Below are 60,742 nucleotides of genomic sequence, written 5' to 3' on the forward strand. Positions count from 1 at the left end.
TGAGCAGTGCGTGTGCGCACACTGTCCCTGGGTGGGTGGGTACAAGTTGGTGTCAGTCTCTGGAGGGGGCGCGTTAGTGCAGTTTGCTGGGGCGAGGGCTGCTCAGAGGTTCCTTGCATGACCCACATGTGGGGGAAGGTGGAAAGGGCTGGAGGGAATGCAGACCCCACTGAACCCCAGAGTCGGTCCCAGTCGGACCCAGGGGTGTACCTGGGGTCTGCTTCCCCAGGGCGGCTCTTCCTCATGGTCCCTGACCTCCCCGCCCCGACTGGCAGGAGCGCTTCCCTCTGCCTGGCTTTGTGGGCAAGCCCAGGAGGAGCCCGGGCAGCCACAGGGCCGAGCGTTCCAGTCCTCGGGGTCTCACGGGCTCGTCTTGTGTCCTCAGGCAAAGATCTTCACATTCCGGGCCTCCATTAGCTGATGGGTAAGGTGGATTAATTAATGTCTGATTCTCCATTGTAGCCTATAAAGTGTGGAGCAGGTAACTCGCCAGTGCTGTATCCTTATACCCGCTGCCCTTACTTACGCCTTCAGTATTGTTCTGCCGATTAAGGAAACACCCGGAGCACCAGAAGGGGTGAAACCGCCTGTCCAGGCTCACAGGGCTGTAGCTAAAACTGCTCAGACTTCCTGGGCCCCCCGGAGGGTTGCCCGCAGCTTGTCCTCAGGGGCCGCATCCGTCACCGTCCGGCAGCCCTTGATGGCGCAGATGAAAGGCTTAACATCAACACAGTGTCCTTGGCATATACTGAAGGTCAACACCAGCTGATTATTATTTTATTTTAAGACGGGCTAATCTTGATTACTGATGAAGACACATCAGAGCCGGGACCTGATGGCATCGGGACCTTCCAAGGGTTTCAAAGTTCAGTGCGGTGGGGGCGTGGCTCATAGGCTCTCCACCGTCAGTGACTGATTAGTGTAGCCACAGAATTGCAGTGGCTGCTGTGGTCATGCTCACATTTTATATCCACGTATTAGTTCGCTTTCCTTTTTTCTTTTTCTTTTTCTTTTTTTTAATTTTAATTTTAATTTTTTTTATTTAAAAAAAAATTTTTTTAACGTTTTATTTATTTTTGAGACCGGGAGAGACAGAGCATGAACAGGGGAGGGTCAGAGAGAGGGAGACACAGAATGTGAAACAGGCTCCAGGCTCTGAGCTGTCAGCACAGAGCCCGACGCGGGGCTCGAACTCACGGACCGCGAGATCGTGACCTGAGCCGAAGTCGGACGCTTAACCGACTGAGCCACCCAGGTGCCCCTCTTTTTCTTTTTTTAAAGTAAGCTCTAGGCCCAATGTAGGGCTTGAACTCAACCCTGAGATCAAGAATTGTGTGCTACACTGACTGAGCCAACCAGGTGTCCCCGCCCCCACTTTCCCTTTTTTTTTCTTTAAAAAGAATTTTTTTTAAATGATTGTTTTTGAGAGAGAGAGAAAGAGAGAGAGAAAGAGACAGAGTGTGAACAGGGGAGGGGCAGAGAGAGAGGGAGACAGAATCCAGAGCGGGCTCCAGGCTCTGAGCTGTCGGCACAGAGCCCGACACAGGACTCGAACCCAGGAACCGTGAGATCATGATTGGAGCTGAAGTCGGATGCTTAACTGACTGAGCCACCCAGGTGCCCCCTCCTTTTTTTTTCTTTTTAAAGCCAATTCTCACTAGTTCCTTCCGTGGGGCTCTGGGTCTGTCACCCCTGCTTCCCTCAGCAGGTGTTGGTGAATGTGCATTTAACCGTGTTTAGGCTCCTATGTTGTTACTTGTCTTCCGTGTGCACTTTGAACATACTGTTCTCTTGTTTTCTGACATCTAATTGTGTCGTCATGACAAATTCAGCGGACATTTGTCTATGATTTCTAGAGGCTTTTAGACTTTTCTCTTCACTATTAATGTTCTGCTTACAACAGAATACACGTTTGTGTAGGGTTGAACAGGAGTGTGAGCATGGGTGAGTGTAACTGCGGGAATGTGTGAACCCAGGGACACGCCAGTGTAACTGTCCCTTGTTAGTTAACACCCGGTGAGCATCATCGTACAAGAACACTTAGATATTTACCTCTGGTTTTGGTTGACTGTCGGCTGGTCAACTAGACATTCAATCCCCAAAATGGACATGCCAAAAATTAGCAAACCTTTTATTGAAAGACAATTTTGTGGTGTGTATTTCTGAATGCCAATATTATTAAAATAAATACATTGACACCTATTTCTACACTTTGGTCTCAGGTGCACTGAGGCCAAGAATGTATCTTTCACACATCTGCACAGCACAGTGCCTGCTGTGCAGAAGCTCCCAGTAAATATGTCGACAGACGGGATGAAAATGTGCACTTGGCCGTTTGGCACGCTGGCAGGCATTCCCGTTGTTGCCAACAGCCAGGAACCGCAGGACCTCTCTTGCAAAGTAGGCAGTTATTTCTGCAGGAAAGTGAAAAAACATTTGCAAAGAAAGTGAGACTTCAGGTCAGCAGCGGTGAGGCGGTGCCACACGCACGGTCAGCCCGGTCCCTCCCCCGGGGCAGCCACGAGAGCGTCCAACGCCAACCCTCCACTTCTGTGCCCCAGCAAGGGTGTGCAAACTCTGGCGAAATCATGAGGCTGATGCTCTGAAAGTCTCTCCCCTTCCAGCAACTATAAATAATCACAAACTCGTACAAGAAAACTTGCGTGAAAAAAAAAGAGAGGGCCCCTAATTCCCGAAATGAGAAGAATCACAGACTAGGGAGCAGCCCGCACAGCAGCCCCCGGGGACAGGCGTGGGTCCGGTTCTGTGAGGGAAAGGACGCGAGGCAGAGGCCCAGGCAGGATCAGAAGATGGGACCAGAAGCCCACGGGAAGGCAGGACTGCGGAGAATGGACGACGTGGTGCAGAAACTCTGTCCAGCAGCATCGGGAGAAGAGAGGAAGCTGAGCTCCGCGAGGCTGGGGCTGAGGAGGACTATGTTCCCGCCTGAGAACGCGGATCCTTCTCGCACCAGTGGCGCCTTCGGGGGCCCTCCCAGGCTGAGTAATTCACACAAACGTGGCCCTGGGCAAGGGACCCGTGCTCGGGTAACAGGAAGAGGCCACCTAAAGGCTCAGGTGGAGCACAGCCTGGGCCCAGGCCCCACCTGCCGGGAGACCAGATGTCCCGGGAGTGGACGTCAGGTTTTTGTTATTTACTTCATTTTATTTCATTTGAATTTTACTTTACTTTTGAGGATTTTTCTAACGTTTATTTTTGAGAGAGAGAAAGAGAGAGAGAGAGGGAGGGAGGCGGACAGAGAGGGAGACAGAGAAGCCAAAGCAGGCTGCACCCTGTCAGTGCAAAGCCCCGCGTGGGGCTCGAACCACACACCACGAGATCATGACCTGGGCTGAAGTCGGATGTACAACCGACTGAGCCACCCAGCCGCGCTCGGAGGTCACGGATTTTAAAGGCAAGGCTATTTGTGTATGGAAAGAATGACAAGGCACAAGACGATGATTCTTAAGCACGGTGTCTCCAGGTAAGAGGAAGGATTTTTAGCAAGAGCCCAACGGACACCCACAGCCAAGCCTCAGGAGATGGCACGCAGGTTACACGAAAAGGGACCCCCACGAAGCACTCCTACAGCACGGCCGGAGGAGCACAGAGAAGCAGGAAACGACCCGGAGACGCTTTCACTGCAGGATGTTTGCAAGGTGTGTGACGCCACTCTCGATCCATCCAAGGTCCTTCGAGGCGGAGGAGGCACCAAGGCCTCGAGAGGCGGGCCTGGCGGCGGGGGTTCCGCTGGCATCTCTGCCAGGGAGGAGCTGCGAGCCCGTGCGGCTGCACGAATTCTCTGAGCCTCGGCTTTGCCGCGGGCGACACGGGGACAGTCCCGGTGCTCACCTGCCAGGGCTGCCATGGAGATCAGGAGAGCCTGTGCCCCGCTGCACAGAGGGACTCACACACACTGCCTCCGGGGGAGCAGTTTGGATTCCGGGCCTGCCCGCCAGCAGCCAGCAGGTGTCCCCACAGGGCAGGGCCTCAGGGAAGGAGACTTGGCAGTGGCAGGAGCCACAATCCCCCTGCTGAGCGCCTATTGAAGCAGCTGCCTCCCTGGGGCCTGTGAAAGGGGAATGGCTGCATAGAGTGCCCGCGGGAAGACCTCACAGCTCGGCGGGAGAAGGGCTGGGCCGGCGTGGCAAGCCCAGGCTCCAGCTTGTGCCCTTGTGTCCCCAGGGTCCCCAGGGCCCTCTCTTCCTGCCTCCACGTGCCCTTCAGCTGCGCCTGGCTGGGGCACGGAGAAGACCTCCTCCCGGCAGCAGCCCTCCTGCACTGGACGCAGCAAGGAGGGCGCAGGCTCCTTCCTCCTCCAGGGAGTCCGCACAGGGAACACACGCCAGCGGGCCACTCGGCGGGCGCCCGGGGCTGGCCCAGGCACATGTGCGGCCCCTCCGTCAGTCATCGCTTTGCTGTGAGCTGAGTGCCCAGTTCTCCCCCAGTGAGGTGGGGGTGGGGAAGGAGGGGGAGCAGAGCCACCCCACCACTCACCCTTGCCTCCCGGCCCCTTTCCACGCCGGGGGTGTCACCTGGCCGCAGGCAGCGTGGGACAGGCTGCTCGCTCCTGCCATCTAGGAGATCCCAGCCGCCTCACAGCTGTCCAAAGCCCCTTCCTCCCATGAGGTCAGGGGTGGCCCCTGTCCTGAGGGCCACTGTGGGAGGCCGGCCGGGCACGGCACACAGACGGCTTTGTTAAAGGGAGCGTGTGGCTGTGCCTGGCTGAGGTGGCTTCTCTGTGGTCACCCTGCAGCCCGCCAGAGGAGATCACCATCCTCCCTGCTTTCAGAGGAGTCTCATGGGCCCAGATGTCCACCTCAGCTCCTCGGTGGCTATTGTAAGAAACAAGACTCCTGACCTGCTTACCGAGGCCCTCGGCTGGGTGCTTCAGTCACAGTCCCAGAGCACTGGCAGGGCCGGGAGGAGCCCAAGTGGACTGAGCAGAGCAGGTAGGGGGACGACTCACGGCCCAGCTTCAAGGTCTAGGCTGGCAAGACCAATGCAGACAAGGAGTCTGGCCTTTGGAGTGGCGGTGAGCAGGACAGGGGCGCCAACCTGTCTGTTGTGCGTGGGGGCGGGTTGAGGACAGAGGGGATATGAGATTGGACAGGCGGGTGGGGGTAGGGGCGGATCTGAAGCCCCTGGAACTAGTGTTGGGGGCTACGGGGGCCAAGGCCCTCCGATGGTGCTCCTCGCTGGAGAAGGCGCTGGTGGCACTGGGCTCACAGGCAGGACCTGCGGCCAGATTCATCCCCCTGCCCCTCGGTGCGAGGCGCCGGCTAGACAGTGCTGTGGCTCCAGAAGCAGGGTCCGTGGGAGAAAACAAGGGTGGCCGGGGGCAGGCAGAGGGGGCTGGCAGCACCGCTGGCCCGACGGCGCGGTGACGTGACTAGTTGATGGCCCGGAAGGTGAGGAGGGGGGGGGTGGAGGGCACGAACACGAACTGGTAGGTCATCTTTACATCCTCCTGCCTGAGCGTCTCCACCAGGAAGCTTTTCAGCACCTAGGACAGAGGCACGGGTTCCACCTGGCCAAAAGGTCAACCCCGATGTCCTGGTCCACCTTCCCTCGCCTTTCTGGACCCTACCTTTCGGGTCAGGCGCAGCGGAGGAGAAGGAGAGGCCGGTGGTCCCCAAGCAGGCCACCCGGCACCCCCAGGCCCCGCGCACCCGCAGGCCACGCCCTGCCTGGTCGCATCCCGCTCAGCCCCTGGGCCACCCAGGCCCGCTCACGTGGTGCAGCAACAGCAGCATCTCTGTCTCTGCCAGGCGCCGCCCCAGGCACTGGCGCAGACCAAAGCCGAAGGCCAGGTGTGGGTATCTGGTGCCAGAGCCCCTGTTGTCCAGCCAGCGCTGGGGATGGTAGCACTCGGGCCTCTCAAACACAGAGGGGTTTCGACCCAGGGAGTAGAGTTGCACCTTGACCCATGTCTGCGGAGAGGTGGGGAGGGGCGGGGCAGGTGGCCCCAGGAGTGAGAAGGTCACGCGGGCTTGGCGTCTGCTGGAGGGGCTGTGGGGCCTCACTCACCCCTGCCGGGATGTGGTAGTTCTGCAGCACCACGTCCGAGGCCACCTTTCGGTCCACAGACATCCCCACGGGGTACAGCCTGTGGATGGGGGCACCCGACAGGGTCCTCAGCTGTCCCTGGGACCCTCGCTTCCCTTCGGCCACCTTCCTATCCCAGGATGCGCCGGCCTGGGGGAGCTGCCAGCCACCCTCCCGGGTCGCCTCTGGCACCGGGAAGCCTAGATCACGAGGAGCTGCTTCCTTGCACTTCCTGAGTCAGACAAAGTTCCCTGAGCCTGAGCAGCCCCCGGACATGGCGGGCACGGCCGAGGATGGTGCCCGGGGCATTGAAGTGGGATCCCAGGGGGAGAAGAGCTCCTAACCCTTTCGGGAGAACAGGACGAGGTACAGGGTTGCATCTTGGGCGAAGCCGCTTCTCAGCCCCAGGACCCGGCCGCAGGCTCCCTGGGCACTGCCGTCCAGACAGTGGGGCCAGGACAGAGGCGGCAGCCGGGGCCTGCCACACCCACCTCAAGGTCTCCTTGAGGGCCGCCCGCAGCAGGGGCAGCTCCGAGGTTGCGCTCTGGGGATCCTGCGAGATCCTGGCCTCGGCCCCCAGGCTCTCCTGGCGTAGGGCCTGCTGCACTTCAGGGTTTCGAGCCAGCTCAAAGAGAGTCATCAACAGGGGGTAGGCCGTCTGCAGGAGCCACGGGTGCAGGGCTCAGACCTTGGCCCAGGCCACGCACCTCAGCCCCCGGGGTCTCTCCACCCCGGAAGACGGTCTTCCCTTGGGGGTGGGTCGCCTCAGATCCGCGGTGACGTGGACGCCCGGAGAAGGACTCATCCCAGGGATCTGGGACCTCAGGATCTAAAACCTAACACCTGACTCCCTCAGGGAAGGTGTCCCCAGGCTCAGTAAAGATCCAGGCCTTCTCCAGCCCCTTCGAGGCCTGGTTCTCACCCTCCTCTGGGGTCCTTCCTCTCACGGGGGTGTTCTACTCTCTCATGGGGGGGTGTTCTACCCTCTCATGGGGGGGTGTTCTACTGCCCCAAACCGTTGGCACCCAGTAGGATTGTCGCCCGGACACCCGCAGGCAGGTCAGCCCAGACCTTGTGGTCGGAACATGGACGGCCCGCCCCGGCCCCTGAGTCGGCTGCAAATTTGGGGAGTTTCTCCACCGCAGGCCTGTGCCTCTCCTCGGAGCCCCGGGTGCCGGGTCCAGAGCACAACATCACAGATGCTGGTGCGTGAACCTGAGGTGGAGGGCCAGGAGGCTCTGGCTGCACTCCACACCCTGCGGCCTGCCCCCACCCCCAGGCTGCATGCCATCTGTTGTCTCTTGCACAAGCTGGAGCCCTGTGCGCCCCTTTCTGTCATCCGCCCGTCACCTCCAAAGCATCTCTGGCCTGGGGCCAAATGGACTCTGTGCCTGGGAAGGGTTCCTGGTGCAGGCAGCCCTCCAGCTGCATCGCGGCCCTTCCCCTCTTCCCAGGACCCGGGCGACTGAATGGTGTCTGTGCTGCTCATGTCTCTGGGCTCGTCCACCCTGCACTGGGCCTAGAGTGTGGCATCCCACTCGGGGAACTGCAGACCCCTTCCCTTGAGGGTCAGTTCCCGGGCCCCCCACCCCAGGGCAGAGCTTTCTGTCAGCTCAGAACAGGAGCCTGCAGGAGACACAGGCACGGGGGGCACGCAGCCTGGGGTCAGGAGGCTCCATGGCCTAGGGCAGGGCTGGTTGCTGTCCTGACCGTGTCCACGCTCCCGGTGGTGAGCTCGATGGCGTTGGCCCGGATGGCCTCGAGGCTCAGGTCCGCGTGCGTCAGCAGCTCCCCCACGATGCCGCTGTAGTGCTCCGGGCGGCTGAGGGCCAGCTCCTGGTAGATTTTCTGGGTGGCATTGTTGGCTGTGGGGCACGGAGAGACAGGGGCCGGGGCACTTCTCCTCATGCCCCTGCCCGTCAGCCCACCTGCCCCGAGCCATGTGCTCAGCACCGGCCCGGCCCGGCCTCACCGCCAAGCCTCTCGGGGCCACAAAGGCCCCTGAGGTGACCCTCAGCCCTCCCCCAGCCTGTGGTGACGGGAAACCGGGGACCCCGGTGTCCCTGGCATTCAGCGCTTGCCCGGTCTCTGGCCCTCACCATACTGGAAGATGTAGTCCCAGGACTCAAAGTGCTCCTTCCACAGCTGAGTGCTTGTCCAGCGTGATAGGGCCCTGGGCATGAACATGAGCTGCGCGGTAGACTTTAACATGGCCTTCAAAGCCCGGAGAAAGTTCAGGCTGGCAGGACTTGGGCTGTGGCCAAGGAGGCCCAGCCGCTCTCCAAAAAGGGCTAGATTGCTGGCTGTGGACCGGGAACGGTTGCTGAGCCCAGGGTGGCCGCCAGCGTCACGGGGGCCTCAGCCCCGTTCCCGGCCGGTCCCGGCTTCCCCGAGCCCTGCCCCCCTTCCCTCCCACCCTGACCCCGCGGACCTTCTATGGTGTAGTAGAGGATGCTGGGCTGGATGTCCACGGTCAGACTCCCCCGGGCATTCTGCAGCACTCTCGACTTCAGGGCCTTCGAGAAATCCCTTGCCACCAAGTCCACCATGGGCAGGTACTTCTGGACGGCCTGAGGCGACAGCACGTCTGGGTTCAGCTTCAGTCGGTTCATGCGCCATTCGGGCCCGTTTCTGTAGAGCAGAGAGAGGCGCTTCAGGGGAGCCCGAGTCAGCAGCCTGGGGCCAGCCCTGGACCCATCTTCCTCGTCTCCAAGGGGAAGGGGCGAGGCAGGGAGCGGCCCGCTGGTGCCAGGGGGCAGGCTGCCCGCCTGGGGGCGTGAGCGCCAGCCCTTTCCCTCAGGGAGGCCTTGTGTGCTGGGCCCAGGGTGCCCCCGTCGAAGGTGGGGCTGAGCCCGGAACTTCTGCCTGGCCGTGCCGCCTGGGTTCGTGGAGTTTGTTCACGCACACCTGCAGGCCCCTTGGCTGGCACGTCAGCAGCTGTCCGGGCTCTCCCTGTCCCTGAAGGCAGGGGAGAGGTGGGCCAGCCAGCTCCAGAGTGAGGGGCCCCCGGCAACCTTCTCCTTCCAACCCTCCCTGCTCTGAGAATGATGCTTCTGGGCCGGTCCCACGTCCCCTGTCCACCCAAGAGGATACACACACACACACACACACACTCGCGCGCACACACATACACAAACACACGCACACACACAGGTGCTCACACACACAACCACCTACAGCTTAGCTCCTGGGCAAAGGTGTCTTCTTCCCCTGTCCCCTTGTCCCCTTGTCCCCAACCCCCCCTCCCCAGCCCCGGCCTCTCTCCTCCTCAGCCACCTGGGCTCTAGTCAATGCCAGTGGGTCCTCAGGCCCAGCACGTGCTGACACGTTCCCGAGCCCCTAGCCCCGACTCTCCTCCCGCTGCCCTGGGCTTCCCGCCCTGACCTGTAGGAAGGGAGAAGCCCACCCCCGCACGGGGAGTCCGCGGAGGCCTGTGCAGCCTGGGGGCTCCTGATGGCAGCGATCATCCGTCCTCCTCTCTGAGGCCGCGGCCCCGCTGCCCCTCCTCAGCCCCAGGACACATATGATCCCCAAGGGGTGGGCACCCAGCGGGAGCCGGCGGCCGCTCTCCCGCCCCAACCTGGACGGGCCTTGGGCAGGCCCGCTTGCCATCAGCCCTGCCCCGCCCCTCCCCGCCCCTGCCCGCCCAGACTCCCTCTCACAGCAAGAACACGCCACATTTGTGCCCGCGATGCTGTCGGTAGGCCAGCCAGGGGTCCAGGGGCGGCCGCCACGGTTGATAGCCGTCCACTTGCTGTAGCCTCTGCACATCCTCGGGCAGCATCAGGAGCACCATGCGTTTCCCTCCCACGTCATACCTGTGGGACGAAGCTCGGAGCCCTGCTGGGGGACCCGTGCCCTCCCCCAGGCCTCACTGTGCAGGACCAAGGCGGCCCGTCTCCCCCGGGCCTGTCCCTTCTCCCGGACTGGGGCTCTCCCGGAGCGGGCAGTCCCTCCCGCGGTCTGACCCCAAGCCTCTCCTGCTCTGCTGTCCGCGCTCTGCCCTCTCAGCCACGGCCAGGGAGTGCTCCCTCCTCCCCAAGAGCCGCAGTCTCCAGGTGCCAGGCCAAGAACCCCCGCTGCTCGGCACCCACCCCGCCTCCCCGGGGACGCAGAGCACAGGCGGCAGTGCGCCTGGCCCGGACTCAGCAGCCGCTAGGGAGAGCCGCACGGGTGCTGTGGCTGAGGTGGGCGGGGAGGCCTTTACCTGAAAATGGGCCCCAGCTCCTGGAAGAGCTGGTGCACCTCCAGGTGAAGGTTCTCCAGGCGCCGCTCCTTCCAGATCTGCAGCAACCTCATCCACTTGTTGCCGGGACAGCGCGGTATGGACTCGAAGGGCAGCACCGCCTTGGGGCCGGAGCGGCTCCGGCGCCCGGTGCGCGTGCCCTGCCCGGGGACGGCCAGGGCCCTGCCAGCCACGCTCGTGCCTTTGCCCCGAATGCCATCGTGCTGCTCCCTCCGCCCCCCGTCAGCGCAATTCTTTTATCTCGCTGGAGGCCTGGGCCTGCGGCCTGATCGCGTCATGGGAGAAGTTGTCCCTGGACCAGGCCAGGAAACCCGCAGCGGGGGTCAGGGCTGGAGGCCTCCAGAAGAGACGGATGGGCACCTTGTGCCACGATTTCGCAAGGCCTGCTGGCTGCTGGGTGTGGAGAGCAGGGCAGGGTCTGGATCGGGGGCTGAGTGGGGCTGGCGGGTTGTGAGCACTTCCCTCCTCCCCGGTGGGGAAGGGAGCAAGATGGATGGGGCCCCTTATCTAATCGAGAGACGCAGGGGCCTGCGCTGTTCTCCTCTCCTTTCTACAAGGACCAGAGCGGGAAGCAGTGGGCAGCCATGAGTCCCACAAACCTACGTGCCTTCTGTCCGCTCTTCCCAGATCATAGGCTGGGTGCAGGGAACGCCCCCGTGAGCCGACAAGGGTCCCCGCCCGGGAGGGCTTTCAGGGCACTTAGGGGACTCCAGCGACCCAACTGTGGGTGGCACCGATGTGGCCGGCACCCCGTCTCGCTGGCTCTGCTGCCTCAGCTCTGGGGCAGCGAATGCCCAGGACACGAGCCAGCCACTCCTCAGGCGGGGAAATGAGGCACCGCTTGCCTGGCCCCCGTGTGGCCCCCCGCAGGGGCGGCGCTCAGTGCCCAGGCCCTCCTTTCTCACCCGGAAGCCTGCGCTCAGGGGTGCGGACCCAGAGCTCAGGCCATAGGCGGGAGGACCAAGTCCACAATGGGGCTGTGGGCGTGGGCTCCCACCCTCTGGAGGGTGGATCCCGGGTTTGGGGTCCCAGGGCACCTCACCCACGTCAGGCGGGGTTCCCCCGAGGTGGCTCTGGCCATCATCGTTCCCATTTTCAGATGAGGGGTCACAAGCCCTGGGTTCCTGCCACCCCCAGGGCTCCCAACGTGTCACAGGGGCCCCGCGGCCCTGGCTCCTGCTGGGCCCCCAGCCCTGACCGTGATTTGGGGAGGGGGCGATGGGGTAGCCGCGGCTGGGGCTCTGGAGGCAGCATGGAGGCTGCGCGCGGGTGTCGGTGGGAAGGGCCAAGGTCTGAGTTCTTCAAGGGTACTTCAGTGGGATCCTGTCCCTGCTCCAGTCGTTGCCCCGGGGAGGTCTTCGGCGGGGCGAGGAGTCACGACTGCCCAGGCCCCTTCAGCAAGCTGCCACGTGCGCGTGCCTCAGCCCCGAACGGTGGTGGGCACGCCTTGCTTCGGCAGAGACGCAGGCTGAAGCCACAGCGGCCCAGGCCAAGCCGGCCCCGCCTGCTGCCCACCCTCCACCCCCAGCGGCGGCCCAGGCGGCGGAAGTCGTGGGCGCCCTCTGGAGGCCCGCGGGCCAACTGCAGCCGCGCCTCGGCCCCGCCCCCAGCGGGGACTGTCCCCGCCCCCCGTCGTCTGCCCACCGCGGGTCCAGGCGGGCCCCTCTTCTGGAAGCGCGGCTCTTAAGGGGCCCTGGGATCCGGCGGCTTCCACGCACGTATTTGCACTGCATTACGCTGCCACCAGAGTGTGGGCGATAGGAAAAGCCGGCCGAAGTGGGGACACGGGCCAAGGCCCAGTCGGGGAGCGCGGTCTCTGCGGCGGTGCGTTCCCACCGCTGAATTTGCAGGGTTGGAAACGAGTGCGTGCACCCGTCCTTCCGCGCTGGAGAAGCGCGTCATCGTGTCCGGGCACACAGCGGGCTTCCCGACGCGAGTGGGGAGCGCTGTCCCAGGGCCCACGTGGGAAGGACACGCGCGACCGTGGAGGGTCAGGTGACAGGACGGCACTGAGGGACAAGAGACACGTCTCAGAAGCTCACGACAGCACGACACACTTTGCCTGGTTTCCAGCACGGCTGAAGTGCAGACAATGCAGTGCACCAAATACCGGCCGTTTACCACCAGGCCCCAAGGCCTGGGAGAGACAGGGACTGAGTGATGGGGCCTGGTGTTGGGGCACAGGAAGGCGGGTTCCCTGGGGATGTGCAGCTAGACGTGCGTTGCTGCTTGTTTGTGTGCTAGGGCTTTCCTTCCCTGCCGTCCCTCCCCATGTCTCATATCATCCCAGAAAAAGGAAGCTTTGTGAGCAGAAATAGCCCGGTCTCCCCCGCCCCTGCTCCTCGAGGCCTTGGGAAGTTTGAGGTTCTGCCTGCCAGTTCCGCGCAGGCCCCCATTCCCTCCACTTCTGGCGGTTTGCTTCCTTCTGTATCAGACTGTTCCTTTCTGGTTCCAGATATTCCAGTCTCTGTATTTCCCATCTCCTTTTATCTGTGAGTTTCATTAATTTGCTCAGCTTTGTGAACATTAGTGAAGGGAAACTCACTAAAGTGGGCTCCAGAAGCCAGAGGGGGATACGGATGGGGAGCCCCCTCCAAGTCAGCCTCTAGCCTCCGGAGGGAGTCATCACCTCCGCACCCAGCAGGGAAAGGTGGCCACTGCCTCTGAGAAATCCACCACCCCTGCAACTCAGCTGCCAGAAACCTCATCATCCTGCACCCCTGCTGGTCTCCAGTGGACTTTCCTTCAGAACAGCCCTCCCAACTCCCTCCTTGTTTGCTATGAAAGAAGGCTCCTCCCCTTTGTGGGATCGCCTGGAGTTCTGCTGCAGCTTAGCTGTTCTGAGTGGCCATCCTCTGAATACACCCATTTTGCTGGTAAAGTAACTGCTTGGCGGTTAATGGCTGAAATTCCGGTGTCTTACTCTTCATCTGTATGTAATATGGTGTTTCTTTATCCGTCACGTTTCTACACTCAACTGTCAGATTTCTCATTCCTAGGAGTTCTCTTCGGATTTTTTTTTCTTTCCGTGAAATCCCCCTATTGTTTCTAAAAAATTTTAAAGTTTATTTTGAGAGAGAGAGTGAGGGAGAGAGAGCGCACGTACAAGGGGGTAGGGGAAGAGAGAGGGAGAGACAGAATCCCAAGCAGGCTCCACGCCATCAGTGCAGAGCCGGATGTGGGGCTCGAACTCAGGGAGCGTGAGATCATGACCTGAGCTGAAACCAAGAGTCAGACGCTTAAGCAACCAAGCCACCCAGGTGTCCCTCTTATGTATTGTAAATTTTAATATTTTAGCAGGAATTTATGAGGTAATACTGGAAAGATTCTATGAATTCTGTTTTAAGTGTATATTTTAGGTAAATTAAATTATTGAAAAACTTTTATTAAATATTGAAATCTTCTATTCCAGAATTTTAAAAACATCATAATAAGTGAATGGTGATGATCTACGGCTATTACCGTTCATTCTCGAATTATAGCGATAGACATCTTTGTGTAAGATTGAACCATTCTTACATTTCTGGGGAAAACTGTACTTGCGCGGAACCTATCCTTACTTCATTCACTTGGGTTTACCAGCTAATGGTATTTTTTGTTCACCATTTGTTGGCCTCCAGTTTTCCTGGACCATTTTTGTCTCGTGGTCGTATCCATTCCGTAAAGGGAATGAGCTGGTAGGCGCTATCTAAGTGCTTGGGACAGAATGACATTTGAGACAGACGGACATGCTTGTTCAAACAGCAGAGGCCTCAGAGGGCCTGTGGGTTCAGGGATGTGCCAGCAGCTCCGTGGGCATCAGGGGAGGGGGCCCCGGCCGTGTCCGCAGCGCAAGTTCTGGAGTCCACACTCCCCAGCTCCTCCCGTGAGCCTCTGTGTGACCCGTGGCGTCCCGCCACCGGAGGACGGGGACTGGCAGCTTGTGGAGCTTCAGAGACTCGTTCCCCTTGGAAGAGCACTGCCTAGACTCCACGGGGACCCTCGACGTCGCCTTCGTGTGTGTTTGCAGAGCCTACGCACAGGTGCTGGATTTTCCACACAGGCGCATCTGGGCGCGTATACATTTGCCAGCGGGACAGCGGGGGCATTGATGCACCGGCCCCCAGGCGCAGCCGCACTCAGCAGGGGGACCTGCGGGCCCAGGGGCTCTCTGCCGAGCGCGCCTCCCTGTGACCACACAGTCTGGGCCGCGGATCTCTGCACGCCCTTCACGTGAACAAGAAACGACACCCGTCCCCCTCGTTGCAGCCTTGCGCACCAGCACCATCAGGTCAGTGAAAGCTGTCCCCATCGGCTCACCAAACCCCTGCCAGTTCCAGCAGTAGGGCTTCTCCAGACGCCCACTTGTGGGCTCCCTGCTGTCTTCCAAGGCATGGCCCTGGCCTGTCTTTGAAGACACTCAACCGTCAGGTGTCTGGGCCAGGTCCTGGGTGGGGGTGACGTCCCGCCTCTCTTGCTCTTTGTGGGGAGGTGCCCACTTTTGCCTGCCCTTACAGAACAGGGGCCCCCCAGCTCCAGTCCCAGGCTGTGAGTTCGGGGCAGCTGGGGGACGCGGTTCCTGGGGACGAGCGTGAGCGGCAGGACGCGAGCACACAGCCTGTGCCGGGGAAAGGGACCTGCACACGGTAGGAGGTGACAGACGCTGTTTGAAATCCTCTCCACTCCTGGAGTTGCGGGTCAACCCTCGGGGGGCCGCCCTCTGCACCGGCCCCCAGGATGCATTTAGGCCTCTGCCGTGGAGGGTTCAGACACGACAGAGACGGGCCTCGTCCGTGCCTCAGGGATGGCCCAGAAACCATCCACGGCCTGCCCCATGCTGCCTCCTTCTGGGGCCACGGAGACTCTTTCTGGAAGGTTCCCAGGGTGCCGCGCCCAGCCGTGTCCCTGGGTCAGCCGTGTCCGAGCAGGTGGGGAGGGGGCGAGGAGAGGAAGGTGAAGGAGGGTAGGTGCTCAGTGCAGCCCCCACGGGCAGAAGAAAGCCCTTGTCTTCTGCAAACGGGGAGTGTGACCCTCGCGCCTCTTTGGGGGCTGCAGCTCAGCTGAGAAATGAAAAGAGGACCCTGCTCCCGTCTCCCTGGCCGAGGCTCACGTGTTTGTCGAAGGCACGTGGGCGAACCTGTGAGCCAGGCACCCGTGCCAGGCGCTGGGCGAAGTCCGAGTTCATCCACAGGCTCCCTGATGTGGGAGGAGCTGAGGCAGAGCAGCCACGGTGCCGCCCCCGTCACAGGAGGGCCGTCCCTGGGACCACGTCCCCGCACCCTGTGTCCTGCCCAGGAGCCCTTCCCTGCTGGCGTCTCCCGCCCACTGCATCCTGTCTTCCCACCGACCCCGATCCTGCAAAGGCGGCCGGGAGCCTCCGAGCGCTTCCCTTGCCGGGTGACCCTCAGCCCCCCAGCAGTGCTGAAACCCTCGGAGACTGACAGAAGGAGAGAGCGTCGGCCACGAACAGTTACAAGGCTTTCGTTCAGAGACGAACACGAGTACTCGAGACCTCCCCCCCCCCCCCCCCCGCCAGGGCCGGACTTGCTCGAAAGGGAGCTGCGGGCTGGGCCGACTGGATTTGGTCCCCCCCACCTGTTCTGCGGCCCCTCGAGAGGCAGACCACGCGTTAACCAGCGGAAAACAGGTTTAATGCTGAGGTTCCCAGCACCTGCGGCGAGTCGGGGTCATCGGTGCCGCCGCTCCCAAGGCACCGCCCGAGGCCCCTCACACAGAGGACAGAGTCAGGAAGGCGGCCAGCCAGGCCCCGCTGCTCCTCAAGCGGCTTGCTCGTCCGCCTTCTCTGAATTCCGGCTCGCGGATGTTCGGCTCCTGCGTATTGCACAAGAACTCCGAACAGCAGTGCGCGTACAGGAAGGGCATAGGCTCGACGAGGACAAAGGACTTGAGTCCCGGAGCAAACGGAGCACTTACTGGACATACCTGGAGCACTGCTTCGAAACATAGAAGAAACGCGGATAGATTCCTGACAGGAAGTGAAGAAGAGAAAGGCACCACGTGAACTGAGAGCAGCGACACCAAAGCGCTTCGGGCCTGTGCCCGTCCCATCCCGACCTTCCGGTGCCCCCGCTCAGAGGCCACGGTTGAAGAGGCCCCTCGTCTACGGGGCGGTCGGGAGCCACCGCCCAGGACGGGGTCCGGCCTTTGTGTTCACGGCTGCCTCTGGGGGCGGGGGTGGCTTGCGTGCAGTGTGACCACGAGATGCTCCCCACCCCCCGCCCTGCCCCGCCCCTCCCCGGCTGGCCTGTCCACGTGCAGGGGGAGCCCGGGTCTGGGGCTCTCCGTCCGGGGATGTACAGGCTCCCAGGCCTCACCGCTCACCACCACGTCGCTCTGGACTTTGTAACCACGGGACAGGCAGGGGAGCAAGGGGCTCTTGCCCATCCTGGCCACTGCCCGGGGCTCAGCGCCGGCCTCCCCTTGGGCCGGCGCTGTCACCGCCGGCCTGCTGTACGCGGCCCGGCTCCGCCCCGGCCGCGGGGTCACGCTGCTGGCTTCGCCTCATCTGTGGTTCACGGTGACAATCGCTTTTCCCTACGAGGTGATGACGTTCACGCGGGGCTGGCGCGAGTCCCAAGCACCCCCTCGGCACCCCGCGTGTTTTCCGGGAACGCGGACCCCGCCGGAAGGGGCTGACACTCTGCCTCCGAGCGCCGGGCGCTGCTGGCCTCCGCACTCCCCTTCGGGGGGCTTCATGCGGCCTGGAGCTCCCGGGTGACATACGCGAGACAGAGAGGTGGTCTCCACCCGTCCTAAGGCACACACACTCCTTCCAGAACATAGCGTAAGCCCCCGCGCCTAATTACGTACACCTCTTGTAACAGCACTTCTCCGTGGGGCGGTGAAATGAAGGCTTTCGTCGTTCATTTAAAACGAATACAGATAACCCCTACGCTTTTTCTTCCCACAACCCAATATTCTATCGCGTCCAGTCCTGGCGCCCTGCCCCCCGTCGGCACCAGCTCTCACGCAAGCTGGCTGTCACCTGCCTGTGTTTCTGACGTCTCAGGACTTTCCTCCGTTTCTCTTGAACGAACGTGATTACATTAGTTACTCTCTGTTGAGGAAACCCAGACAGACCCCAACTGCTGAAAGGATTGACCGACTTTCCTGTGAACCCGGGATGCACGGAGATACTCACTCACGGCAACGGAAGTACAAAAGTGAAAATCCCTAGGACAGTTGGATGGATTTGTGCAACCGAAACTATTCTCTATCTCGCAGACGTGACACTTCAGGGTTGCAGCTGAGAGGGGAAGAAAACCAGAGTGAAATACCACCGCTCTCCAGGCCTATCGGATGAGCACCGCCCCTTCCCCCATCTCTCCCTCCTCCAGGGAGCACAAAACCACGGGTCCCGAGGCCTTGTATTCTCCCCTGGGGCTGCCCTCACCCTACCTCTCACACACACACACTCACCCACACACACGCACGCATGCACACACACGCGCGCACACACACACACACACACACACGGCACCTCAAGTTCAATGGCTCAAGAGATTTGCAATCTGCCTTCCAGGGCCCTTCCCACTCACCTTCCCCACTCCTCCCTCCCCCGCCCCAGGCCCTGCATCCCCTCCCCTGGGTGTGGCCCGCTGCCTGGTCTGCATTAGGGCAGGACTCCCTCCCGGGGACAAGCCTGTCACCCTTCTGTGGCTCCTCCAGTTCTCTGACACAGCCCTGGATGGTCCTGTGAGGGCCGGGCCACGCGTGGCGACCAGCCTGATGTCTCCCAGGAAGGCAGGGACACTGAGGGGACGGCAGAGTGCTGGGGAATAAGCCGGGATTCCGGCCACTCCTGCCGGCCCTCGGCAGGGGAGCCCCAAATCAAGAGGCTCCCCCATCGGGTGTCCAAATCCACAGGCTGCCCTCCTGACGCTCTCTCGCTCCCTGACCCCTGTGCCTGCCACCGCCCTGGGCCCCCGCGGGGTCCAGACATGGGTGGCCACCCCGTGTCTGCAGAGGCATTCTGGCCCGCTTCCTTCTCCCAGCCCAGGGGGTTGAGGGGCCCAGACTTACCTTGTTTTCCGGACACGGTGACGTTTGTCTCCACCCGCGGCAGGTCCGTGACCAGGAGCAAAGCAAAGAGAATCATCGTTTCCGTGGTGCCTGGCCCTGGACACGGGGAGTGAGGCCACGCGGTCAGCTCTGTGGCTCCGGGGTCAGACCTGGCCGCCTGGGAGGCCACCCCGTGGGCCCACGGAAGGCAGGGCGCTCCCTTGAAGAGTGTGGACGGCTACTGGCCATTCCCTAGTCCTGTGGCCCAGTTTAGGCCCGAGCATACACGCCCACCAGATCCCAGTTCTGGCACCGTCACCCTTTGCTCCCACCCCAGCCCTCCAGGACGGTCTCCTGAACCCACCCTGCGCGGGCCCCACCCCACCCTTGACAGCAAAACAGGCCAGGGTGGCCCTCTAGGCCTTCCCAGCAGATGAGGAGTAACTGCAGCCATGGACGCTCACGGAAGGGACTGGTGTGTTTGGCTGAAACGCCCTCCGAGACGCTCTCTGCGCGACGATTATTAGGTATGTCGATCATTGTACAGGCAGCTGGTCGTTTCTTTATGTGACGCGTAGGCGCTTCTTTTTAAGGTTTCTCTCGGTAGCCCCACGTTGTATGTTTGTTTGAGTTTTACCTTTATACTTACATCTCTGTCTTTCCTTAACGTTTATTTCTCTTTGATGGAGAGAGAGCGAGACAGGGCACGAGCGGGGAAGAGCAGAGAGAGAGGGAGACGCAGATTCCGAAGCAGGCTCCAGGCTCCGGGCTGTCAGCGCAGAGTCTGACGCGGGGCCCGAACTCACAGACCTGAGATCACGACCCGAGCCGAAGTCGGATGCTTAACCCGCTGGGCCACCCTGGCGCCCCTATACTCACATCTCTTGAAACAACGTTCTTTCTCCAAGTTTTGTCGTGTAATATTTGCTCCCCGGGTTGTCACTTTTCAACGGCACCCTATCCTTCCCACCCATCACCCTGCTTCACAACGGACCGCTTCCGACGCAGTGAGCCCGTGCTCCTGTCCTCTCCCTTCGTGGCCCGGTTTTAGTTGCAGCATTTCTGCCTCATCAGATCGGACAGAGGAGAGCAGAGGTATTCGGTCCTGTAGATGAAGAACCATCATTCCCCAAGGCAAACACTGGCCACGCCGAAAGTCGACAACACGTCTTGCGCCCGTCAGAGCACTGAGGTCACAGAACTGGCGCTCCCAAGTCTGGCGAGCCAGGTGTGCGCCGCGAGGCGACCCTAAACGTGCTCACCTGGAGAAGAAGCTGCGGGAACCACGAGCCGGTGGGAGCCCTTCGCTGTGATTGTGACAGAGGGCTGGAGGCTGAGCGCCACAGCAGGAAAAGCCGTCCCCAGGCTGGGGGTGGGGGGGGTCTCCCGAGCGCACAAGAGTCTCCATCCCGCCCCCAGCGCTTCGTCCGCGAGCCCTTTCTTTCTCTGAGGGGGAAGCAGCCGACAGTGCCACACAACACGCCCCCCCTCCGAGGAGCAACGCGTGAGAGAGATTCGAAGCTAAGGCGGGAGACGAGAACAAGGACACCCGAGAGTGTACCACCTAAGGCGACGACGGCTACGGCAAATGGGGCACAGAGCCCAGGCCCCGGGGCCCGGAACGTGAGTGCTCGCGCTCAGGGCCTACTCACCGCGCTTCCTCTCAACCCACAATACACGACCAACTGGCAGCCGGACACACAAGGCATGCCCGGAGCCAAGATGAACCGTCCCCAGAGGAAAAGCCAGCACGAGGATGTGACACAGGTGACGGGCGCGTCACCATCGTCAGAGAGGGGATGTGAAATGACTAGGACCAGGACACTAAGAGCGCCGGTGGAGAAGGCAGGCCACACGTGAGAACAGATACGCAACGTGAGCTTAGGAAGGAAAACCCTGAGGGCCGCATGGGAATGCCAGGAAGCAAAACCATGTCTTTTAAAAAAAAAAAATTTTTTTTAACGTTTATTTACTTTTGAGACGGAGAGAGACAGAGCATGAACGGGGGAGGGGCAGAGAGAGGGAGACACAGAATCCGAAACAGGCTCCGGGCTCTGAGGTGTCAGCACAGAGCCCGACGCGGGGCTCGAACTCAAAAACCACGTCTTTTTCGATGAACATGAGGAACGTGTCGGGTGGGTCACCACTGCCCTCGACACAGCCGCAGATAGACTCCGCGAACTTGAAGACGCGTCGGTAGAACTCTCCTTGCCTGGAACGCCAAGACAAACACAACAAGAAAACAGAACAGAATGTCCAAGAGCCGTGGGACGAGCTTCTTTTCGGTAACACCCAGCTCCCCGAAAGGCCAAAAGGAGGAGGAGGGATGGCACGGAAGCATCCCTGAAACCATACTGGCTAAGGGCTTTCCAGCGGTCCCGACAGACATCGCTGTGGAGACTCGGGAAGCTTAGAGAACAGGACGCGCACAACCCCCGAAACAAACAAATACACACACACAAAACCACCTCTACCGAGGGGTGTTCAAGCACAGAAAATCACAGAGAAAGCATTCCGGAACCCGGAGGAAGAAACAACACGCGTGATGTGCAAGAAACAACAAGCGGGCCTTCCGTGCGCTTCACATCGAACCACCCAAGCAAAAGCGCGTAAAAAACATTTCAGGGGTCGGAAGACGACGTCTGCCAACCTAGAACCCGGTAGTGAGAGGAGCTCCCCTTCGAAGCACAGCAGACTGTAGTTTTTAACGCCCGTGACACCCACCACACAGTGTGTCCACCGCTCGCTTCATCTCTCTTCCAGTGTTGAGTCCACGATAAAATATAGCAATACGTTTGGAGTGGAAACCCCGTCACCTTTCAAACATCGCGGTAAATAAAAACTAAACACACGCTAAAAAACACAACAACAACAAAAAAACAAACTGCGAGGAAGCTCTCTTGACACATTCTCTGCGATTTCTGTACGTCCACACCTCTTCCGCCACATGCACTGAGCACAGAGGCTCCCGTGCCATCAGCAGAGTGCAAGGCAGCTCCGGAGTGTCAGCATCCTGCAGCCCCCTGCACATGCCCCACCTCTCCCCTCCCCGCCTGCACCTCCCCTCCAGGCTCCTCTCCCCACACGCTCCTCCCCTGCCCTCCTCTCCTGACTCCTCTACCCACCTAAGCCTCCCCTGCACCTCCCCTCCTGACTCCTCTACCCACCTAAGCCTCCCCTGCACCTCCCCTCCTGACTCCTCTACCCACCGGCTCCTCCCCTGCCCTCCCCTCCTGACTCCTCTCCCCACCCACACCTCGCCTGCATCTCCCCTCCTGACTCCTCTACCCACCTAAGCCTCCCCTCCCCACCCGCTCCTCCCCTGCCCTCCTCTCCTGACTCCTCTACCCACCTAAGCCTCCCCTGCACCTCCCCTCCTGACTCCTCTACCCCCCTAAGCCTCCCCTGCACCTCCCTCTGACTCCTCTACCCACCCGCTCCTCCCCTGCCCTCCCCTCCTGACTCCTCTACCCACCTAAGCCTCGCCTGCATCTCCCCTCCTGACTCCTCTACCCACCTAAGCCTCCCCTGCACCTCCCCTCCAGGCTCCTCTCCCCACCCGCTCCCCCCCCTGCACCTCCCCTCCTGACTCTTCTACCCACCTAAGCCTCCCCTGCACCTCCCCTCCAGGCTCCTCTCCCACACCCGCTCCTCCCCTGCCCTCCTCTCCTGACTCCTCTACCCACCTAAGCCTCCCCTGCACCTCCCCTCCTGACTCTTCTACCCACCTAAGCCTCCCCTGCACCTCCCCTCCAGGCTCCTCTCCCCACCCGCTCCTCCCCTGCCCTCCCCTCCCCTGCCCTCCCCTCCTGACTCCTCTACCCACCTAAGCCTCCCCTGCACCTCCCCTCCTGGCTCCTCTCCCCACCCGCTCCTCCCCTGCATCTCCCCTCCTGACTCCTCTCCCCACCCGCTCCTACCCTGCCCTCCTCTACTGACTCCTCTACCCACCTAAGCCTCCCCTGCACCTCCCCTCCTGGCTCCTCTCCCCACCTGCTGCTCCCCTGCACCTCCCCTCCTGGCTCCTCTCCCCACCCGCTCCTCCCCTGCCCTCCTCTACTGACTCCTCTACCCACCTAAGCCTCCCCTGCAACTCCCCTCCTGGCTCCTCTACCCACCTAAGCCTCCCCTGCACCTCCCCTCCAGGCTCCTCTCCCCCCCCCCCCCCCCCCTGCACCTCCCCTCCTGACTCTTCTACCCACCTAAGCCTCCCCTGCACCTCCCCTCCAGGCTCCTCTCCCCACCGCTCCTCCCCTCCCTCCTCTCCTGACTCCTCTACCCACCTAAGCCTCCCCTGCACCTCCCCTCCTGACTCCTCTACCCACCCGCTCCTCCCCTGCCCTCCCCTCCCTGACTCCTCTCCCCACCCGCCACCTCGCCTGCATCTCCCCTCCTGACTCCTCTACCACCACCTAAGCCTCCCCTGCACCTCCCCTCCTGGCTCCTCTCCCCACCCGCTCCTCCCCTGCCCTCCTCTACTGACTCCTCTACCCACCTAAGCCTCCCCTGCACCTCCCCTCCTGACTCCTCTACCCACCTAAGCCTCCCCTGCACCTCCCCTCCAGGCTCCTCTCCCCACCCGCTCCCCCCCTGTACCTCCCCTCCTGACTCTTCTACCCACCTAAGCCTCCCCTGCACCTCCCCTCCAGGCTCCTCTCCCCACCCGCTCCTCCCCTGCCCTCCTCTCCTGACTCCTCTACCCACCTAAGCCTCCCCTGCACCTCCCCTCCTGACTCCTCTACCCACCTAAGCCTCCCCTGCACCTCCCCTCCAGGCTCCTCTCCCCACCCACACCTCCCCTGCACCTCCCCTCCTGGCTCCTCCCCCACCCGCTCCTCCCCTGCCCTCCCCTCCTGACTCCTCTCCCCACCCACACCTCGCCTGCATCTCCCCTCCTGACTCCTCTACCCACCTAAGCCTCCCCTGCACCTCCCCTCCAGGCTCCTCTCCCCACCCGCTCCTCCCCTGCCCTCCCCTCCTGACTCCTCTACCCACCTAAGCCTCCCCTGCACCTCCCCTCCTGACTCGTCTACCCACCCACACCTCCCCTGCACCTCCCCTCCTGGCTCCTCTCCCCACCCACACCTCCCCGGCACAGCAGCTACCAGGCTCCCCCACAGGGCACTGCCAGCAGCAGGCAGGCCTTTCCACACACCCCTCAGCCCTCCTCTTGCAGGAAGTCATCCACCTGGAGCTCAGCGGAGTTCCCCTCGTCGAACCCCCTCCACCCCCCATCCCGCCACCCCCGCAGGACAATGCTCGTCCTGATGTACTCGCTGACCCCGACCTCAAGAGCAGCTTGGGAAAAGTGCTGGGACACACTGTCCACGCAGACGTTTCCTGCTCCTACAGGCGATGGGCAAACGTGCCCCTCCGCCACCCCCCCCCCCCCCCGCCCCGGCGGCCCTGAACGCAGACCCTGGCCCTCTGCTCCAGGCTGGCCCCCCAGGCACCTGGCAGGGCCCGCTCCAACTGCAGGGTCTGGCGGGGAGGCGGGGAGATTTCCGTCCCTGGAACTGGCGGGACCCAGCCAGAGACCTTTCCAGAGCACAGCGGCACCAGCAGGGAGGCCCAGAAGGACAGGCAGGAAACGGTGGCCTTGCAGAGTAAGAAGGCTCTTCCACCCGGGACCCCGCCCCCACCGGTCCCCGCGGAAAAGACACGCGAGGGACAGCCACGCGAGGCACGAGTGACAAAACGAAGCCCGACGGGACCGGCCCCGGCGCCGGGAAGGAAGCGCACGCTCTGCAGGCGCAGGTCAGAGAAGGTTCCAGGAGGCTGAGGGTCGCAGTCAAGGACCCGCTTTTCCTTCTCGAAACGAAACACACGACATCAAACTGGGCCCCGCACAAAGGGCCTGGAAGAAGAAAGCGCAGAAACTGCGGGGAGAAGAGGTCCAGGCGGTGCGGGCGGGGCGGGGCCTCCAGGGGCCCAGGGACCCCCGGGCAGCGGCAGTGGCAGCGGCAGCGCCGCCGGTTGTGCCCCTGGGACTGAGGGGCGCCGGCAGGACCCCCGCCGTTGCAAGCACCCCCCACGCCAGCCCTGGGCCCCGCCCCGAACCTCCAGGACCCTGTATCGACGCCCCTCCCCTCACCCTTCACCCTACTGAGACTAGCCAGGCCTTCTGGAACCTTCCAGGCCCCCCCAGGCGTCCAACCTTCTGCCAATTAACTTCCACGCTGCCCGCCTGTGAGGTGAGCCCCGAACCTTCCGGAACCTCTGGCGCCGCCGGACTCTCTGAGAGTGGGGCCTTCAAGGCTCGTGGAACCTTGTGGAACCCGAGTGTGCGCGTGCGCATGCGTGGGCGCGGGGCCTGCCGGGAGTCGCGCGCGCGCGGAGCGAGGGAGACCCCCTCCCTTGCGGACGCGCCCCGGCTGTGGGAAGCGCAGCTGCGGCCCGGAGAGTCTTCGCGCTCACCCTGCTGTGCCCGCCGCTTGGAGGCCTCGCCGTCCGGGGTTCCAGAAGGTTCTCTGCGGTCGCCGTGGGGACGCGTGGGGACGCGTGGGGACGGAGGGCGCAGGGAGCCTGCGGGGCGGCGTTCGAAAGGGCGGTGGGGGGCGGGGGGCACCGTGGGCGCCTGTCCCGGGCCCTCAGCGGGGGGCTGCTGGGCTGCCCGGGTCCTCGCGGGGAGGGGACAGGGCGGGTGAGGCGGCACCGCCCACACGGGCGCCACCCCAAGCCCCAGTCAGGCGCTCCCCCAGACAGGCGTCCCCCCTCAGGCAGATACTCCCCCAGAGAGGTGTACCCCCCCCAGGCAGGTGCTCCCCAGACAGGAGTCCCCCAAGGCAGGCGCTCCCCCACACAGGTGTCCCCTCAGGCAGGGGTCCCCCAGACAGGAGTCCCCCCTCAGGCGGTGCTCCCCAGAGAGGTGTCCCCCCCCAGGTAGGTGCTCCCCTAGACGGTAGTCCCCCCTTAGGCAGGGCCCCCCCCAAGGAGGTGTCCACCCCAGGTAGGTGCTCCCCAGACAGGAGTCCCCCAAGACAGGTGCTCCCCTAGACAGCACTCCCCCTCAGGCCGGGGCCCCCCAAGGAGGTGTCCCACCCAGTAAGGTGCTCCACAGACAGGAGTCCCCCATCAGGCAGATACTCCCCCAGAGAGGTGTACCCCCCCCCCAGTAAGGTGCTCCCCAGACAGGAGTCCCCCATCAGGCAGGTGCTCCCCCAGTCAGGTGTGCCCCTTAGGCGGTGCTCCACCAGAGAGTTGTCCCCCCCCAGGCAGATGCTCCCCAGACAGGAGTCCCTCAAGGCAGGAGCTCCCCCAGACAGGTGTCCTCCCTCAGGCAGGTACTCCCCCAGAGAGGTGCTACCTCAGGCAGGTGTCCCCCCCCCCGCAGGCAGGTGCTCCCCAGACAGGCGTCCCCCCTCAGGCAGATACTCCCCCAGAGAAGTGTACCTCCCCACCAGGCAGGTGCTCTCCAGACGGGCGTCCCCCCTCAGGCCGTTGGCTCCTCCCCCTACGGGCGGCCACTCTCCCCTTACAAGTGGCCAACCCCCTCAGACAGGAAACACCCTCCCCTCCAGCAGATGCTCCCCCAGAAGGTGTCCCCTTCGGGCAGGTGCTCCCGCCCAGGTGTGTGTGGGGGGGGGTGGGAAGCAGTTTTCCCTCAGGATCCCGGGCTCGCAGACTTGGGGGTGCAGATGGGTCCCCGCGGGAACGCTGGGCGGAAGCGGGCACTGCCAGGTGCCGGGGGGGGGGGGGGGATCCTGGAGCATGGGCCAGGGTCAGGGCTCAGGTGTGGGGACCCCCGGGCCCTCCCCCGCCGGCGCTTCAGGGCCACCCGATTCCGCGGGAGGGGTGGGGGGCAGCGGAACGTTCTGGCGCACACTGTGGCCACTGCGCAAGTCAGGCCGCCGGCCTCCAAGGGAGCAGGGTGGTCACCGTGTGCCGCCCCGCATTTGTCCATCGCCTGTAGGAGCGGGAAACATCTGCGTGGACAGCGTCCCAGCACTTTTCCCCAGCTGCTCTTGAGGTCGGGGTCAATGAGTACGTCAGGACAAGCATTGTTGGGGGGGGCACGGGGACCTCGGCTGAGCTCCCAGCGGAGGCAGCCCCAGGCGACTTCGTGCAAGAGGAGGCCTGAGGGGTGTGTGGAAAGGCCTGCCTGCTGCCTGTAGAGCCCAGTGGAGCGGGCAGAGCCCTGCCTGCTGAGCAGCGAGGTGCAGGGGGGGGAGAGGAGCCAAGAGGGGAGGTGCAGGGGAGGTGTGGGTGGGGAGAGGAACTGTGAGGGGAGGTGTAGGGGAGGTACAGGGGAGGTGCGGGTGGGGAGAGGAGCCAGGAGGGGAGGTGCAGGGGAGGTGTGGGTGGGGAGAGGAGCCAGGAAAGGAGGTGCAGGGGAGGTGCGGGTGGGGAGAGGAGGCAGGAGGGGAGGTGAGGGGAAGTGCAGGAGGGGAGAGGAGCCAGGAGGGGAGGTGTGCAGGGGAGGTGTGGGTGGGGAGAGGAACTGTGAGGGGAGGTGTAGGGGAGGTGCAGGGGAGGTGCGGGTGGGGAGAGGAGCCAGGAGGGGAGGTGCAGGGGAGGTGCGGGTGGGGAGAGGAGCCAGGAGGGGAGGTGCAGGGGAGGTGCGGGTGGGGAGAGGAGCCAGGAGGGGAGGTGAGGGGAAGTGCAGGAGGGGAGAGGAGCGAGGGAGGGGAGGTGCAGGGGAGGTTGGGGTGGGGATAGGAGCTGGGAGGGGCTGGTGGACGCTGGTGGACCCCAAAGCCTCCCTCCGGATCCCCGCACCCTGCTCACGTGGGTCCTGCAGACACGCATCCTGTGAGGTGGCGTCTGTGACGTGCAGGCTGCTGACGTTGTGCCCCGGTCTCCTCACCTATAGGTTCAAGTTCCTGCAGGAGATGATGGTCCTCTGGGCCTTTCTCCTTGTCATCTGGTTGCCTCAGGTCATGCTGGGAGGATATTGTAAGTATCGATTCCTCTCCCTGTCTTTCCGGCGATAAGACTTTACTGTTATCCAGGGTCAGAGAAAGGGTCTGGGTGGGATTCCGTCACCTTCGGCAGCCGGGACCCCCGATGTCGGTGCAGTTGGTGGGCACAGGGTGGGTTTGGAAGGGTCCCCGAGCTAGGTGAGGGTCGGGAGGGCGTTTCTAGCTCGGCCCTCCCTCACCTGGGAAGGGCAGCGTTGGAGAGTCCAGGGAAGTCTGGGAGGGCGCTGGCCTTTTCTGACTGCCAGGCTCTCTTGGGCACAGGGGCCGTCATCTGCGGGGCAGAGGGTCCCCTCAGCTGGCTCCCTGGCGGTGCTCGCCGGCGTCTGTCTCTGGGAACAGGAACAAGTCCCGCGTGTACCCGGTCTCTGCCCGGAAGCTACCCTGGCCAGAGCGGAGCCCGTCGAGGGCCGGGCGGTGGAGGCCTCCAGAAGTCCTTCAAGGCAGGGGGAGGGCACAGCCAAGTGTAACGGTGGACCGTGCCCGGGGCACTGGAGCCAGATGCTGCTTACTGTTTTCCTCAGGGACCTATAATCTGAAATGCTACGATTGTTGGACCATCAACAACTTCTTTTGTACAAGCATGACATTGTGTCCTAAACACCTCAGGCGCCGTATGACCATCTCTGTTCGTAAGTACCTGTTTGTCTTCCTTGCACGTTGTGAACTAGGCACCCCACCTGAGCACTTTCAGGGAGCTGTCCGATCTGCTCTGTCTTGGACCCAGCCCCGTGGCCCTTGGCCTGCTCTGTCCCCATCCTGAGAGCCCACCCCAGCCTCTAGGCTCAGCCCCAGGAGAGGCCGGTGTGCACCATCCTGGAGAGCCAGGCACCCCGCAAGGTGGGGCTGTCAGGGTCCACGTGCACCATGGGGGGTTGCCAGACCCTAGGTCTCCGCTCCGTGTCAGTCCTTGGTGGCGGTGCTGACGCCCCCGAGTCGCCCGGGCGGTCCCTCGTTGCCCATTTGATTCAGGGTGGTGGGGGGAGGGCTTCCAGCTAAGCAGGCCCGAAAAGCGGGCATCCTGCGGACTTCTCAGGACAAGGACTACCGCACGCGGAGGGCAAGGCCAAGTGTGGGCTCAGGGCAGAGCATGACCTTTTGGAGTGCTCTTGGCTCTTACTCAGAGGCTCGGGTGCCCCGAGAAAGGCGTCCCGCTCGCCAGGGCCCTGAGCCGAAGCACAGGGTCGGCCAGAGGCCAGTGACCATTCGATGAGCCTGGGAGGCCGCAGCCAGTGCAGGGTCCGGCAGGGAGGCAGTGGCCCCGTGTGGGGCCCTGCCGGGGGCCTGTCCTCTGGCCCCTGGCCTTCCCCAGTGTCTCTTTGCACCTTAACGTGCCATTCTGTGTTCCAAGCTCCCCGCAACACGGTCTTCTTTCTGCCTCCTCTCGGTGGTACCAGCTGGCCTACCCTGTGGGCATCTGGGGCTTTGGAACTCAGGAAGGAGCTGGAATCTGTCCCGGGTTCCTGCAGCGGGCACCTGTTGTGTGCAGGTCTCGGCCTATCGACGTGCAACGATATGGCGGGACTGGCCCTCGTGGTTCTTGTGATGACTGAGGACGCCCTCGGCGCGGCCGTCAGGAACTGGGAACCCACAGGGCTGTGGCTCACGAGTCCTGGAGCTTCCAAGGCACACGGCCAAGTCGTGGTGGGACGAGAGATGCACGGGCTGGGAGTGTGCCTTCTCTGGGCTCAAGGGGGGCATCTGGGGTTTCCCGGGCCCGTCTTCATTGGTGAGTTTACAACACGAGGGCAGGACTCTCAAACGCGAGAAGAAGGGAAATCAGAGACCCGTGATCGGTTCTGGAGCCCCACCAAGAGCCCTGGAACGAAGGAGCCTCGGGCGGTAGCGGTGTGGGCGGTGTGGGCTCTGTATCTAGTCCAGCGGCTGGTGGTGTTTCCCCCAGAGAGCCGTCCTTGAGGTGGGTGCCTTGGCAGTCAAAGCTCCTCAGGCACTCGCACCACAGGAGGAACAGAAGCCGCCATCAGAGCTCTGCTCCTGCCCCTCTGGGAGACCCCGGTGAGTGGCGGGTTGCCGCGCTGGGATGGCTGCTTCTGAAGGGGGCGTTGGGCTCTGTTTCCCAGCCTCTCGCCCTGTGTGGCTCTGGGCTATACTTGGCCCAGGGAGAGCCTGCATGAGGTCTGCAGGGCTGAGGTGAAGCAGACGGTTGGTCTCAAAGGTCATGACGGTTCTGTGGTGATGGACGCCGGGGGACCCCATCCAGCATCTCCACACTTCATCCTGCTTCACGTCCACCCCATCAGCCCCGTTGTCCACGAACAGTTCCTGAGACGGTAGCAGCGCGTGACCGCTGGCCTGCACGGGCGACAGGTGTGTGGGTGAACACCTCAGACATCTTCACGAGAGTCTCCTGTGCGTGGGCCGAGACGGGGGGCGGGGGCAGAGAAGCATGGCGTCCATATTTTCCTCCCAACTGGGCTCGTCCCCCCAGCCCCACCCCGCCTCAGCGTCAAATAGACCTGGTTTTAGACTGTCCCTCTGATCGCCAGCCGGCACCGATAAGCAGATAAGCCCCTAAGAGATGGTCGACATCTTTGGTCATTAGGGAAATTAAAACTGAAAACACAGTTAGGTGTCTCTGATCAGAGAGACCGAAGTCAAAAACAGTGGCCACGCCAAAGGCTGGCCGGGACGGTAAAGAAACCAGATTTTCGTATGTGGCCAGTGACAGTGAAAAATGGGACCACAAATTATGGGGAACGCGGTCCGGTTTCTTTTTTTTTTTTTTTTAAATTTTTTTTTTTTTTTAACATTTATTCATTTTTGGACAGAGAGAGACAGAGCATGAACGGGGGAGGGGCAGAGAGAGAGGGAGACACAGAATCGGAAACAGGCTCCAGGCTCGGAGCCGTCAGCCCAGAGCCCGACGCGGGGCTCGAGGTCCGGTTTCTTAAAAACACAACATGCGGCTACCGTCAATCCCCGAATTGCGTTTCTGGGGGTTTTCCCAGAAGAGTTGAAACTTCGCTTGTGCGAAACCATGCGTGGATGTTTGTCCCAGAGTGGTTTGTAGCACCTCGATCCCCGAAGCAACCCAGACATCCTGGAGCACCTAAACGGTAAAGACGCCGTGGTGAGTCCACCGTGGGCGTTACTCGGCAGTAAAGCAGGGCAGCTACTGCTCCGTTATCCTGAATGAGCGTCCTGGGAAACACGGGGAACGAGAAAGGGCCAGCTCCAGAGGTAGCTGTCCATGTCTCCTCTTATAGACATCCTAGAAATGACCAACTTCTAGATGCGGACCCCGGAATCGTTTTGTGGGAACCAATGGCCAGGCATTTGTGTGGGAAAGGGGTGGGTGTGTCCATATGAGGGATGACTGTGGTGTAAGCCTGGTGTTCCCCGTCACCGCTTTGAGAGCCGGTGCCCTAGTCGCGCCGCTGCACTGCTGTCTGGCCACGAGGTACCGTTGGAAGTGACTGAGTCCGAGTGCACGGGAGCTTTCGTATTTCCCGAAAACGTTTTGAAGGTACAATTATCGGAAGTAAGACACTGAACATCAGAAAAGCAATTTAAGATCTAACGGATCGTTAATGACACTGATATTAAAATGGACACAAGTAGGAACCCATGACTTTCAGAACAAACTAAATGCGTATGTTTTGCTTCATAGAGGCATGCTTTGAAATGAGAACATAAAAACCCTGAGGATAAAATACAGAACATGGTATACAACGTAAATGCCGACCCCAAGCTCTTAAGCACGCACTGTGGCAAGGCTAACGTGAACTCAAGGGCGTTGCTTGTGTGAAGAGCAGAACAGCACTGGATGGAGATGAAAGGGTGAGACAACCGGGAAGACACCGGCATCGAAGTGCACACACGCCCGATGATGCAGGAGGAAGAGCCACACCGAAAAATGCTCCCAGAGCTTAGGAACTGTAGGTAGGGGCATGGTCACAGTGTTGTCGTTAACATACCTCTGCCCATGGCTTCCAGGTGCTAGAGCAAGGGCCCCAAACTTACCAGAGCCATTCAGCCGGGGTGGACCAACTCTTTCTATAAAGGATCAGAAGCAACCCTGCTTACTAGTAGGCCACCTAGACTCGTAGCAAGTGCCCCGCACTGCCTGTGTGGGGGTAGGAGAAACCATGGAGCGTGGGTAAACAGAGTGATCGTTGCTATGTCCCAACAGATCTTTACCCATACACACAGCCGGTGGACTGGGGCTGCCCCGCGGGCTCTTGTTTGCCACCCTCTGCTACAGAAGGTCTGAAGGACGCTGGTTACGAAGGAGGAATACTCATGATGTGCGACAGCAGAGCTACCCATGACCCAATACGCATTTTTTTACAAGGTCGCTAATGACGTTCGTGATACTGAGTTCATGCCAGGACCTAATGCAAGCATATACACGTGTCAAAGGAAGGCATTTCTGCAGAGTCCCTTCTCTGTTACGGTGGACTTAAGCTAGAAATCGTGACTCCAAAGAGAACTGGGAAAACCTCCACTCCTTATAATCCCACAGAGCAGTTCTGAATAACCAAAGACCCAAAGAGAAGCCACATGGAAGTTAGGAAAGAAGAAGGACTCCATGATTCTAAAGCTAGGACGTGGGGAAAATGAGTGGAGTGCAGCGAAAGCAGAGTCGAGAGCGCAAATAGATACTCTCGGCCTCTTGTAGAAGAGAGAACGTGTGCCAAGGCCCCAACTTCCACTCAGGAAGACAGAGGAATAGGAAATCCACCCAAAGAAATGAGGTAGGGAATGTCAGGAAGACAGCAGAAATCCTTGTAATGGGAATATGAAAACCCAGAAAGAATCCCCACAAAGCCAATAGTTGGTTTTTGAAAGGATTCATAGTACGGGTAAAATGGGGTAGGGGAGCTCAAAGGCAGAAATGTAAAATTCACACTTTTGTTATCAGAAATGCAAAGGGGGGGGCATCCATCAGAGGCCACTTTTTTCTTTCCCTTGTAAAGAAAACAAGAAGCCACTATGATAGCCTTCCTGTGACACATTCGAGAGTCGTGATGAAATGAATCACACCTTGAAAAACACAGTTGAATTGGCTCTGACCCACAATGAGATTGTAAAGCTGAAGTGCCCTGAATCCTTTCTGGAAAACCTAGAAATGGAAAACCTGGAGAACCTGGAAATCCTTTCTGGAAAACCAACTAGAGGTAGCGTCTCTGGCAAAGTCCACTAGCTTCATAGGAGAAATCACCCTACCGTACACAAACTCTTCCAGATAATAAAGAGGATTGCTCCCCAACACATTCATGATGACAGTCTGACTCTAACACAAAGCCTAGGAAGGACATTGGAAGGATGGAAACCACAGACGAACCTCTCCTGTGACTAGAGCTGCAGCGGTACTAGCCAGATCTGAACCAATAGAATCCTACTGTGGGTAAGCTATACCACACCCAACGGAATGTTGTATCCTGCATGGCATCCTGGAACAGGAAAAGAACGTTAAGGGGAAAAGAATGAAATCTGAATAAAGTGTGGGAAAATGTGCCATAGGATGGCAAATGATGAGAGACAAGAGGGGCCTGGGTGTAGGTGTTTAGAACACACAGACACACACACACACAGACACATACACACACTGCAGTGTGGCTTACAATTGAAACCCACTAGTTCAGTTCACCATCTTAGCAAAGAAAATGGGAAACATCACAGCCACAGATGCTGAAAACTGATGAAATCCAGCAACCTTTCCGAATTAAACAAAAAAATTGAGGAAATGGAAGACAAGAGGACATTTTCTGTCACAAGGAAAATACCGGAACACTTTTCCCTTGAGGTGAAAGTGGGGTCAGATGCGTCTTGTCACGACCTCCACTCCCATGAAGCAGAATTATGGGTGGCACAGGAATTACTAGGTCACTGGAAGAAATGAAACACACAGTGGCTGGGAAATAGGAAGCAAGCAGCTACTATTCACCAAGATGATGAACTTTGGACATAAGCGGTACCTTGGGCAATGGCCCGAAATACAAGGTCAGTACTCAAAAATCAAATTTAAAAACCCATGGTGTGTTTATACAACAACAATGAACACGTGGAAAATGAAATGTGCAAAAACACACATAGCATTTGAAAACCACCACATACCTGGAAACAAACGCAAGCAGATTTCTGCAAGATTTCCATATCGAAGCTGTGAAACAGGTGAAATGGAAGGACTTAAACCAACGGGTGAGCCAGGCTTCTGGATGGAGCAACCCAGTAGAGGTAGGACAGCTGTTCTCCTCAAGTTCATCCTCAGATTCCATGAAATCCCAGTCAGAGTCTCACCAGGTTAGTGTGTGTGTGTGTGTGTGTGTGTGTGTGTGTGTGTGTGTGGGGGTGGGGGTGGGGGCTAGTTGATTCAAAATATTCAAATGTTTATGGAACTTTGGGGGCTAGGAATGTCCAAGGCAATCTCGTGGAAGAAGAGAGGAACAGAGAACCTGCACTCTTACGCAAGATTCTTTCATCTCGTCAATGCACATGGTCTAGTGTTGGTGTTGGGATTGAAAAATAGACTGACATGGGGCGCCTGGGTGGCGCAGTCGGTTAAGCGTCCGACTTCAGCCAGGTCACGATCTCGCGGTCTGTGAGTTCGAGCCCCGCGTCAGGCTCTGGGCTGATGGCTCCGAGCCTGGAGCCTGTTTCCGATTCTGTGTCTCCCTCTCTCTCTGCCCCTCCCCCGTTCATGCTCTGTCTCTCTCTCTGTCCCAAAAATAAATAAACGTTGAAAAAAAATTAAAAAAAAAAAAAAAAAGAAAAATAGACTGACAGGGAGAAAAGAGGTCTCAGAAAAAGCCACGCGCTTTCTGACAATGTTGACCCGGAAGGTTGTGGGATAAGACACTCATTGGCACGAACCAGTGGTGGGTGGAGGAGATCTTATGCACGTGATTTACACAACAGAAGCAGTTTCAGATGCTTTCTAGATCTCCATGTAAATAGTAAAAGAACAAAGCATGAGCTTTATTTTTTGGAAGGGAAATGTAGAAGAATGTATCCCTGGGATAATTAAGAATTTAAGACACCTGAACAACATAGTGCTGATCACAGATGAGGAAAAGCGGTAGTGGGATTACATAAAATTCACAACTTCTGCCCCTGAGAGGATACTGATAAGTGTAAAGATGCCACAGATGAAGAGAAGGCCCTTTAAAACACTGTCTGCCCAAGGGCTTATATTCCATATATGGAATGAACTTCTTCTACGAATCACTACTTGGACAAGCAGATCATCCAGTAGAAATTGGAGCCAAAGGCTTGGAGGCTGTTTACCAGAAAATGATATCCAAGTGGATACTAAATATAAGAAAAGTCATCCAACGTGAACGTTTCTGGTGGAAATGAAACTCAAACTATGGTACGGTAACACCAAAAGGAACGATTAAACATTCACAAACAGCTACTTGTGTGGTGGCAAGATGTTGAGGTGGACACGATCCTTTGGAGTATAAATAGGTTCACCCGCTCTGCAAAACTCTTCAGCAGCTTCTGCTAAAGCCATATGTATGCATCTTAAGGACTCAGCGTTTACCACCATGTCAGAACTCACACACGCTCCCCTCATGTGAGGACGAGAATATTCACTGCAGAGCTCTTTGGGGGAGGTGGCAGCCAGAAACAATGCTAACGCCCATCAGCAGTCAACGATGGAATGTTCATCAGTGGAAAAGTGTACAATGGGGAGAGTAAACCATATACAGCGCTGGGCCACATCAGGGATAGCTTTCCAAACACAAAGCAGAGAAAAGAAGCCAGACCCCAAAACAGACAGTACAGGAGTTCATATTCACAAAGTGCAAAAACAGACAAAACTAACACATAGGCTTGGAAATCCAGACATTTCTTATCTTTAGCCTTGGCTGCTTTTAGTGCCTGATGGAGGAACAGAGGCGGGAATTCGGTAGTTTTATCCAGTTCTGTTTCTGGAGCTCGTGCGAGTTCCATGGTTATGAGCACTTCCTGAAATCCAGTCAGCTGTCGGCTGGCTTATGAGTGTGCACTCTTCCGTAGAACGTTGGACTTCCAGAAACCCTTCATGTGGCAAATAGAGACGAGCAAGTGACGGAGCTTAGCTGGGTGTTCCTTCCTTTGATCTCAGAGCCATGAGTGGAAACGTCAACGGTGGCAAGTTACAGGGAGAAAGTATCGGGTAAACACTGGGGTCACAAGGGAGCAGAAGTGGTGAGTGAGCGCCGAAGAATTTAACTCAGGGACTCTCTAAGGAGGCCTCAGATGGCGCCTTGCTCACATGGCCAAGATACACATGCTTGTGCATCTTAAGGACTCAGCCTTGGTGGTTGGCCAAAGCTGTTGGGCGAGCCCACCAGTGAAGGTAATCACAGTAGTTGTGGGACCCTGCTTGCGGTGGAGCACCCTGTCCGTGCTGGGGCACAGGTTGGCATTAAGGGTGCATCGAGGTTTGTATGTTGGGCCAGGAGCTGGGAACACCTGGCCGAGGGTCCCAGGCGGGAGCTCGTCCTAGAGGGGCCACACCGAGTCTCAGAAAATCAGGTGAGGGCCACATGGACGGGGCACTCCACTTCAGGGTCTGTGTGATCCTGTGAGACATGAGCGAAACATTTCTTTGGCCTCCGTTCTCTTTCTAGAGCCCTGAGATTCTTAGGACAAATAATGAACAGGACATTTCATCTGTGCAGCCATGTGCCAAGGCACCTTGATACTATTTAGAGACAGCCAGAGGCAGAGATGAGATGGCCGTGTAGACAGAAAACCATCTCCAGGAGAAGTTGTCCATGGAGGAAACAGACCCTCTGGTGGCCTTTCTTGAGCGTTCTTTATCCGTGAAAATTCTAGGCAACGTAGTCACATCTGGGGATGTATAACACTAGTTACTGGGTGAACTGTGCTTTGTTGTTTGCAAGCAGAAAACCTGAAATCAATGATTTTCATCTCTACTTTTTAAGGTTTGAACAGTCGGGAGCTACTTGTTTACAAGAACTGTACGAGCAACTGCACGTTTGTGTATCCAAGCGAAGTGCCTGATGAAGCCCCAAGATCACAATTTTTTAAAACTAATAGTTTCTATTTTGTTCGTTGTTGTGGTAGTATTAATTGCAATGAAGGAGGTCCTATTTCTCTTGAAAAGGATATTGTACATGAGGATATAATTGAGGAGCATGTAGTAGCAATGGCACACATGGGGGAGTCGTCATTTTCCCTGAGCATTGCCTCCATCCTGGTCAGCCATACACTGACATGAGAAGCCCTCTGGGAGGGTCTGATCTCTTCCCTCATTCCTCAGAGCGAGTTCACTCTCCTTTCCTCCCTTGTGAGCCAGGGATACTGACCCACAGGGCCCCAGGTGGACCAGTTACCCTTTCCCAGCTTATTTCAAGAGAGAAATAAAGAACATTATTGCTTGGGTACTGCTTACCTAGAGATTTGTTTGTGGTTTTAGCATTTGATCTGTTTCTTCCTCTTTAGACATCATCTTGCAAATAGACCAAAACATCTTGTTGCTTTAGCATGCAGAGATGGAGTATTTTTTTAAGTTTATTTTTCAGAGAGAAAGAAACAGATAGAACATGCACGGGAACGTGAGCAGGAGAGGGGCAGAGAGAGGGAGACAGAGCCCCATGCTGGGCTCAAACTCAGGAACCATGAGATCACTACCTGAGCCTAAGTCAGACGGGCAACGGCTCAACCAACTGAGCCACTCAGATACCCTAAGAGACTAAGTATTTTAAATAAGGCAAAACAGTTACAGGGGAGAGTGTATGAGTTCGCTCAAAGAGAGGTCCCAGCTATGCTCGGACCACAGGCACCCGAGGGCACCTGAGACTCTGTGCTTTAGTTCTCCGGTGGGGATGATGGGAGCTGAGAGGGAGCTGGGCAAGAGGTGGCACGTGGATATCATGGCCTGAGGTTAGAGACTGTGCCCGGTGCCCGGTGTGGGCCAATCAGACAAGTTGTGCACGAGCCGCAGTCCTCCCTCAAATTGGGCCTATCCTCCCACCAGGGCTAGAAGGTCTCCCAGGTGCTGACATTTGAGCAGGGGGAGAGGCTGGGAGTCTGCTGGTGACCACCTTGAAATGGCATGGAGACTTCTGTGCTGAGGTGGTCATTCTTGCACATGTGGTGGTTTCAGAAAAGAGGTGTGAGGGGAATAGAAAAGTGTCACCTTCTTTACCCTCGTCCTTACTTCTCCTTTAAATCAAACCAGAGCTTCAATTAGATAAAACTACCATAACATAAAATCCAAGATTCCAGTGTTTTTACTAGATTCACAATATTGAGGTGTCACTACTATTTAATTACAGAACATTTTATACCCCAAAGAGAAATGGGCTTCTGCCAACAGCCAGGAAGCATAGGACCTCTCTTGCAAAGTAGGCAGTTATTTCTGCAGGAAAGTGAAAAAACATTTGCAAAGAAAGTGAGACTTCAGGTCAGCAGCGGTGAGGCGGTGCCACACGTACGGTCAGCCCGGTCCCTCCCCCGGGGCAGCCACGAGAGCGTCCGACGCCAACCCTCCACTTCTGTGCCCCAGCAAGGGTGTGCAAACTCTGGCGAAATCATGAGGCTGATGCTCTGAAAGTCTCTCCCCTTCCAGCAACTATAAATAATCACAAACTCGTACAAGAAAACTTGCGTGAAAAAAAAAAGAGAGGGCCCCTAATTCCCGAAATGAGAAGAATCACAGACTAGGGAGCAGCCCGCACAGCAGCCCCCGGGGACAGGCGTGGGTCCGGTTCTGTGAGGGAAAGGACGCGAGGCAGAGGCCCAGGCAGGATCAGAAGATGGGACCAGAAGCCCACGGGAAGGCAGGACTGCGGAGAATGGACGACGTGGTGCAGAAACTCTGTCCAGCAGCATCGGGAGAAGAGAGGAAGCTGAGCTCCGCGAGGCTGGGGCTGAGGAGGACTATGTTCCCGCCTGAGAACGCGGATCCTTCTCGCACCAGTGGCGCCTTCGGGGGCCCTCCCAGGCTGAGTAATTCACACAAACGTGGCCCTGGGCAAGGGACCGTGCTCGGGTAACAGGAAGAGGCCACCTAAAGGCTCAGGTGGAGCACAGCCTGGGCCCAGGCCCCACCTGCCGGGAGACCAGATGTCCCGGGAGTGGACGTCAGGTTTTTGTTATTTTATTTCATTTTATTTCATTTGAATTTTACTTTACTTTTGAGGATTTTTCTAACGTTTATTTTTGAGAGAGAGAAAGAGAGAGAGAGAGGGAGGGAGGCGGACAGAGAGGGAGACAGAGAAGCCAAAGCAGGCTGCACCCTGTCAGTGCAAAGCCCCGCGTGGGGCTCGAACCCACACACCACGAGATCATGACCTGGGCTGAAGTCGGATGTACAACCGACTGAGCCACCCAGCCGCGCTCGGAGGTCACGGATTTTAAAGGCAAGGCTATTTGTGTATGGAAAGAATGACAAGGCACAAGACGATGATTCTTAAGCACGGTGTCTCCAGGTAAGAGGAAGGATTTTTAGCAAGAGCCCAACGGACACCCACAGCCAAGCCTCAGGAGATGGCACGCAGGTTACACGAAAAGGGACCCCCACGAAGCACTCCTACAGCACGGCCGGAGGAGCACAGAGAAGCAGGAAACGACCCGGAGACGCTTTCACTGCAGGATGTTTGCAAGGTGTGTGACGCCACTCTCGATCGATCCAAGGTCCTTCGAGGTGGAGGAGGCACCAAGGCCTCGAGAGGCGGGCCCGGCGGCGGGGGTTCCGTTGGCATCTCTGCCAGGGAGGAGCTGCGAGCCCGTGCGGCTGCACGAATTCTCTGAGCCTCGGCTTTGCCGCGGGCGACACGGGGACAGTCCCGGTGCTCACCTGCCAGGGCTGCCATGGAGATCAGGAGAGCCTGTGCCCCGCTGCACAGAGGGACTCACACACACTGCCTCCGGGGGAGCAGTTTGGATTCCGGGCCTGCCCGCCAGCAGCCAGCAGGTGTCCCCACAGGGCAGGGCCTCAGGGAAGGAGACTTGGCAGTGGCAGGAGCCACAATCCCCCTGCTGAGCGCCTATTGAAGCAGCTGCCTCCCTGGGGCCTGTGAAAGGGGAATGGCTGCATAGAGTGCCCGCGGGAAGACCTCACAGCTCGGCGGGAGAAGGGCTGGGCCGGCGTGGCAAGCCCAGGCTCCAGCTTGTGCCCGTGTGTCCCCAGGGTCCCCAGGGCCCTCTCTTCCTGCCTCCACGTGCCCTTCAGCTGCGCCTGGCTGGGGCACGGAGAAGACCTCCTCCCGGCAGCAGCCCTCCTGCACTGGACGCAGCAAGGAGGGCGCAGGCTCCTTCCTCCTCCAGGGAGTCCGCACAGGGAACACACGCCAGCGGGCCACTCGGCGGGCGCCCGGGGCTGGCCCAGGCACATGTGCGGCCCCTCCGTCAGTCATCGCTTTGCTGTGAGCTGAGTGCCCAGTTCTCCCCCAGTGAGGTGGGGGTGGGGAAGGAGGGGGAGCAGAGCCACCCCACCACTCACCCTTGCCTCCCGGCCCCTTTCCACGCCGGGGGTGTCACCTGGCCGCAGGCAGCGTGGGACAGGCTGCTCGCTCCTGCCATCTAGGAGATCCCAGCCGCCTCACAGCTGTCCAAAGCCCCTTCCTCCCATGAGGTCAGGGGTGGCCCCTGTCCTGAGGGCCACTGTGGGAGGCCGGCCGGGCACGGCACACAGACGGCTTCGTTGAAGGGAGCGTGTGGCTGTGCCTGGCTGAGGTGGCTTCTCTGTGGTCACCCTGCAGCCCGCCAGAGGAGATCACCATCCTCCCTGCTTTCAGAGGAGTCTCATGGGCCCAGATGTCCACCTCAGCTCCTCGGTGGCTATTGTAAGAAACAAGACTCCTGACCTGCTTACCGAGGCCCTCGGCTGGGTGCTTCAGTCACAGTCCCAGAGCACTGGCAGGGCCGGGAGGAGCCCAAGTGGACTGAGCAGAGCAGGTAGGGGGACGACTCACGGCCCAGCTTCAAGGTCTAGGCTGGCAAGACCAATGCAGACAAGGAGTCTGGCCTTTGGAGTGGCGGTGAGCAGGACAGGGGCGCCAACCTGTCTGTTGTGCGTGGGGGCGGGTTGAGGACAGAGGGGATATGAGATTGGACAGGCGGGTGGGGGTAGGGGCGGATCTGAAGCCCCTGGAACTAGTGTTGGGGGCTACGGGGGCCAAGGCCCTCCGATGGTGCTCCTCGCTGGAGAAGGCGCTGGTGGCACTGGGCTCACAGGCAGGACCTGCGGCCAGATTCATCCCCCTGCCCCTCGGTGCGAGGCGCCGGCTAGACAGTGCTGTGGCTCCAGAAGCAGGGTCCGTGGGAGAAAACAAGGGTGGCCGGGGGCAGGCAGAAGGGGGCTGGCAGCACCGCTGGCCCGACGGCGCGGTGACGTGACTAGTTGATGGCCCGGAAGGTGAGGAGGGGGGGGGTGGAGGGCACGAACATGAACTGGTAGGTCATCTTTACATCCTCCTGCCTGAGCGTCTCCACCAGGAAGCTTTTCAGCACCTAGGACAGAGGCACGGGTTCCACCTGGCCAAAAGGTCAACCCCGATGTCCTGGTCCACCTTCCCTCGCCTTTCTGGACCCTACCTTTCGGGTCAGTCGCAGCGGAGGAGAAGGAGAGGCCGGTGGTCCCCAAGCAGGCCACCCGGCACCCCCAGGCCCCGCGCACCCGCAGGCCACGCCCTGCCCGGTCGAATCCCGCTCAGCCCCTGGGCCACCCAGGCCCGCTCACGTGGTGCAGCAACAGCAGCATCTCTGCCTCTGCCAGGCGCCGCCCCGGGCACTGGCGCAGACCAAAGCCGAAGGCCAGGTGTGGGTATCTGGTGCCAGAGCCCCTGTTGTCCAGCCAGCGCTGGGGATGGTAGCACTCGGGCCTCTCAAACACAGAGGGGTTTCGACCCAGGGAGTAGAGTTGCACCTTGACCCATGTCTGCGGAGAGGTGGGGAGGGGCGGGGCCGGTGGCCCCAGGAGTGAGAAGGTCACGCGGGCTTGGCGTCTGCTGGAGGGGCTGTGGGGCCTCACTCACCCCTGCCGGGATGTGGTAGTTCTGCAGCACCACGTCCGAGGCCACCTTTCGGTCCACAGACATCCCCACGGGGTACAGCCTGTGGATGGGGGCACCCGACAGGGTCCTCAGCTGTCCCTGGGACCCTCGCTTCCCTTCGGCCACCTTCCTATCCCAGGATGCGCCGGCCTGGGGGAGCTGCCAGCCACCCTCCCGGGTCGCCTCTGGCACCGGGAAGCCTAGATCACGAGGAGCTGCTTCCTTGCACTTCCTGAGTCAGACAAAGTTCCCTGAGCCTGAGCAGCCCCCGGACATGGCGGGCACGGCCGAGGATGGTGCCCGGGGCATTGAAGTGGGATCCCAGGGGGAGAAGAGCTCCTAACCCTTTCGGGAGAACAGGACGAGGTACAGGGTTGCATCTTGGGCGAAGCCGCTTCTCAGCCCCAGGACCCGGCCGCAGGCTCCCTGGGCACTGCCGTCCAGACAGTGGGGCCAGGACAGAGGCGGCAGCCGGGGCCTGCCACACCCACCTCAAGGTCTCCTTGAGGGCCGCCCGCAGCAGGGGCAGCTCCGAGGTTGCGCTCTGGGGATCCTGCGAGATCCTGGCCTCGGCCCCCAGGCTCTCCTGGCGTAGGGCCTGCTGCACTTCAGGGTTTCGAGCCAGCTCAAAGAGAGTCATCAACAGGGGGTAGGCCGTCTGCAGGAGCCACGGGTGCAGGGCTCAGACCTTGGCCCAGGCCACGCACCTCAGCCCCCGGGGCCTCTCCACCCCGGAAGACGGTCCTCCCTTGGGGGTGGGTCGCCTCAGATCCGCGGTGACGTGGACGCCCGGAGAAGGACTCATCCCAGGGATCTGGGACCTCAGGATCTAAAACCTAACACCTGACTCCCTCAGGGAAGGTGTCCCCAGGCTCAGTAAAGATCCAGGCCTTCTCCAGCCCCTTCGAGGCCTGGTTCTCACCCTCCTCTGGGGTCCTTCCTCTCACGGGTGTGTATGGGGGGGGTGTTCTACTGCCCCAAACCGTTGGCACCCAGTAGGATTGTCGCCCGGACACCCGCAGGCAGGTCAGCCCAGACCTTGTGGTCGGAACATGGACGGCCCGCCCCGGCCCCTGAGTCGGCTGCAAATTTGGGGAGTTTCTCCACCGCAGGCCTGTGCCTCTCCTCGGAGCCCCGGGTGCCGGGTCCAGAGCACAACATCACAGATGCTGGTGCGTGAACCTGAGGTGGAGGGCCAGGAGGCTCTGGCTGCACTCCACACCCTGCGGCCTGCCCCCACCCCCAGGCTGCATGCCATCTGTTGTCTCTTGCACAAGCTGGAGCCCTGTGCGCCCCTTTCTGTCATCCGCCCGTCACCTCCAAAGCATCTCTGGCCTGGGGCCAAATGGACTCTGTGCCTGGGAAGGGTTCCTGGTGCAGGCAGCCCTCCAGCTGCATCGCGGCCCTTCCCCTCTTCCCAGGACCCGGGCGACTGAATGGTGTCTGTGCTGCTCATGTCTCTGGGCTCGTCCACCCTGCACTGGGCCTAGAGTGTGGCATCCCACTCGGGGAACTGCAGACCCCTTCCCTTGAGGGTCAGTTCCCGGGCCCCCCACCCCAGGGCAGAGCTTTCTGTCAGCTCAGAACAGGAGCCTGCAGGAGACACAGGCACGGGGGGCACGCAGCCTGGGGTCAGGAGGCTCCATGGCCTAGGGCAGGGCTGGTTGCTGTCCTGACCGTGTCCACGCTCCCGGTGGTGAGCTCGATGGCGTTGGCCCGGATGGCCTCGAGGCTCAGGTCCGCGTGCGTCAGCAGCTCCCCCACGATGCCGCTGTGGTGCTCCGGGCGGCTGAGGGCCAGCTCCTGGTAGATTTTCTGGGTGGCATTGTTGGCTGTGGGGCACGGAGAGACAGGGGCCGGGGCACTTCTCCTCATGCCCCTGCCCGTCAGCCCACCTGCCCCGAGCCATGTGCTCAGCACCGGCCCGGCCCGGCCTCACCGCCAAGCCTCTCGGGGCCACAAAGGCCCCTGAGGTGACCTCAGCCCTCCCCCAGCCTGTGGTGACGGGAAACCGGGGACCCCGGTGTCCCTGGCATTCAGCGCTTGCCCGGTCTCTGGCCCTCACCATACTGGAAGATGTAGTCCCAGGACTCAAAGTGCTCCTTCCACAGCTGAGTGCTTGTCCAGCGTGATAGGGCCCTGGGCATGAACATGAGCTGCGCGGTAGACTTTAACATGGCCTTCAAAGCCCGGAGAAAGTTCAGGCTGGCAGGACTTGGGCTGGGGCCAAGGAGGCCCAGCCGCTCTCCAAAAAGGGCTAGATTGCTGGCTGTGGACCGGGAACGGTTGCTGAGCCCAGGGTGGCCGCCAGCGTCACGGGGGCCTCAGCCCCGTTCCCGGCCGGTCCCGGCTTCCCCGAGCCCTGCCCCCCTTCCCTCCCACCCTGACCCCGCGGACCTTCTATGGTGTAGTAGAGGATGCTGGGCTGGATGTCCACGGTCAGACTCCCCCGGGCATTCTGCAGCACTCTCGACTTCAGGGCCTTCGAGAAATCCCTTGCCACCAAGTCCACCATGGGCAGGTACTTCTGGACGGCCTGAGGCGACAGCACGTCTGGGTTCAGCTTCAGTCGGTTCATGCGCCATTCGGGCCCGTTTCTGTAGAGCAGAGAGAGGCGCTTCAGGGGAGCCCGAGTCAGCAGCCTGGGGCCAGCCCTGGACCCATCTTCCTCGTCTCCAAGGGGAAGGGGCGAGGCAGGGAGCGGCCCGCCGGTCCCAGGGGGCAGGCTGCCCGCCTGGGGGCGTGAGCGCCAGCCCTTTCCCTCAGGGAGGCCTTGTGTGCTGGGCCCAGGGTGCCCCCGTCGAAGGTGGGGCTGAGCCCGGAACTTCTGCCTGGCCGTGCCGCCTGGGTTCGTGGAGTTTGTTCACGCACACCTGCAGGCCCCTTGGCTGGCACGTCAGCAGCTGTCCGGGCTCTCCCTGTCCCTGAAGGCAGGGGAGAGGTGGGCCAGCCAGCTCCAGAGTGAGGGGCCCCCGGCAACCTTCTCCTTCCAACCCTCCCTGCTCTGAGAATGATGCTTCTGGGCCGGTCCCACGTCCCCTGTCCACCCAAGAGGATACACACACACACACACACACACACACACACACTCGCGCGCACACACATACACAAACACACGCGCACACACACAGGTGCTCACACACACACCCACCTACAGCTTAGCTCCTGGGCAAAGGTGTCTTCTTCCCCTGTCCCCTTGTCCCCTTGTCCCCAACCCCCCCTCCCCAGCCCCGGCCTCTCTCCTCCTCAGCCACCTGGGCTCTAGTCAATGCCAGTGGGTCCTCAGGCCCCAGCACGTGCTGACACGTTCCCGAGCCCCTAGCCCCGACTCTCCTCCCGCTGCCCTGGGCTTCCCGCCCTGACCTGTAGGAAGGGAGAAGCCCACCCCGCACGGGGAGTCCGCGGAGGCCTGTGCAGCCTGGGGGCTCCCTGATGGCAGCGATCATCCGTCCTCCTCTCTGAGGCCGCGGCCCCGCTGCCCCTCCTCAGCCCCAGGACACATATGATCCCCAAGGGGTGGGCACCCAGCGGGAGCCGGCGGCCGCTCTCCCGCCCCAACCTGGACGGGCCTTGGGCAGGCCCGCTTGCCATCAGCCCTGCCCCGCCCCTCCCCACCCCTGCCCGCCCAGACTCCCTCTCACAGCAAGAACACGCCACATTTGTGCCCGCGATGCTGTCGGTAGGCCAGCCAGGGGTCCAGGGGCGGCCGCCACGGTTGATAGCCGTCCACTTGCTGTAGCCTCTGCACATCCTCGGGCAGCATCAGGAGCACCATGCGTTTCCCTCCCATGTCATACCTGTGGGACGAAGCTCGGAGCCCTGCTGGGGGACCCGTGCCCTCCCCCAGGCCTCACTGTGCAGGACCAAGGCGGCCCGTCTCCCCCGGGCCTGTCCCTTCTCCCGGACTGGGGCTCTCCCGGAGCGGGCAGTCCCTCCCGCGGTCTGACCCAAGCCTCTCCTGCTCTGCTGTCCGCGCTCTGCCCTCTCAGCCACGGCCAGGGAGTGCTCCCTCCTCCCCAAGAGCCGCAGTCTCCAGGTGCCAGGCCAAGAACCCCCGCTGCTCGGCACCCACCCCGCCTCCCCGGGGACGCAGAGCACAGGCGGCAGTGCGCCTGGCCCGGACTCAGCAGCCGCTAGGGAGAGCCGCACGGGTGCTGTGGCTGAGGTGGGCGGGGAGGCCTTTACCTGAAAATGGGCCCCAGCTCCTGGAAGAGCTGGTGCACCTCCAGGTGAAGGTTCTCCAGGCGCCGCTCCTTCCAGATCTGCAGCAACCTCATCCACTTGTTGCCGGGACAGCGCGGTATGGACTCGAAGGGCAGCACCGCCTTGGGGGCCGGAGCGGCTCCGGCGCCCGGTGCGCGTGCCCTGCCCGGGGACGGCCAGGGCCCTGCCAGCCACGCTCGTGCCTTTGCCCCGAATGCCATCGTGCTGCTCCCTCCGCCCCCCGTCAGCGCAATTCTTTTATCTCGCTGGAGGCCTGGGCCTGCGGCCTGATCGCGTCATGGGAGAAGTTGTCCCTGGACCAGGCCAGGAAACCCGCAGCGGGGGTCAGGGCTGGAGGCCTCCAGAAGAGACGGATGGGCACCTTGTGCCACGATTTCGCAAGGCCTGCTGGCTGCTGGGTGTGGAGAGCAGGGCAGGGTCTGGATCGGGGGCTGAGTGGGGCTGGCGGGTTGTGAGCACTTCCCTCCTCCCCGGTGGGGGAAGGGAGCAAGATGGATGGGGCCCCTTATCTAATCGAGAGACGCAGGGGCCTGCGCTGTTCTCCTCTCCTTTCTACAAGGACCAGAGCGGGAAGCAGTGGGCAGCCATGAGTCCCACAAACCTACGTGCCTTCTGTCCGCTCTTCCCAGATCATAGGCTGGGTGCAGGGAACGCCCACGTGAGCCGACAAGGGTCCCCGCCCGGGAGGGCTTTCAGGGCACTTAGGGGACTCCAGCGACCCAACTGTGGGTGGCACCGATGTGGCCGGCACCCCGTCTCGCTGGCTCTGCTGCCTCAGCTCTGGGGCAGCGAATGCCCAGGACACGAGCCAGCCACTCCTCAGGCGGGGAAATGAAGCACCGCTTGCCTGGCCCCCGTGTGGCCCCCCGCAGGGGCGGCGCTCAGTGCCCAGGCCCTCCTTTCTCACCCGGAAGCCTGCGCTCAGGGGTGCGGACCCAGAGCTCAGGCCATAGGCGGGAGGACCAAGTCCACAATGGGGGCTGTGGGCGTGGGCTCCCACCCTCTGGAGGGTGGATCCCGGGTTTGGGGTCCCAGGGCACCTCACCCACGTCAGGCGGGGTTCCCCCGAGGTGGCTCTGGCCATCATCGTTCCCATTTTCAGATGAGGGGTCACAAGCCCTGGGTTCCTGCCACCCCCAGGGCTCCCAACGTGTCACAGGGGCCCCGCGGCCCTGGCTCCTGCTGGGCCCCCAGCCCTGACCGTGATTTGGGGAGGGGGCGATGGGGTAGCCGCGGCCTGGGGCTCTGGAGGCAGCATGGAGGCTGCGCGCGGGTGTCGGTGGGAAGGGCCAAGGTCTGAGTTCTTCAAGGGTACTTCAGTGGGATCCTGTCCCTGCTCCAGTCGTTGCCCCGGGGAGTCTTCGGCGGGGCGAGGAGTCACGACTGCCCAGGCCCCTTCAGCAAGCTGCCACGTGCGCGTGCCTCAGCCCCGAACGGTGGTGGGCACGCCTTGCTTCGGCAGAGACGCAGGCTGAAGCCACAGCGGCCCAGGCCAAGCCGGCCCCGCCTGCTGCCGACCCTCCACCCCCAGCGGCGGCCCAGGCGGCGGAAGTCGTGGGCGCCCTCTGGAGGCCCGCGGGCCAACTGCAGCCGCGCCTCGGGCCCCGCCCCCAGCGGGGACTGTCCCCGCCCCCCGTCGTCTGCCCACCGCGGGTCCAGGCGGCCCCTCTTCTGGAAGCGCGGCTCTTAAGGGGCCCTGGGATCCGGCGGCTTCCACGCACGTATTTGCACTGCATTACGCTGCCAACCAGAGTGTGGGCGATAGGAAAAGCCGGCCGAAGTGGGGACCACGGGCCAAGGCCCAGTCGGGGAGCGCGGTCTCTGCGGCGGTGCGTTCCCACCGCTGAATTTGCAGGGTTGGAAACGAGTGCGTGCACCCGTCCTTCCGCGCTGGAGAAGCGCGTCATCGTGTCCGGGCACACAGCGGGCTTCCCGACGCGAGTGGGGAGCGCTGTCCCAGGGCCCACGTGGGAAGGACGCGCGACCGTGGAGGGTCAGGTGACAGGACGGCACTGAGGGACAAGAGACACGTCTCAGAAGCTCACGACAGCACGACACACTTTGCCTGGTTTCCAGCACGGCTGAAGTGCAGACAGTGCAGTGCACCAAATACCGGCCGTTTACCACCAGGCCCCAAGGCCTGGGAGAGACAGGGACTGAGTGATGGGGCCTGGTGTTGGGGCACAGGAAGGCGGGTTCCCTGGGGATGTGCAGCTAGACGTGCGTTGCTGCTTGTCTTCTAGGACTTGGGTTGGGTCCGGTGCTCGTTCCACCCCCAAAGATCGGGTCTGGGAAAAGGCAATAGGTCTCGAGGCCCCTGGTCCTCTGCAGGTGGTCCACGGCTACCAGTGTGTAGAGGCTGCTTCGGCCGGAGTGGGGGTGGGACAAGGTCCCCAGGTTGCTGAGGGTCAAAGGCAACAGCGGCCCCTCCCCTGCTGCCTGCTGAGGACAGTAGGGGGCAGGGCCCCAGCCACCTGGTCTAGAGCTGTGAACACAGGGAGTGCTCCCACAGCCATCATAGGGAGGGGAGGTGCCCCCGGGCTCCGAGCTGACTGATGCTAGGAGCTCCCATTCCAGTGTAATAACCGGCTGGAAACAAAGCAGCAATCCGAAAACCAGAGAATGGATCCCACAGCGTCTTGCACCTTATGCATCCAGTCAGGACTCCGCGGTCCTGTGGGCAGCTCTGAGAGGTCAAGGGACTCCACGCGCAGCATGCCGGCCTTCTAGCTTGATCTTCCCAGCCCGGCCTCATGGCCTACAGGGGTGCCATGGCTTAAGATTCAGTCTGTGTTTCTTTTTTTTTTTTTAATTTTTTTTAACGTTTTTTATTTATTTTTGGGACAGAGAGAGACAGAGCATGAACAGGGGAGGGGCAGAGAGAGAGGGAGACACAGAATCGGAAACAGGCTCCAGGCTCCGAGCCATCAGCCCAGAGCCTGACGCGGGGCTCGAACTCACGGACCGTGAGATCGTGACCTGGCTGAAGTCGGACGCTTAACCGACTGCGCCACCCAGGCGCCCCTCAGTCTGTGTTTCTTGAACGAACAAACGCCTGAGCACATACAGCCCTCATGTGCACACACCAGCCGCTGCCCCGGCGCGCGGTGTCCCCTCCGCCCCTGGGTTCTCCGATGATGCCGTGGAGAACACAAATGGCTTTGTAGGGATCAGGGCTTCTCCAAGCTCCATACCTTTGTGCTTCCTGCTTCCTCCCCAGGATCAAGTCTGGCCCCTGAGTCTGAGTCTGTGTCATTCATATTATGCTTCCTTGTCCTACACTTTTAAAAACACAGAGCTCACTGCTTCGAACTTGGGTCTGCATGAGTCTGCAGCCAGCAGTAGGAGGGTGTGTGTCCACGTGTGTGCATGTTGCCCTCCTCCTAGTTCTCTCCCTCTGCCACCCAACATGCCAGCCAGTTTGAGATGGAACAGAGTGGAAGACAGAAAGAAGGGTGTCACCGAATCTTGCCATCCTAAGCTGTCCTCACACTCTCTAAGGCGGGCAGGTGTTTAGACCTGACACCTTCTGTGGCGGGTGCTTCTCCTATGCAGCTGTCTCTTGCAGTGCCCTTGACATAGCCCAATGCATCTCTATTCTGGGTGGTCGCTGGAGAAGCCTCTGAAAGCCCAAGGGCTCATGCAGTGCATTCGTCTGCACCTGTGGCTCCGGGGCCTCCGTCCTTCTAGGTGCCTACTGAGCAGGTTGCAAAAGGCACCCATGCTGGCTCTTGGTCCCAAGGGGCCCTCCTCTGGCCACTGAAGACACTAGTGCACCTCCCATCCCAGGATCCTGGGTGCAGCTGTTTCCTTTTGGTCGATAGTCACCTGGGATGTAAATTTCCATCCTGTGACTTTAAACCTTTCAGTGACTTGTGTCTGAGACGTTCCTCCCTGGAGCGCCAGCGTGTCTTGTTTTCTCCAGCTTTCTGTGGCTTTCTGTGGCTTTCCGTATATAGTATTGTGTTTTCTGGAAATAGGGAAAGTTTTACTTCTCCCTTACCAGTTGATAACCTTTATTTCTTTTTCTTGTCTGAATCCCATGGCTAGGACTTCCAGGACTATGTCGAATAACAGCGGTGAGAGTGGACATCCTTGGCTGTTCCTGACCTTAGGGGGAAAGCTCTCAGGTTTTCCTCACTGAGTGTGATGTTAGCTGTGGGTTTTTCATATATGGCCTTTATTATGTTGAGGTATGTTCCCTTTTGTAAACCTACTTTGTTGAGGGTTTTTTGTCATAAATCAATGTTGTACTTCTGTCAAATGCCTTTCCTGCATCTACTGAAATGATCATATGGTTTTTATTCTTTCTCGTGTTGATATGATGTATCACATTCATTGATTTGCGAATATCGAACCACATTTGCACCCTGGAATAAATCCCACTTGATTGTGACGAATGATTTTTTTTAATGTACTGTTGGATTCACTTTGCTAGTATTTTGTTAAGGATTTTTACGTCTATGCTCGCCTGAGCTATTGGCCTGTAGTTTTATTTTTTAGTGGTGTTTGTCTGGTTTGGGAATCAGGGTAATGCTGGCCTCATAGAATGAGTTTGGTAGATTTTCTTTCTCTTCTATTTTTTGGAATAGTTTGAGAAGAATAATATTAACTCTGCTTTAAATATTTGCTGGAGGGGCACCTCGGTGGCATCCGACTTGGGCTCAGGTCATGATTTCACGGTTCATGGGTTCAAGCCCCACATTGGGCTCTGCACTGACAGTGCAGAGCCTGCTTGGGATTCTCTCTCTCCCCCTCTCTCTGCCCCTCCCCTGCTCGTGCACTCTCTCTCTGTTTCTCAAAATAAATAAATAAACTTTAAAAATATTAAATAAATAAATAAATAAATAAATATTTGGTAGAATTTGCCTGTGAAGCCATCTGGTCCTGGACTTTTGTTTGCTGAGAGTTCTTTGATTACTGGTTCAATTTCATTGGTAGTAATTGGTCTGTTCAAATTTTCTATTTCATCCTGATTCTGTTTGGGGATGTTATATGTTTCTAGGAATGTACTCATATCTTCGGGTTATCCAGTTTGTTAGCATGTAATTTTTCATAACATCCTCTTATAATCTTTTTTATTTTCTGTGATGTCAGCTGTCATTTCTCCTCTTTCATTTCTGATTTCATTTATTTTTTTCTCTTTCTTTTCATCAGCCTAACAGTTGATCAATTTTATGTTTTCAAAACATAAACCAGCTCCTGGTTTCATTGATCTGTTCAATTGTTTTCTAGTCTCTATTTGATTTATTCATGCTCTAATCTTTATTATTTTCTTCCTTGTACTGGCTTTGGCCTTTGTTCTTCTGTTTCTAGCTCTTTCAGGTGTAAGTTTAGTTTGTTTGTTTGAGATTTTTCTTGCTTCTCGAGGTAGGCCTAACCTGCAAAACTGTCTGTCTTAGATCAGCTTTGCTGTGTCCCAAATATTTTGGACCATTGTGTGTTCACTTTCATTTGTCCCCATATGTCTTTTTATTTCCTCTTTGATCTCTTAGTTGGCCCATTTGTTGGTTTAGCAGGATGTTATTTAGCCTCCATGTGTTTGTGCTCTTTCCAGATTTTTCCTTGTGGTTGATTTCTAGTTTCCTAGCATTGTGTTTGAAAGATGCATGATATGACTTCAGTCTTTTTAAACTTGTTGATACTTGTTTTGTGGCCTAACATATGCTCCATTCTGGAGAAAGTTCCACGTCCACTTGAAAAGAATGTGTATTCCACTCTTTTAGGATGGAATGTTCTGAATATACCTATTAAATCCATCTAGTCCAGTGTGTCATTCAAAGCCATTGTTTCCTTGTTGATTTTCTATTTGGATGAGCTGTCCATTGATGTAAGTGGGGTGTTATGATGGATTACTTTCTGTATGTTTGTAATTAGCTGCTTTATGTTTTGGGTACTCCCATCTTGGGTCCATAAAGAGTTTCAATTGTTATATCTTCATGTTGGATTGTCCTCTGTATGATTATGTAGTGTCCTTCTTTGTTTCTTGTTGCAGGCTTTATTTTAAAGTCTATTCTGTCGATATAAGTATTGCAGTCTGGCTTTCTTTTCACTTCCACTTGCATGATAAATGCTTTTCCATTCCTTCACTTTCAATCTGCAGGTATCCTTAGGTCCGGAATAGGCCTCTTGTAGGCAGCATAAAGATGTGTCTTGCCTTTTTATCCATTCTATCACCCTATGTCTTTTGATTGGAGCGTTTAGTCCATTTCCATTCAAAGTGATTACTGACAGGATGTACTTCTTGCCATTTTGGTTCTCGTTTTATGGTGGTTTTTGTAGTTCTCTGTTCCTTTCTTCTCTTGCTCTCTTCTCTCACATCTTGCTGGCTTTCTTTAGTGGTTGGATTCCTTTCTCTTTATTGTTTGTGTGTCCATTATAGGTTTTTGAGTTGTGGTTACCATTAGGTTTGTATACAACCTCCTCTGCATATAGCAGTCAGTCTGTGTTAAGTTGATGGTCGCTTAAGTTTGAACACATTCGTTACTCCTCCCCACCCCGCCATGTTTTAGGCATATGGCATCATACTTTACATCCTTTCATTTTTGTTTCTATATTATTTTGTGAATCCTTTGACTGAATTTTAGTGGGATATACTTAATTTTGCTGCTTTTGTGCTTCCTACCTTTTTTTTGTTTTTGTTTTTTACTCTACTTATGGTCTTTTCTTTCCACTCAGCATTCCCCTTAACATTTCTTGTAGGACTGGTTTATTGGTGATGAATTCCTTAACTTTTGTTTGTCTGGGAAACTCTTTCCCCCTCCTTCTGTTCTGAGTGACAGCCTTGCTGGATAGAGAATTCCTGGCTGCAGGCTTTCCCCTTTCAGCACTTGGAATATATCATGCCACTTCCTTCTGGCCTGCCAAGTTTATGCTGAAAAATCTGCTGATAGCCTAACGGGGTGTCCCTTACATGTAACTGTTTTTTCTTTTGCTGCTTTTAAAATTCTCTATCACTTTTTGCATTTAATTATTAAGTGTCTTGGTGTGGACCTCCTTGTGTTGATTTGGTTGGAGGCTCTCTGTGCCTCTTGAATCTGGGTTTCTGTTTTCTTCCACAGATTTCGGAAGTTTTCAGCTATTATTTCTTTAAATAAGTTTTCTGCCCCCTTTTACTCTCTACTCTCCTTCTGGGACCCCTATAATGTGAATGTTATTACACTTGATGGTGTCGCGGAGTTCCTTTAAACTTAGTTCTCAGTTTTTATTGTTCCTTTTTCTTTTTGTTCAGCTTGGTTACTTTTCATTACTCTGTCCTCCAGGTCGCTGATATGTTCTTCTGCCTCTTCTAATCTGCTATTAATTCCCTCTAGAGTATTTCTAACTTCAGTATTAAGTTTTTCATCTCTTATTCGTTCTTTTTTATATTTTCTATCTCTTTGCTGAAGGTCTCACTGGGACCCCTCACTCTTCTCAAGTCCAGTGAACATTTTTATGACCATTACCTTAAATTATTTATCAGGCATTTCTTATCTCTATTTCATTTAGTTCTTTTGCTGTGATTTTGTCCTGTTCTTGCATTTGGGAGACATTCTTCTGCCTCGTTTTGTGTAGCTTTCTATTCATCTCTGTGTGTTAGGGAGGCCAGCTACATCTCTTGATCTTGAAAGTAGCAGCCTTATGAAGAAGAGGTTTTGGGGTGCCGTGCAGCACAATGCCCCTTGTTCACCAGAATCATGCACTTTAGTGGTGTCTTCTATGTGGACTGCATGCATTCTGCTGTTGTGGCTGAACTGTGTTTGTCTTCAGTCTAATTGGCTGCAGTGGCCCACAACAGGGGGTGGGCCCTGTGCTATTAAAGGGCCAGTCTGGGGCTGCTGTGGGCTTGTAGTTAGGTGGTGTCAGCAGTGAAACCAGATGCCTGCCCTCAGCCTGCTTGCTGGGACTACAGTCACACGAAGCTGCTGAATTTCCTTCCTTTTTAAGGTTGAATCATATTCCATTGTATACATATACACACATTTTGCTTTTCTATTCATCTGTCAATGGACACTTGGGTTACTTCCGTGTTTAGCCAATGTGAATAATGCTGCTATGAACATGAGTGTAAAAATATCTCTTTGAGTCCCTGCTCTCAATTCTTTTGTGTATATATACCCAGAAATGGAATTGCTGGGTTGTAATGTAATTCTATTTTTAATAATTTGAGGAATCACCATACTTTTTCCACAGCAGTTATAACATTTAACATTTCCACCAACAGTACACACAGTTTCCAATTTCACTAAATCCTCACCAGAATTCATCGTTTTCTGTTTTTGCTGATAGTAGCCACCCTAGTGGGTGTGAGGTCATATCATATTTTTGATTTGCATTTCCCTAGTGATTAGTCATGTTGAGCATCTTTTTGTATGCTTATTGCCCATTTCCATATTTGCTTTGGGAAAATGTCTATTCCTGTCTTTGGTCCATTTTTTATTTAGATTATTTGTTTTTTGTTGTTGTGGAATTTTAAGAGTATGTATTCTGGATATTAATACCTTATCATATATATGACTTATAAATATGTTCTTTTTCTGTGGGTTGCCTTTTACTCAGTGAATAGTGTCTTTTGATACAAAAATTTTTTTTAATTTTTATGAAGTCAATTTTGGCTAATTTTTTTTTTGTCTCCTGTGCCTTTACTGTCATACCAAAAAAAAAAAAAAATCACTATCCAATCCAATGTTGAGAAGATTTCCACCTTTGTTTTCTTCTTAGAGTTTTGTTGTTTTAGGGCTTATCCTTAGGTGTTTGATCAACTTTGAGTGAACTTTTATGCATGGTTTGAAGTAAGGCTCCATCTTCTTTCTTTTTCATATCGATACCCAGTTTTGCCAGCATCCTTTATTGAAAAGACTGTCCTTTCCCCATTGCATGGTCTTGACACCCATGTAAAAAATTATTTGACCATTTTGTGAGGGTATATTTCCAGGCTCACTAACTTATTCCATTAATTTATATGCCTGTCTTTATGCCAGTACCACCCTGTTTTGATGACTGTAGTTCTGTGGTAAGTTTTGAATTGAGGGAGTGTGAGTCTTCCCGGTTGTTCTTTTCCAAGATGGTTGTGGCCAGTAGATATCCCTTAAGACTCCATATGAATTTTAGGATTTTTAAAAAATTTCTGCAATGCACATCATTAGGATTTTGATGGGGATTGCATGGAATCTGTAGATCACTTCTGGTATTTTGACATTTTTACAATACTGTCTTCTAATCCATGAGCATGGGATGTGTTTCCATTTATTATGCCTTCTCTAATCTCTTTCAGCAGTGTTTTGTAGTTTTCATTGTATGAGTCTTTCACCTCTTTGGTTAAGTCAACTCCAAAGTGTCTTATTCTTTTTCATGCTATTGTAAATGGAATTGTTGTGGTCATTTCCTTTTCAGATTGTTCACGTTTTTGCATAGAAATGCAACTGATTTTCATATGTTGGCTTTGGATCCTGCTTGTTTGCTAAATTCATTTATCACTTTTAACACTTCTTTGCAATCTTTAGGGTTTTCTACATATAAGATCACATCATTTGCAAAGAGATCATTTTACTTCTTCCTTTCCAATCTAATGTCTTTTATTTCTCCTTGTCCAACTGCTCTGGCTAGAACTTCCAGTACTATTTTGAATACAAGTGAGGAAAGCACGTATCCTTGCCTTGTTCCTGATCTTAGAGGGAAAATTTTAGTCTTTCACCATTAAGTATGATGTTGGCTGTGGGATTTTCATACATGCCCTTTATTATGTCAAAGTATTTTCTTTCTTATTTTGTTGAGTGTTTTTATCACAAAAGAGTGTTTGTCAGATGATTTTCTGTATCACTTGAGATGGTTTGTGGTGGTTTTTATCCTTCATTTTGTGGATGTGGCATATTACATTGATCAATTTTCATATTTTGAAACTTCTCTGAATCCAAGAAATAAATTCTACTTGGTCATGGTGTATTATCCTTTTAATATGCTGATGAATTCTGTTCCTTAGTATTTTGTTGAGCATTTTTGCATCAATGTTCATAAGGGATATTGGTCTGTAGTTTTCTTGTACTGACTGTCTGGCTTTGTTCTCAGGGTCTTGCTGGCCTGATAGAATGAGGTAGGAAGTGTTCCCATCTCTATAAAATTCTGGAAAGGTTCGAGAAGGAGTAGTGTTTGTTCTTCTTTAAATGTTTGGTAGAATCACCAGTGAAGCTGTCAGATCCAAGATTTTTGTTGTTGGGAGATTTGTGACTACTGAGTCAATCTCCTTGCTAGTTATAGATCTGTTCATATTTTCTATTTCTTTATGACTTACTCTTGGTAGGGTTTTTTCCTAGAAATATATCCACTTCATCTAGGTTATCCCAGTTTTTGGTGTACAGTTGTTCATGTTATTTTTATTTTTATTTTTTTATAATCATTCTTATTTCTGTGGAATCAATGTTATGTCACCACTTTCATTTCTGAATTTCATAATTTGAGCCTTCTCTCTCTCCCTCTTTTTCTTTAGTTGATCTAGATAAGGTTTGTCAATTTCATTGATCTTTTCAAAGAACCAAATTTTGGTTTCATTATCTATTTCTTTCTATTCTCTATTCCATTTTTCTCATCTTGAGTTTTTATTACTTCATTACCCGTATGACTTCTTCCTGATCCATTTGTGTACAGTTGTGTGGCTTTTCCAGTTTTACTTTTGTTATTAACTTCTAACTTTGTCCTGTTCCTGTCAGAGGAGATACTTTGTGTAATATCTTTTTTGAAACCTACTGAGAGTTAATTCATGGCCTACCATATGGTCTCTCCAGGTCTATCAGGTCTATCCTGTGCACCTAAGAAGAATGTTGTCGGGAAGAGTGTTGTGAATATGTCTGTTAGGTCCAGTTGGATTATTGTCCATTTCCTCACTAATCTTCTCTATGGTTTTCCATCCTATCATGTATGAGATCTTGAATTCTCCAACTGTTACTGTAGAAATGTCTATTTCTTCCTTCAATTCTGTCATTTTTTGCTTCATATATTTTGATGGTCTGTTATGTGTGCAAATGTTTATAATTATTACATCTTTTTGCTGTACTGAAACTTTTTGTTCATATATGATGTCCTTCTTTGTCTAAGCTTTTTTATTTTAAATCTCAAGTCTATTTTGTCTAATGTTGGTATAGCCACCCCTGTTCTCTTTTGGTCACTATATGCATGGAATATCATTTTGTATCCTTTCTCTTACAAACTGTTTGTGTCTTTCAATCTCAAGCGAGTCACTTGTAGACAGCATATAGTTAGGTCATGTGGTTATTTTTGTTGTTTTTTTTAATTGAAGTATAGTTGACATACAAGGCTATCTTAGTTTCATATGTACAATATAGTGACTTGAGAATTCTATACATTACACTATGCTCACAAGTATACCTACAATGTGTCACCATACAATGCTATCACAATATCATTAACTATATTTCCTATGCTGTACTTTTCATCCCCATGTCTTATTTATTGTATACTGGAAGTTTGTACCTCTTAATCGCCTTCGCCTCTTTTACTCATTCCCCCACCTTCTCCTCTCTGGCAACCATCAGTTTGTTCTTTGTATCTATGAGTCTGTTTCTGTTTTGATTTGTTTTGTTTTGTTTGTTCATTTCCTTTGTTTTTTAGATTCCCCATATAAGTGAAATCATATGGTGTTTGTCTTTCTATGTCTGACTTATTTCACTTAGTATAATACCCTCTAGGTCCAGCTATGTTTTCACAAATAGCGAGATCCCATTCTTTTTTAAGGATGTGTAATACTCTGTTATATACATATAATATTCCATATATATACAATCCATATATATACTCCATTAAATATATATGTGTGTATATATATCACATATTTGTTTATCCATTATTGGATGTGTCATATGTTTATATCCATTCTTCCAGTCTTTGTTTTTTGACCAGAACTTAATCCACTTGTATTTAAAGTACTTACTGATAAAGAGGGACTTCCTACTGTCATTGTGCTCCCTACTTCTTATATCTGGACAGCTTTTTGTACATTCTTTCTTGCATTCCTGTCTTTTTTTGTGTTTAGTTGATTTTTTTGTAGTGAAATTTATATTCCTTTCTCATTTCCCTTTGTATGTATTCTATAGTGAGTTTCTTTGTGGTGACCATGAGAATGACCTTTCACATCCTAAAGTTGTACCTCTCTAATTTGAATTTATACCAATTTAACGTCAGTGGCATACAAAAACTCTGCTCCTTTACACACCCATCCCTACTCATTTTAGTTGTTGATATCACAAACTTACATCTTTATAAACCGTGTGTCCCCAAACATAAACTAAAAATTCTTTTATATGTGTTAGTCTTCTAAATTACATAGCAAAAAAGTTTAGAGTTAAAATCTGAGTTACAGTAATAGTAATTTTTATACCTTTTTTTCCTTTAAATGTATTAGTCTCTTAAATCATGTAGAAAGCAAAGTTAAAGTACAGTTTAAACTTAAAGGACTAATACAAGTTATTGTTACAATAATGTTTGCTTTTATAATTGCCAAAGCATTTATCTATATTGAGATCATTTCTCCACATAGCTTTGATTACTGTCTAGTGTTCTTCCATTTCACCTATCAGGATTCTTTTGAACATCTCTTGCAGAGCAGGTCTAGAGTGCACAAACTCACTCAACTTTTGTTTATCAGGAAATGTCTTAATTTCCCCCTCACTTTTGAAGGAAAGTTTTGCCAGATATAGGATCCTTGATTGACAATTTTTTTCTTTTATCACTTTGTCCTGGCCTCCATTATGATGAGATATCAGCTAATGATCTTCTCAAGGATCCTCTGTATGGGATGATTCACTACTCTTTGCTGCATTTAAGATTCTATTTTTGTTTTGTTTTGTTTTGTTTCTTGAAATTTTCATTTTAAGCTGTCTTGATGGGGTCTCATTGAGTTCAACTTCCTTGGAGTTCATTCAACTTCTTGGAACCTCTGGCAGCAATCAGCAACCAGAGCACGGATCCCCAACATCTGGAAGACAGGGTGCTTTTTGTCCACCCAAGCTCCCACAGCTGTGTGCAAGATGCTCCAGGAGCATATGGGCAGGTGTCCGCTGTGAGATGAGGTGGGAGATGGGTAGTTGCTACCATGCTAAGAGCTCAAATTGACTACATCTTACTGTCCAAGTCTTTCCCTGGAAGTTTCAAGCCTTAAACAGATGCCACATTTCCAAAATAGTTACATAAGATTGATTCTGCCAGTGCAATCATTGTCCAGGTGGTGAGACAGGTTCTTTGCCCTTCCCACTTCTTCCCAGAATTCTCCTCCAAGTTCTCCATTTTTAAACTCTGTTCTCCTTTCTCTCCCATTTTGGAAGACATATATTCCATGTCTACCATCTTGGTCGTTATCTTAGACATTCTGAAAAGAATTTTGTAACTTAAGATACAAAAGTATTCAACGGCATCTCAAAACAAAACGCAGACACTTTAGAGCTTATCTTTTTAACTTTAGAGTTTTTTTATAGAATCATTTTTTTTGTTTATTTTGAGAGAAATACAGAGAAAAGGAGAGCAAGAGAGCACGTGCACATGCGCTCATGTGAGCAGTGCAGCACACAGAGAGAGGGAGAGAGGGAATCCCAAGCAGGCTCAACACTGTCAGCGCAGAGCCTGATGTGGGGCTCGGACTCACAAACCGTGCGATCATGACCTGAGTCAAAATCAAGAGTCAGATGTTCAACCAGCCAACCCACCCTGGTGCCCTAGAGCTCTTTTTAGCTAAAGTTCTATTTTGTTTCTTTAACACCATAAAGATGTGATTGGATTTGTGTTTCCATTTACTCACATGTTCACTATTTTCTGTGCTCACCATTCTTTTCTGTATTTAAAATGTTCCTAGTAGATAAACTCCATTTTTCCTAAAGATCATTCTTTAAAATTTCTGTGAGTAAGGTTCTGCTGGTAGAGGTCAATCTCAAAATTGTTGATCTGAAAATGTTTATTTTAGCCACCGTCTTTAATGATCATTTTGTAGAGTGTTTTTTCCAGTTACAAAGTGCTTTTATTTTAGCATTCTGAAGATGTTAAAGGGGGCAGATGATGTTAACTGTCCATCAATCACACGTCCTCTGCTTCCTAGACACATACACAGGCTACACTTCCCAGCTTACCTTGCAGTTGGTGTAGTCATGTGTCTAAGTTTTCATCAATGGAATTGCCACAAATATCATGTGCACCTCCTCTGGCGTTAGACCATGGAAACGTCCCACACAATTCTCCATGTTTTGCCCTCTCCCACCAGCTGGACCTGGAAACATTGGACAGTACACGTTGAATTTACTGCTAGCAGGAGAGCTACTTGCCTTCTAGGAATTCTCATTTTACACTTTATGGAAGGAATAAGTTTCTTCTGTGTTGGATCCATACTCTCCATTTGGTATTTTGTCACAGCGGTAAACATGAACTAACACACTGGTCTAGTATCATCTGGCTTGTATTGTTCACAACGAAAGGTAGCCCGGGAGTTGCACTAACATCCCTAACTGTGATCCTTATTTAATCTCTGGATGCTTTTAAGATCAACTCTTGGTCTTCTGTGTTCTTTGGCTTTGGCTTTACTATACGAAGGGTATGTAGAAGTCCCTTTTTAATTTTCCTGATGGAAGTTAGGTCTCTCTTCTCACTCCCTTTTCTCCCATATGTCTCTTCTTTCCTTCTTCTCTGGCCACATATTTATGTCTCCTACTGATTCTGCTTCTCTCCTGAACCAAGTCCAAGAGACCCAGCAGAGGCAAATCCAGAGAGACTGAGTGCAGATCAGTGGTTGCAAAGACCTACAGATGAATGAAGACAAACCACTTACCTGATGCAGGTTTCCTTTTGGGGGGAGGGGGAAATATTCTGGAATTAAATAGTGGTGATGGCTGAACAAGATTGTGAATATAGTAAAAAAAAAACACACACACTGAATTATACCTTTGAAATGATGCATTTTATGTTACATGAATTTCATCTAATTTGAACTCAAGTTTGATTTAAAAAAAGGAGGAGAGGATGAGGGCTAAGAAGATCTTCCTTTTCTGTTCCCCTCACACCTCTTTTCTGAAACCACCACATGTGCAAGAATGACCACCTCAGCACAGAAGTCTCCATGCCATTTCAAGGTGGTCACCAGCAGACTCCCAGCCTCTCCCCCTGCTCAAATGTCAGCACCTGGGAGACCTTCTAGCCCTGGTGGGAGGATAGGCCCAATTTGAGGGAGGACTGCGGCTCGTGCACAACTTGTCTGATTGGCCCACACCGGGCACCGGGCACAGTCTCTAACCTCAGGCCATGATATCCACGTGCCACCTCTTGCCCAGCTCCCTCTCAGCTCCCATCATCCCCACCGG

General features: G+C 56.2%; 4 protein-coding genes across 5 annotated transcripts; 1 reads left to right on the forward strand and 3 right to left on the reverse strand.

Moving 5' to 3' along the window:
- Positions 1 to 5,392: 5,392 nt before the first annotated feature.
- Positions 5,393 to 10,493, reverse strand: LOC115506234 (cytochrome P450 11B1, mitochondrial-like). The gene is given in 10 exon segments (XM_030304134.1): positions 5,393 to 5,506; positions 5,736 to 5,933; positions 6,031 to 6,109; positions 6,540 to 6,706; positions 7,759 to 7,913; positions 8,148 to 8,351; positions 8,480 to 8,679; positions 9,711 to 9,866; positions 10,256 to 10,394; positions 10,397 to 10,493. Coding segments are annotated over 10 exon segments (1,509 nt in total).
- A 5,557-nt stretch (positions 10,494 to 16,050) lies between these two features.
- On the reverse strand, positions 16,051 to 21,124 carry LOC115506513 (lymphocyte antigen 6K-like). The gene is made up of 5 exons (XM_030304519.1): positions 21,020 to 21,124; positions 18,317 to 18,412; positions 17,436 to 17,540; positions 16,208 to 16,259; positions 16,051 to 16,105 (listed from the first exon to the last, which is right to left on the reverse strand). Exons 1-5 carry the CDS (start codon positions 21,045 to 21,047, stop codon positions 16,051 to 16,053), a joined length of 336 nt encoding a protein of 111 aa, XP_030160379.1. The 5' UTR covers positions 21,048 to 21,124.
- A 3,467-nt stretch (positions 21,125 to 24,591) lies between these two features.
- On the forward strand, positions 24,592 to 36,528 carry GML (glycosylphosphatidylinositol anchored molecule like). Its single transcript, XM_032591970.1, has 4 exons — positions 24,592 to 24,776; positions 27,072 to 27,190; positions 27,738 to 27,845; positions 36,117 to 36,528. The coding sequence occupies exons 1-4, from the start codon at positions 24,592 to 24,594 to the stop codon at positions 36,410 to 36,412; spliced, it is 708 nt and encodes a 235-aa protein (XP_032447861.1). The 3' UTR covers positions 36,413 to 36,528.
- A 4,008-nt stretch (positions 36,529 to 40,536) lies between these two features.
- LOC115506233 (cytochrome P450 11B1, mitochondrial-like) lies at positions 40,537 to 45,616 on the reverse strand. Of its 2 annotated transcripts, XM_030304131.1 has the most exons (9): positions 45,378 to 45,616; positions 44,834 to 44,989; positions 43,590 to 43,789; positions 43,258 to 43,461; positions 42,870 to 43,024; positions 41,684 to 41,850; positions 41,175 to 41,253; positions 40,880 to 41,077; positions 40,537 to 40,650 (listed from the first exon to the last, which is right to left on the reverse strand). In XM_030304131.1, exons 1-9 carry the CDS (start codon positions 45,614 to 45,616, stop codon positions 40,537 to 40,539), a joined length of 1,512 nt encoding a protein of 503 aa, XP_030159991.1. The 2 variants fall into 2 exon arrangements, with proteins under 2 accessions (XP_030159991.1, XP_030159992.1); XM_030304132.1 differs by lacking the exon at positions 40,880 to 41,077.
- Between the last annotated feature and the right edge of the window lie 15,126 nt (positions 45,617 to 60,742).

This window comes from Lynx canadensis, chromosome F2 (genome assembly GCF_007474595.2).
Source record: "Lynx canadensis isolate LIC74 chromosome F2, mLynCan4.pri.v2, whole genome shotgun sequence".
NCBI classification, from domain to species: Eukaryota; Metazoa; Chordata; class Mammalia; order Carnivora; family Felidae; genus Lynx; species Lynx canadensis.

Excerpts from the sequence above, each read along its gene's own strand:
- LOC115506233 (XM_030304131.1), bottom strand. The coding sequence starts at position 45,616 with ATGGCATTCGGGGCAAAGGCACGAGCGTGGCTGGCAGGGCCCTGGCCG. Across the intron at positions 43,462-43,589 it reads CCTCTACTACACCATAGAAG|CCAGCAATCTAGCCCTTTTT; the intron begins GTCCGCGGGGTC and ends CCCGGTCCACAG. Across the intron at positions 41,851-42,869 it reads CCACCGGGAGCGTGGACACG|ACGGCCTACCCCCTGTTGAT; the intron begins GTCAGGACAGCA and ends TGGCTCCTGCAG.
- GML (XM_032591970.1), top strand. The coding sequence starts at position 24,592 with ATGCGTGGGCGCGGGGCCTGCCGGGAGTCGCGCGCGCGCGGAGCGAGG. Across the intron at positions 24,777-27,071 it reads GAAGGTTCTCTGCGGTCGCC|GCTGCTGACGTTGTGCCCCG; the intron begins GTGGGGACGCGT and ends TGTGACGTGCAG. Across the intron at positions 27,191-27,737 it reads GGTCATGCTGGGAGGATATT|GGACCTATAATCTGAAATGC; the intron begins GTAAGTATCGAT and ends TGTTTTCCTCAG.
- LOC115506513 (XM_030304519.1), bottom strand. The coding sequence starts at position 21,047 with ATGAAGCGAGCGGTGGACACACTGTGTG. Across the intron at positions 18,413-21,019 it reads AGCGGTGGACACACTGTGTG|GGCCAGGCACCACGGAAACG; the intron begins GTGGGTGTCACG and ends CCCCGTGTCCAG. Across the intron at positions 16,260-17,435 it reads TTGTACTTCCGTTGCCGTGA|GAATCTATCCGCGTTTCTTC; the intron begins GTGAGTATCTCC and ends ACTTCCTGTCAG.